Raw genomic sequence first — 72,089 nt, forward strand, 5'->3', positions numbered from 1 at the left:
TGACTTTCTTGTTTGCTGGAGGTTTTGCAGGTGTGAATACATTAAGTTTCTTTAAACTGTCCATTTCATCCTGCATTGCATCATACCATTTGTCTTGCTCCGAATGAGGAAGCTGTTTGATTTGTGTGAATGTCTCAGGAGGAAGAGTAACATTGCAAATCAAAGGTAATGGTGTTTTTGTCTGTTGCCATGAATATCGTTGTGGAGGGACTCCTTTTGTGATCCTCTTGGAACGTCTCAGAACAACAGTCCATTCTTCTTCTTCTTCTTCGTCCTCGTCCTCACATTCGTCGCTAGCATCAGCATCCGCGGCTTGCAAAGACGGAACATCAGGTTGTGAAGAACTGGTAGAAGGAATATCTGCCTGTAAATTGTCATCAGGCTGCGTGGCATTTGGAACATCATCTCTAGGAAAATAAACTCCAGGATCATTGGAATGAATCCTGGACCAGTCAATATCTTCCTCTAACTCTATATCCATATCAATATATCTTTATGTCTATCTCTCTATATGTATATGTATATATATCTATCTCTATATCTCTATCTCTATCTCTCCATATCTATAGCTTGCTCTATCTATCTATCTATCTATCTATCTATCTATCTATCTATCTATCTATCTATCTATCTATCTATCATCTACTGTATCTATCTATCTATCTATCTATCTATCTATCTATCTATCTATCTATCTATCATCTATCTATCTATCCATCTATCTATCTATCTCTATCACTATCTCTGTATATACAATCTCTATCTATCTATCTATCTATCTATCTATCTATCTATCTATCTATCTATCTATCATCTACTGTATCTATCTATCTATCTATCTATCTATCTATCTATCTATCTATCTATCTATCTATCTATCATCTATCTATCTATCTATCTATCTATCATCTATCTATCTATCTCTTGTTAGATAGATCGGATAGATAGATTAGATAGGTAGGTGGGTGGGTGGGTGGATGGATGGATGGATGGATGGATGGAGATAGATAGAGATAAATAAATTGGCTAATTAATGGTAGTAGTAAGTTCAAAAGCATATATTTCTTACAAACTTTAGGTAATATAAGCCATTGGGATTCCTTTCACAAATCTGGAATTTGTGCATCATTGAAAATATCATTATTTTGGCTAAGCTGATATATAAAACAAAAGTTTCCATCAGTGCTTCCTTTTGTACAGAAGACCCTTTGATTGGACACAAAGCCCCTCCTCACCTTCACAGGTGTGCAGCAGAAGCCCCCAAAGCAACGGGGATGTGGTCACTAAATTATAGGGCTGCCTGGGTGCTCCCCCTTCCAATATCATACCCATGCCTAGACAACATACCTAGAGTGGTCATGGAGAAAAACAGCTCTTGAATTCACGTGAAGTATTAGTAAGGTTTTACAAATCCTTAGTAAGTCCACATCTAGAATATTACATCCAGTTTTGGTTACCAAATTACAAAAAAGATGCTGAGACTTTGGAAAAAGTGCAGAGAAGAGCAACTAACATGATTAAAAGCCTGAAGATTAAAACATAAGAGGAATAGTTGCAGGAATTGGTTATGATAATCTAGAGAAAAGAAGGATTAGGGGTGACATGATAGCAGCGTTCCAGTATTTGAGAAGTTGCTAAAAAGAAGAGGGGGGGTCAGCTTATTTTACAAAGCACCAGAAGCCAAGATAAGAAACAATGGTTAGAAACTAATAACAGAGAGAAGCAACCTGGAATTAAGGAGAAACTTCCTAACAGTGAGAACTATTAACCGGTGGAACAGCTTGCCTTCACAAGTTGTGGATGCTTCATCACTGCAGGTTTTTAAGAAGAGACTGGAAAGCCACTTGTCTGAAATGGTGTAGGCTCTCCTGCTTGAGCAGGGGGTTGGAGTAGCAGATCTTCAAGATTCCTTCCTCCCAATCTATTCTGATTATTTGTTTGTTTGTTTGATTGATTGATTGACTGAATTCCATAGAGGAGATATAGTTGGATTTATTGCTTATTCTTTCTACCAATCCACTCAATTTACTACATAGAGAGGTACACATACAAACCTGTGGGATTTTATAGGGTGCTATTAATGTTGATATCTGGATGGAGATATCCCTGTCAGTTCGATCAAAAAGAGCCAGATGGTTGTCTTTCTTTCCACAGCTGTAGTTGGGAACATTGGCTTCTCCCGTAGAGAGGATGTCCAGCAAGGCATCTGATGTGCCAAGAGTGCTTAAATAGTTGTCATGGATGTTGTAGCCAAGCGTGAGATTGTGCAGGAGACGGGGATTCTTACTGACCATTTGAATAGCAAAAATATGGCGTAGGATTCTAGACTGATCAGAAGATATTCTAGTGTAAAAAAAAATGTTCATTTGATCATCCTTACCCACCGCTATCATCAATAGCAAAATATATTTTATACTTTTATACAGTATATTTTTGCTTGACTGGTGAAAATGAACCATAGCACTTTTGAATGAGCAATAGATAAACTTCTGTAAAAAATGAGTGTTATTATAATCACCAAAAGAACCAACAAGGTATTTTCTTTCAGTCTAATCCACTTTTGTCACCTGAAACCTACAGAATCTTAAGCCAATACGGACTCCAAACCCAGAGACCAATGAGACCCACCCACCTCCATTTAATTTTAATGAATGTTGGGGAGATGGAATTGATACAGACCCCCACCTGGGTTAAGAATCGCAAATGCACCACTATTCGTAACAATACTAATTTTCATCTGCCCAGTAACCAAGGTTCAAAATAAATGAATTATTAAAGTGGAATCACCATAGAAGGAAGAGGATGTTTCAAAAGTAACCCAGAAACCAATTCTAAAAAACTAAGTCATCCTGGATTTCTATAAGGACCAGGAAGGGAATATCAATCATTCGTATTTGAAATGAGCTGGGCAGAGGAAAACTACAATAATCACTAATTTAAACAACAGTATTCAAATCATGAATTCAAGACTGAATGGGGGGAGAAAAATAATGTGGACTTTTTTCTGTCCCTTCTTTGGATTTGAGTCTTTTGCTCAATATAAGACAAAGAAAGCATGGAAATCAAAATGATTCAGGAAAGTAGAACAGTAACCAGTAAATAAGAAGAACAAAATGAGAATAAAATAAACAGAGGGAATGCAACCACATTATCCTGAATGACTTACGAGGGAAACTGATTAGAAGGCTCTGCATTGAAAGGGAACCTTATATGCACCAGTTGTGATGTAGCGATGATTATATTTATGAAATGGTCTCCCGGTCTGTAATAACTCCATGGGTTTTTTGCATCTTGGTGCTCTAAACTCAGTGGGCATTTCATTCTCAGCTTCCCCAAGACAGGCTGAGACAACAGCAGCATCAAAAGCAGAAGCAGGAGATCCATGATTCATAGAGCTGAATCAATCACCTCCCTGTTTCTAAACAAGAACAGGAAGAATTAAAAGCCCTCTCACAAGAGCCAGTGACTTTCCTGATTCAGACAGAGACAAACCAAGCTTCACCTGGAAAAGAGACCAAGGTACATTTAACAGCACAGCCCCAGCCTGTGTCCCAAAATTCATCTAACACAAAGGGTGACCTAAAGCCTTTATCTTTTCCTTGATGCAACTTCCCCTCCATGTTGCTTCAGACTGATGTTTACATCAGTTTCTGGAGAAGTAGAAGACATTTCAAAGAGCAGGTTGGTGATAATTACAGTGAGAAGCAACTTTTCCTCTGGGGATCCTGAACTCCTTCCTTGGCTCCATTTGCAGAAAGGAAGCCAGAGTACAGCATGTTAGTGAAAAATTACAGATATACCCCTGAGAGAAGGTTTCTGTATCAGTTGTGGCCTTTCCTGTCAGGATGCATCCAGAAAATGATACTGGAGGAAGACTCAATATTGTTGTTGACTTCTGCTGTCCTTCAACATGGTTTTTTTTCCACAGGGGTCAGGTCACCCAGATAGGGGTGGGCTTCCAAAAATTTAGCAAAGTATTCTCTGCCCAGGTGGGAGTGGCCTAATTGGCCTCCTGCACCATGGGCAATGTTTTTGTCAAGCCTCTGGAAGGGTAGAAATGCCCTCTCGAGCCTGGAAACAGACCTGTGTCTGCCCTTCCCAAACTTCCAGTAGGCCTGTTTTTCGGGTAGGTGGGCACAAAAGTTGCCCTTACACTGCAGAAGACCAGCATGCTGAAGGTGATCAGTTTGGCTTCATTGAAGTCTCCAGGGAGATTCCTGGCTGGGAAAGCCGCCAGGAAGCGGGTGGCAGCCAGGAAGCCCAGTTAGCTGAGGGTGATGTAGAACATGACAACAGATCCTTCGTTGCATTGTGGAATCCTAATTCCGGGCTGGAAATGGAGAGTCAGAGAATGGGGAAGAAACTATCAGGCAGATGGAGCAGATGAAAATTTGGACAGCTGAACAAAAAAAGATGATTGAGTTGGCCAAACTCTTTCCCAAACATCTCTCCACTCACTTTCTTGGTTTTATGGCCAGGAAAGCCAGCACCACTGTGATTGTTTTAGCCAACAGAGAAGAAAAGTCAATTGAAAAGACGATGCTGAAAACCGTTTGTCAGAGAAGGCAAGTGCCCTTCATTTCGTTGAAGAGAAAACTGGAGCGAGACCAGGAGAATGTAAGAGAGGTTCTGGTTGTTGGCTTTGACAATGGGAGTTTCTCGGTATTTAATTAATATGATTAAGATAAGAACAGGAGTTAGGAACAAGAGTAGGGCTAAAGAGATTAGGATTATGTCCAGATATTCTTCATAAAACAGGAAGGATATAACTTTTGGAATACATTGGATTCAGTCCTCAATTGGATATTGATTATGTGGGGCATCTGATGCATTTTTCAGTATCTAAGAATAACAAAGGGATTATTATTTTTAATAATCTGCTATTTCTTCATTTACATTTTATGAAGTGGCATCCTAGGAAAATAGTTTATACTATTAACATTTTCATAAATGCATATTTTAAAATTTCCCCAGAACAAAGAGTATAAGAATGAAGAATGATGAAGCTCCCACAACTTCTGAAGGCAAGCTGTTCCATTGGTTGATTGTTCTCATTGTCAGAAAATTCCTCCTTATTTCTAGGAGGATCAGTTGATTAGTTTCCATCCATTATTCCTTGTCTGGCCCTCAGGTGTTTTGGAAAACAGATTGACCCCCTACTCTCTGTAGCAGCCCCTCCAATATTGGAGCACTGCTATCATATCTCCCCTGGTCCTTCTCTTCGCGAAATAGAGGACACTGTCTCCCAAACACCCTTTAATTATGTCAAGGAGAATTATTGGCCTATTTACGTATGGAGAGCAGCTTGGACTAATTTATTGGTGTGGACTGGTGGAAAAGTTGAGACTTAAAATTCCTTTGTTTCACATTTCTACATTTCTTCTGGGCGTAAGAAGCTCCTTTATGTTAAGATCTGGCCTCAGAATGATAATGTAGCACTTGGGAATGAAGATGCAGCCCAGCAGAGCATCACTGGAGGACAAGATGGAGAAGATCTGCACAGCCACCATGTATTTCCCTTTGGTGCTCAGGTAAATGGGCACAAAGGACACCCAGACTGCAGAAGGCCAGCATGCTGAAGGTGATCAGCTTGGCTTCATTGAAGGCCCCAGGGAGATTCCTGGCCAGGAAAGCCACTGTGAAGCAGATGGCAGCCAGGAAGCCCATGTAGCTGAGGGTAATGTAGAACATGACAACAGAACCTTCATTGCATTGCAGGATGATCAGTCAAGGCTGGGGGTAGAGGTCAAATCAGGGAATGGTGGAGAAACTGGAGCAGATGATAATTTGGACAAAGAAGAACAAGAAAAGATGGGGGAGTTGGGAGGGGGGAAGGGGAGATAGAGATGGAAATTGGGAAACTTTTAGGACCTAGGGATTTTGTTGTAATGTGCAGAACCTGTGCAGGCCAACTTGGAATAGCCACACGTTCTGAGGGTTTCCTTGATGTGTCTTATGTTGGGAGTATACTCCTAGTGTTGGGTGGACAACATATATCTATATACAATAACAAATGGTCATTGTTGCTTTAAATGGGTGAATGTACTTATCAGCTGTAATTAACTTTACAATAAGAGGGAGTCAGGAGAGCTCACTCTCTCTCTCTCTGCTTGTCCTGTGCTTGATAACTACTTGCTCGCTTGATGACTGGAACGTGAACTGCGACTGTAAGCAATTGTTTGTTCTTTGAATTGTGTTTGGACATATATCTACTATCACTGCTTGTGAACCAATTATTAATAGTAAAGCTACTTGTTTTTTACTAGCAATGTCTGAAACTCTATTCGTGTGTTTTTTTCTACTAGCAACATTTTTTTCTCTCTAGCTATACATTCCGCTGTGCTATTTTCTGTCTCCCAATGGAGATACCCCTAACATCTTAGTACTTTTTCTTTCCCATCTTTGCTGATAGGCAGGCCTTCTGGAGTGATGCTATAGTGTTCTGGTGACTCCCCTTTTTTGTGCTCCAGTGGGTGTTGGGAATCAAAATGTAAATATTGATCTATGCATGTGGGGTTTCTGTAAACTTGAGTGTTAAGGTTTCTGTCTTCCTTAATGTGTATTGCACAGTCCAGGAAGCTAGACTGTGAGATTAAAATATACAGAAAGGTTTTTCCACAGCTCATTCCGCACCCACCCACTCCCATGATCCGTCCATTTCCAGCCAATTGGAGTTTGCCAAAGTGTTTTGAGAATGCTGAGATGTTTTGAGATAATCAACATATCTGTTCTAACTTAGGCTTTCCAGCAGTACGAAGCTGAGTCCCCATCCCGATAAATCCCCTGTTATTTAATTTACAATGAATTCCTCTCCAGGAAAGTATTTCCTCTCCCACAGTCTTTCAAGATAGTTCACAATTACCAAACTTTATCAGGTTTAGAGAGTGGCCAGGCTGATATCTTTAAGATGCTGCAATACTTGGCAAGAATGCAGGAATGAACTAATTGTCTCCTGAAAACTCCACTCCTCTTTCGCTCCTCTTTTATTTCCTCTGGGAGAAGCCATTCATCATCCACCTGTGGCCTTACTCCAAAGTCAACCCTTGTTCCTTAGCTGTTCCCTTTGTCTGGCAACTCTGTGCATGCACACACTGGGAACAGGCTCCCGCTGTTCATCTGCCTCAATGATATCTGACTCCAAAGGCAGCTGATAACTGTCAGATGGCCCCCTCTCTCCCTCTGATGCAGAGCACTCAACAGAGCTTTCCCCTGACTCCAGGACTGGCCCATGTTCCTCCCCAACCTCCTCACTGTCCGAATCTGCTGCAAGCTCTGCTGGCCACTGGCAGGCTGCAACAATACTTTCTTGAGGGGCCTGGCCTTGGAGTGTTGGTACAAACTGGATCCAGATGAGCTCTAGTCTTTTTCACCTGTCACACACACCCTCCCTATTTCCCACACACAGTTTTATTGCCAATCCATCCTCTTCCCCTCCCCACAAACGTTGGTTGGCAGAGTAACAATGAGCACTAAGCCGAACCTTCCAGACTCCTTCCCCCTCTCTTGTCTCTTCTAGTCAGCTGCCTTATGTTAATGTTAGCCGATAACACAGCGTTGCCCAGGTATTTATTTATAGAGGGAAATGTCCAGACCAAATGTAATTTCTAATATTGGATTTTTCCCCTTACCCTTGTGGAGTGCTGTGAAGCCTGCAAGAGCAACTTCTCTCAGAACCCTGATTTCGGCAACAATTAAATTTGTAAAAAATGTTTTCCCTGTGCCCCCAGAAACATACTTTCTAATGTTGGATTGTCCCCCTTATCAGAGGGAGCCCCCTTATGGAATACTGTAAAGCCCTTACCATGGCAATTCCACTGCACTGTACAGTATAAGCCATTTTAAGGCAGTACAGCAGAAACCAATTTAAGACACAACAGGCTGTATCTTAACAGAACACACACCATGAGGAGTGTTAGGGGTGTCTTACTCCAACAGCATTTGTTTCTAGAGAATAAGTCATCTGTATACCAAGTTTGGTTGAAATTGCTGAGGTGTTCCAGAGTTATGCTGGAACTCACACACACACACACACTCACACAAAGGCATATGCATACATACATACATACATACATACACACAACGCATATATATTGTCATATTATCTAGCTTGTTCAACTGTGGCTGCATGCCAATTTTAATTACTAATTGGTTCATTTGACTGATGATTATGTTGGAATTTCATTAGTCTTATATTCTTCATATGTTTATTTCCTTCAGTTTTAAATAAGCTTAATTTTCACATTGATGCCAAGGAAAAATGAAGAAAATGCCCAATAACAGCAATCAAAAAATTAAATGTTCTGAGCCTAATTAACAATTTTAGTCATTTCCCTACTTTTATCATGAGATGTTCCTTAGTGTTTAGATCTGGCCTTAGGGTAATAATGTAGCACTTTGGGAAGAAGATACAGCCCAGCAGACCAGCACTGGAGGTCAAGATGGAGAAGACATGCACAGCCACCATGGACTTTCCTTTGGTGCTTAGGTATGTTGGTAGGAAGGACACCCAGACACTGCAGAAGATCAGCATGCTGAAGGTAATCAACTTGGCTTCATTGAATGCCCCAGGCAGATTTCTGGCCAGGAAAGCTACAGTGAAGCAAATGGCAGCTAGGAAACACATGTAGCCAAGGACAACATAAAACATGGTGACAGAGCCTTCATTGCATTGCAAGATGATCATTCCAGGTTGAGAGTGTAAGTCAGTGTCAGGGAATGGAGGAGAAACTCCAAGCCACATGGCACAGATGAAAATTTGACCAGCAGAACCAGAAATGATGATGGAGTTGGCCAAGCTCTTCCCTAACCATCTTCTCACCCTGTTCCCTGGTTTTGAGGCTAGGAATGCTAGCACCACCATGATAGTTTTGGCCAAGACAGAAGACACTGCTATTGAGAAGACAATGCTGAACACTGTTTGTCGGAGAAGACAAGTGGCTTTCCTTGGCTGTCCAATGAAGAGAAATGAGGACAAAAAGCAAAGCAGAAGGGAGATGAGGAGGATGTAGGACAGGTCCCGGTTGTTGGCTTTGACAATGGGAGTTTCTAGATATTTAATGAATATGATTAAAATAAATCCTGTGGTTAGGAACAAGAGTAAGGCAAAGGAGACCAGGATGATGCCCAGATGTTCTTCATAGGAGAGGAAGATTATTCTTTTTGGGATACATTGGACTCTATTCTCAGTTGGATATTGATCATATGGGCACTTGGTGCATTTTTCAGTATCTGAGAAAATAAAAAAATAATATTTCTTTTATATCTCTTCTCACCTTTCAAGAAAGATATTCTTTGGGTGTCCGATGATACTGATCAAGCATAGCAGGTGCCAATATTCAAAATAGAAATGGGGGTTAGTTGATAATAATAACTGTGACTGTGGGAACATCCCACAAATTCTATATCATATTGCGATAGAATGCACACTCAGAAGTTTCCCTGGATTCTTGCATTAAATACGTACATCATCTTGAGGGCATTTCTACCCAATGGCTTAACAGTCTACATATCCAGCCATAGGTTTATCCATTCTAGTAACTGCTAATACATAATTTAATTTTATTCATAATTAGCTGAATACCCGGCGTTGTCTAAGTATTTATTTATCCTAACCCTGTATTGGACAGGAAAATAGTAATTCACTATAGATATAATTGATTCCTTTTCATTTCAGCAGCCCAGGCATTCCAGAGTTATGCTGGAACACACGCACACACAAATGAACTTCAATCTAAAATGCACACTATTACTGTCAAAGGTACTGTGATTTGACACTATAGATATAATTCATTCCTTTTCATTTCAGTGGCCCAGTCATTCCAGAGTTATGCTGGAACACACACCGAGGGATGTTAGGGGTGTCTTACCCCCACAGTATTTGTTTCCAGAGAGTAAGTCGTATGTGAACTAAGTTTGGTTGAAATTGTTCAGGTTGTTCCAGAGTTATGTTGGAACACACACACACACACACACACACACACACACACACACACATCTATATTACCCATTATTTCTATTATGCATTTTAAAAATAATTAACCGCTCCTGATGTTTTATATTTTCATACACATTTTTATATCCTGTTTCTGCTCATTTTATGTATTAATGCTATACTCTTTTGCATCATACAAAATAAATAAAATTGATTAGTTGGTTTTCTTGTCTCCCTGTTTTCTCTTAGATCTAATTCCTTTTAATTCCAATAGAGGAAGTAAGGCTTTTTCTTCTCCCTTTTAGAACCACAACTGTATCCCCTTTTTGTTGCTGTTGTAACTGTTTGTATTTCATTATTTCATATCTAAAAATTTTAATAAATATAAAAAGAAAAGAGAAGTTACATTAGCAATCTAATGAAGGAAACCACGATGGGTTATAAACAATATTTGTAGTTTACTTCTTAATCCATAATATGGAAAATTAAAGCACTAAAAATAAAAGAGGCAGATTTTACTCCTCATAATGGTAAACTTAGTTATGTTCCTTCTTTCACACAGATGACCACTTCACAATTTTATGGCAAGTCTTCTGTGTGTATTTCTTGTTGTGGCCCACCAGTGGCTAGTGGAGCTGGCAGCAGAGTTGGACAGTGAGGAGGTTAAGGAGGAATATGGGCCACTCCTGGGAGCTGGAAAAGGCTCAGACAGGGCTGTGCATCAGAGGCAGAGATGAGGCCAAGGCCATCTGGCAGTTCTCAGCTACCTTCAGAGCAAGACAGTAGTGAGGCAGAGGAACAGCTGGAGCCTGTTCCCAGTGTGTGCATGTGCAGAGCTGCCAGAAAAGAACAGCTCAGAAATCAGGGTCTACTTGGGAGTAAAGCCACAGGTGGGAGACAAATGACCTCTCCCATCTATATAAATAAAAAAGTAATGTTTGTTTGTTCAAAATCTCAAATCTCCGAAAGTTCTTTACCGATTGCTTTGAAATTTTGACACAATGTTGCATTCAAATAGGCGCATGTTTTTATATACGTATATTATATAGATGTCACACCTGTGACAGGTAAAAACATGTTTTTTGTAAAAACATGTTTTTTTTGAAAACCAGCACCAACTGCTGGACATAAAAGCAACACACGCTATACTAAATATTTCACAATTCCATTTCAATGTTTCCGATTGCATTATTATATTGAATTTTCATAGATTTTGATTTATTTTCATTTTGATTCAATTATTTAGTGTGACATTGCCTTGGAATTGAGCAGTGTCATTTACAATAGCGTTCATTTTGTGAGTATAGTATATTCGGAACAGTTCGGCCTCTCTCCAGCTTCGTCCCAATGGTCCCTTTATATGTGTGGCTGGGCTGCGGCCGCACCCTTTCCCTTTCTGCCCCTCCTTTGACGAGCTTCAGGCATTTCCACCAAGGGAAGCCGAAGCCCTTTGGCTTCCCCCTCCCCTCTCTCCCCTCCCCTCCCACCGGGCCTTTGCTGTCTGTGGCGGGGTGGCGCCAGCGACAACCCTTGGCTGCCTCCCCCCGCCTTTAAGCTGGCCTCCCCCACCCAGCCCAGTGGAGCTCCAGAGGAGGCAAAGGCAGAGGTTCTCCTCAGCCCGGCGGCCGCATGCGCTCTCCACCACCCCCTCACAGCGAGCCCCACTCCAACGGGGCGGCGACAGTGTCAGCCTGAGGTGCAGTGGGGCTGGGGCAGCCGCTGGGTGCCCCGTGAGACGGTGGCTGCAGCAGCAGAGAGCTACGATGACCTGGACGAGTCGCACACCGAGGATTTCTCCTCCTCCGAGATGCTGGTCGTCTCGCTCTCCCGGGCCACTGACTTGGGGGAGGCCGAGCGCAGCTTCTCTGAGGAGATGCTCAACTTCCATGAGGCCAACAGCCCCGGCGCCATCTCCCCCAACCAGCCTTGCCCGGCCCAGGAGGTCCGAGGCCTGACCAATGGCAGAGCCCACCCACCGCCCCACTACACCCACGGGGGACACCCCCAGCCTCCCTCCCATGCTGGGGTCCTTCTGCCAATGTCTGGAGGGGCCCCATCCAGCCCATTGTTCCAGAGGCTGCCCGTCACGGGGAGGTTGGAGGGCGCCAAGCCAGGGCCTGCAGGAGCATCCTCCGTGGCCGCTCTTGCAGGGGCCACTGTGGCTCACTTCCATGCCGGGGTGCCTCTGGGGAGCCGTGGTCGGTGCAGCGACTGGCAGGGCCCACCAGGTAGGCAAGACCCTCACGAACCTTGCCGCTGCTGGCAACGGCATGACCCTGCCTGGAGGGAACCACCCTGGGATTGTTTCTTTCTTCGCATGCTGTTGGTAAATGCGCCCAGTCCAACATCTTTCCAGCAATTGAAAATTGTTTCTCACATGGACAATTATATGTTGCATGTTCTAGAGTCGGCAAACCAGACAATCTCTATATCTGCACAGGCAATGGAACAACAAAAAATATTGTATACCCACAAGCATTGTGAAATTAAACATATTAGAAACTTGTGCTTTCTCTTTTCTTTCTTTTCCATTTAACCAGACTGGGCCACAGCAACGCGTGGCCGGGTACAGCTATAGGAAATAAAAGAGGACTGAAAGGAGAGTGGGGAAGAAGCAATTCGTTTGTTTGTTCATTCATTCGTTTCAGGAGTGTGAAGATCTGTCTGCGAATCTCAGAGACTCTGCGCCAAGCCTTTCCTTGAACTGCACTGTGTTTGGCTAAAATATTTACATGGCAGCTTTCCAAGCAGGATAATGTCTGTGGTCATACATTCACCTTTGAAAGACTGTTTAATAGACCTTTGCTGAATGCGAATGAGCGGGAATCACGTTCGTTTAATAAAAGGGGCTTTGCCAAGACCAGGTTGGGTTCTCATCCCTTGAACCCAAACACTCTCCCTCCATGGTTCCCCAAATTAGATCTTTCTGTTTAAAGACTGACTGATTAATGAATTGATTGATTTATATATCTTTTGGGCTGTAATATAAACTTGGTTTGGATGAGCAAAGGCCATTGATCTGAAACCATTTGTCAGTTTCAAAGAATGCAGAAGTTCCTAAGAATGGTCAACATGGGAGGACAGCTCCAAACTGACAAGAAAAGAGAAGTTTCCTCTGATGCAAGAAATATTTAACAATCCACCATCTTCTTCTATCTCTTCCTACTTCATCCCTCAAGATCTTTGTCTTATCTCTCCCATTATGGAAGAAATTGGGCACCTTGGAAATTAAGAACCACAAAATTATCAGCCTTAGATGAGTCTCTTTTAAAATGCACATTGATCAAAATGCTCTGGATGAATCCACTACCCCTTCCTCTGGTGTGACCCACCTTCCTGAGTGGAGATGGTCCCTTCTGGACAAGGAACACAGTCATAGCAGCAAACTGGCTCTCCTTCTCGAGCCCGCTTGAAAAATCCAGGATGACAACTTTCCACACATCTGGATTGAGGCAGAGACTAAGGAGAAAAACAAGGAATGCCAAATGAAATATGTCAGAACTAACACTCATTGAAAAATGGAGGTAGACATGAAAGTTAGTAAAATAGTTGCTGAACTTCACTTAGGTAAATAAGACATTTTTAACTAACTCTCAGTGTTAACTAACCACTGGCAGACTCTTCATTTAGTTCCTCTCTTTTGTTTCTAGAATATTTCATTGTAATACAGGATACTTCTATTTAATAAATTCTGGAGAGAAGCAATTGAGAAAAGATTTAAGCATGAGGTGACAATTAGTGTTTCTTCCACATGATTATATTAGCATGCATTCCTCCTTTCTTCATGTATCCATGAGTTTAAAGTATGATGCTTTCGTCATATTAAAGTTTAGAATGAAATTTATTCAGAAAGGTTTGTGATTTTCTTATTTTACTACATTTATTAAAGCAGAATAAAAATATGATGAACTTCTGGCCAATGGGAAGTGGGAAGGTTTCTTCTAGAAATTGTATTGTTGCAAAGCTACCCCCATTTTAAAGTGGACAACTTCCCAGTTAAGATATAATGGAAAACTTTGTTATCAACTCACAAAGCAATCCCTGGCCTGCTCTTGAGCTGCCATAGGCAAGGGGGATGGGAAACCAATGGAGCAGCACAGCAGTCAAAAAACAAAACAAAACAGAAGTACATTCCAGACTTATCTCTCTCAAGGCAGTCTCTCAGAGTTACCCACAGCAGCTGGAGGAGAATGATCTCTACAACCCACAAAACTGCTCCATTGGCAAATGTGATTGATGATAAGCTAATAATCAAAACAAAGAATTGCATTCAAGGGTGTTTCTTATGAAGTGATAAGCTAAAGTCCCTGTCAACTCCCCCACATTGTCATGATAGAAAGGAGTGGGAGTACATAGTGTTGGCTGAAGTTGGATCTCCGGCTTGTGAGGGGTGCATCCTACAGGCCCTGCTGGAATTGTGTTTGCACAACAGTGGAAAAACAAAGATTTGAAAATGAATAAATATTAGAATGTGCAGGAATGAATAAATTGACAATTAAAATCAAGAAGGCTTCGAATACTTTTTCACGTGAGATTTGTTTTATCAATGGCTAACAGAAACAGAAATTAGAAATCTAAAAGTATGAAGCATACACCAATTATGTAAGGAAAGGTCACTAAAATGTATAAGGAAATATTATTAGTACTTGATCATTATTAATGTGTAGATAACTGTGGGACATTACACACACACACACACAAACTATGACAGTGCCAGGAAAAAATAACAATTTCCCCCCAAAAGACTGCAAATGAAACCAGGTTTTTTTCCCTAGCCCTAAGGACAGGAAAGACAAAGCCACTGGAATAAAAACCATCAAGGCATTGTGGGAAATTATAAAGGACAGTGCCAGGAAGCTCACAGAACCAGCAACCACCTCACAATTACCTAAACAACCAGGTATCACAAAGAAACACACAAAATCTGGCAAAGCTGCCTTGCACCAACCTGGCCTGCCCATAGAAAAGAAGCCACCTTGAGACACATAAACCATGCACCAACCTGCACACATAAAAGCAACATATTGCATCACAAATAAACCATTTGCAAAAAGGAATAACATTTCATGTAATAAACATATTATGTAAACAATAAATAAATAAAAATTCCCTAAAAATATTTTTTTAAAAAATATTCTATAAATAATTAAAGAAATCCTTAAAAACCATTTTAAAATATTCTATCCACAATTCTTTTAAACATATTGTGGATAGAATATTTTTAAATCATTTTATTTAAACGTATTGAGTATAGAATATTTTTAAATGGTTTATTTTAATGTATTGTTGATAGAATATTTTTTAAAATAGTCTAAGACAATCTACCACTGTAGTACAGGGGAATGTGATCATGACACCAACTGAGGGGAGGGAAGGAACAGGAGTAAAGTTGGCTGTGAACAGATGTTGCCTAATGAGCACCTAATAAATCACTGGTTTTGTACTAAAACCTTGACTCGATAATTATGAATTAATTAGGGCATCATTTGGAAATTTGACAGACCCAATCTAAGTACCCTTTTTTTCAATTTGTCCCTCATTTCTTCTGATATGAGGAAGGGCTTTTCTTTGGATTAAGCCATGTTTCAGTGCTTCAGTTTTCTGGGTCAGGGCACATCAGAACAGTCATTATGATTTCATGTGAACTGAAAGCCTTGGACCTTCTCCCAAGGAGGAAAAGGCCTATTCGTCTGTCCCCGTGGCATGAAAGGTAAGCATGGAAAATTCTGACCTACATGGTCCATGGAAGAATATACACTTGCCCAACCATGACAAGCTAAATCTGAATTCCAAAGCATATTTCCCAATGTTATCAACAGGAATGGCATCCAGTCTTGATTAGAGTTATCCCTGCCTTGTTCCCACCACCAGGAACCTGGGTACTGATCAAAAGACTATCATTCCAGTTTGCTAATTTTAAGCAAAGAAACAAGACAGGTTTGTGCTATGAGAACCAAAATCTCCAGCACTTGAGGTCCCCTTTCCCCATTTTTATACAGTTCGCACAGGGGACACAATATGGCCATGATCTGTGTCCTAAAGAATCATCACCCAGCATCACACCTTGAACTTGGCTGAATCAATTTAAAAACCATGTTCCATATCACGGCATCTAAAGGACACCTTGTCAATTATATTGATGCCTCCTAAGACATTAAAACATATATAAGGGTTATACTCGCCAAATTTAATTTCCACTGAAGCCTATTTGGTGAATAGGCTTAGCCACTTGAAATGTGTCCTATGGTTTGGAAAACAGAGAAAAGACACCAATATTTCATTCACCTTGTTGAGCAACTTTAGCTGTGAAATAGCATCTTGATCGATAGTAAGTCTCTGTCTTTCCAAAACCCCTAGTTGCTGTTTAATGGGATCCTCCCCAGAGAGAACTGTCACGCTTATGATGTCCAGATCTGCGGCCACATCACCATTTTGGTCCAAGTACATTTTCATGTGGGAAAGATTGCAAAACTCATTCTTGTTCAAAAATGGATGGAACTAAGAAAAAAAAAACATCCAGGAATGTTTAAAGTGGAAGCTTTGGGGGAGGGGGGGGTTCTATTGTCTTTCCACATTTGAATATTTCTTCTATAGTTGTCTAACTTGCAAATATCCTGAGGTGGTGTTTTCACTATCCTGAAAAGCAAAAAGAAAGGTTCAGCAAAAATGTTTACACACATACACACACACACACACACACTGTTGTGGCCTGCCAATGGCCAGCAGATTCAGAGGTCGGGGTGGAAGATGGGCCAGTCCTGTAGTCTGGGAAAGGCTCTGATAAGGGCTCTGTGTCAGAGGCAGAGAGGAGGCCAGGGCTGTCTGACAATTATCAGCTGCCTTTGGAGTCAGACAGCAGTGAGGCAGACGAACAGCTGGAGCCTGTTCCCAGTGTGCGCATTCGCAGAGTTGCCAGATGAAGAGAATAGCTAAGCAACAGGGTCGATTTAGGAGTAAGGCCACAGGTGGATGGTGAATGGCTCCTACCATAGGGAATAAAAGAGGAGCGGAAAGGGAGTGGTATTTTCAGGAGACAATTAGTTCGTTCAATTGTTTCATGACTCTCTGAGACTCCTTGTGAAGTTTTCAAGATATTGGCCTGTCAGCTCTCCAAGCCAGATAAGGTCTGTGACTGTAAATTCACCCTTGAAAGACTTTGCTGGATGCGAAGGAGCAGAATTCAAAGGGTTTTTTGTTGAGACAAGGCGTCTGCTTTGTGGCATATATATAGATATATAGATATTCTAGAGTAGCCTTCAGAAGTTGTAGGTGCTCCATCACTGGTGGCTTTCAAAAAGAGACTGCAAAACTATATGTCTGAAAGGGTATAGGGTCTCCTGCTTGAGTAGGGGGTTGGACTAGGAGACCTCCAAGATCCATTTCAACTCTATCATTCTATGTCCACATTTATGTCTAACTACACTTGATAAGAATATTTGTAGAAATGATCTCAAAATTGTAGATTGCAAAGCATTAGTAAGTTGGGGGTGTGATGCTCATGTAAAGAAGGAAAACGCATCCATAAAGAGGGAATTTGACTCAAGTACAAAGTATTCAAAAATGCATACATAATTAATATAAAATTAACACTGTTTAATATCAAAATATATATGTCACGGTAACCGCTCATTGAAAAAATTATCCACAAATGATTAGGTTGGTCAAACCTGTTGGCTTTTTGAAGCTCAAAAAGGTTGAGATGGTTCCCTTCCTCCTTTGTATTCCTTCTCCAAAGAAAATAAGGTTCATGGGTCTTTGTCGGGACTCCATACCTGCCATGGCTGCAGCCTTTGAGTCCCCAGCCTCTTTTCTGGTCCTTTCCTTCTCCTCTTGAATATGGAGGAATAGGCAGCATTCAAGGCATGGGCCAGAGTATTAATCAGAGCATAAACATGGCGGTTATAGTGATTCCACATCCTGTTTCTTTCCACTTTGGTCTTCAGTGGTGATGTCTGAGTGCATCTTCTCCGGCCTTTGACAGAAATGTCGTCTTTTGAAAAAGAACATTGAAAAGACTGATTCGTGAGCTGTGGCTCCAGAAGGAAATCCGGTTCGAAGGAACCATCATTTGGTCTTTTTTTCCACTGAAAACGGTAGGTCCAAACACTATGGACATATTTGAGAAAAGTGTTTCTTCTTATTTGCATTGTCCCATAACCTGAATATAGCCAGACTTTTCCTTCAATGGGTTCTGGCAAGCCTTGAAGTGTTGAATGAAAAAGAAGAATTCTGTTCAAAAGCGAAAAATATTCTACAAAGTGAACAAAGACATTGACTTGTTTCCACTTAGAGAGGGCATCCCTGAGGGGGGCTGTACGTGCAGGGGTTGAGAAAAGTTGGGATATAACAATACAAATTCCATTCCTGACAAGCAGAGGTGTCAAAGTCCTCATGAAGTTCACCCCACTCTCTGTGTCTGAAGCAAAGAGACCAACCAAAGACCATCCAAAATGGAGGAGCAGTTGGACAATTCCTGGGTAGAGAATCCCTAATTTGGGGAGCATCTGATAGAAAAAAGGGAATTGACTTTTATCACTCAGAGCTTCTGAAGTAGTTGAACGGATCTGAAAAAACAATGAAGAGTGCTGTATTTAGGGGTCAGTTATTAGCTTTCAATAAATCCAACATCTTTTGTCATGGACCTGCTATAATATAATCTTGTTAATTGGACCATATAGACCATATTAAGATACAAACTATTAAATGCAGAACATTAGCAAAATCAGATATACAATACCAGTGGTGGTACTCACATTTTTTGCTACCAGTTCTGTGGATGTGGTTTATTTTGTGGGTGTGGCTTGATGGTCATGTGATGTGGGCATGGCTTCATGGTCATGTGACTGGGCGGGCGTAGCTTGGTGGTCATATGACTGGGTGGGTGTGGCCAACTTGCCCTCACTCACATCAATACAATACAATAGTAGAGTTGGAAGGGACCTTGGAGGTCTTCTAGTCCAACCCCCTGCCTAGGCAGGAAACCTTATACCGTTTCAGAGGTATACCGGGTCATGGGCCAGATTTGTTGGAGCTGGTCACTCCACTCGGAGAGGGACAAAACCTGTGGTTTTTCACGGGGTAATTCTGGTATAGGTACAAAGGTTTTTCACGGGGTAATTCTGGTATAGGTACAAAGTCCTGTCCAAACACAATCCTAAAAGGGGTGACAACTGGTGCTGCTGTGTACAGAGTTGTTGTATGCCACTTCAGCATGTGGTAACAGCTCAGCCCAATTATCCTGCTGATAATTAATGAAACACTGGAGGTACTGTTCCAAAACAGAATTAATCCTTTCACAAGCCCCGTTAGTCTGAGGATGATGGTTGGAGCTTAACCCTTGGGCAGAGCCAATTAACTTCAAAAATTCCTTCCAGAAGAGGGAGGTGAAAAGAGGACTTTTACTGGTTATGAGTAGATAGCAGCTAAACAAAGCAAGATCTGAGGCAAAAGCGCACATAATCATAGATATCAATATGTGACCCAACTCCCTCCCCCTGGTAACCCCATCCCACAGTCCAATCCACACACCCCACTGGTGTCATCTTCAAAAAGCATCATCAGGTTGGTATGCCGGACAGTTGACCTTGGTGGCAAATCCACTATCTGCAGCATGCGCAGTAGATGGTGAGAACAAACCTCCCTTTTCCACTCGCTCCTGTATTAAAAGCTTCCCCTCCCAAATACCACATCACCCCCTCTCCATTTCAATGGCAGCCAAAAGCAAGTAGCAAAGCAGAGGCTGACAGATGGTATGAAAACCAGGACAGGTAGGTAAGTAAATCCTTTGGGAGGGAAACTTGGCCAGGGAGAGATTTCTCCCCCCGCCCCCCGCAGGGCCATGTGGTGGGAAGCCACAGGGAGATCCTTTGGTGCCCCGGCAGAGCCATGCAGCTTCCCGGCACAGTGTAGCAGCAAAGCAAGCCAGGCAAGCTGGAGACCGGGGACAGGGGAGAGCTAGTGTGACTTACTTACCGAGGCAGGCAGATCAGGGCCACAGACAGCAGGCAAGCTGCAGCAGAGACTGTGGTCAACACGTGTTATGCCAGGGAGGTGAGGAGTGGCAGGGCAAGCAGGTGGGTGGGGCAAATGGGGCAGCTGGCAGGTGGGGTGAGCAAGCAGCAACATAGGGACCAATTCGGGGGGGGGGGTGTCCAGCCAGCCATCACTACCGGTTCTCTGACCCCAGCCAAATTTCTGCCATTGGTTTGTGTTAACCTGTGCAAACTGGCTGAATACCACCTCTGTACTATACAACATAGGAAACAAATTAAGTAAGAATGAATCAGAATAAAAAAGGCAAATCATATTTCTGTATCACCCCTGTTTTTTTCTGCAATCAGACCCACATTTACAGTTTTTAATTGAATTGTTGAATGACTCTGTATATGAATGTGTGTTTGTCTGTGTGTAATTGTGTATGTATGCATGTGTGTATACATACATTCATACATACATACATACAGATACAGATACATAAATATATAGATACATAGATATATAGAGGTTTTCGTAGATTTCCACGGGTGTAGGTATGCTGGTCTTGTTGTATTCAGGTCTTTTCCCATGTAAGATTGAGATTGTCTTGGCAATGTTTTGGCGAGGTCTCACTCGCCATCTTCAGGCTGATGTTTTCAGCTTCGTGTGAGTAAAGCTTGGTTGGAGCTGCCGTCTTTCTATAAATCTTGGTGGGTGTGTGTGGAGAACTGGCTTTGTTTCAGTAAGTGAATTGATTGGATGTGTGGCTGCATCATGATTGGTAGATTGGTGCTGATTGGTGCTGGCTGTGTGTCTGTTGTTGTTTGTGTTGTAATGGCCTGGGTGGTGGGTGGGGCTCGTTTGTTGACTAGGGCTGGTTTCCAGATGTCTGGTAGGTGGGAGGTATCGTCACGTTTATTCATGTTGTGGGGGTGTTTCTCTATTTCGATAGCTTCCATAATTATTCTCTTGTTGAAGTATTCAGTTTTGAAGATTAACCTGGTTCCTTCAAAATTAATTTCATGTCCTGTAGCTTAAGCTTCTGGAAAAGGGAGGAAGTTTTTTCTTTTTTTCTTACTGCGTTCTTGTGTTCTGCAATGCATACATTTATTCTCCTGTTCGCTTGTCCTATGTATGTTGCAGGGCAGATTTTGCATGGTATTTCGTAGACTCCTTGGTTTTCTAGCTGGATTTTGCCTTTGAGGTTTCTTAAGATGTTGGCTATTTTTTGGTTAGTGTTGAAGGCTGTCTTGATATTGTGTTTGTGGAGAATTTTGCTGATTTTATCTGTGGTGCCTTTGATGTAAGGGAGGAAGGTGATGCTGTTGTCCTGTTCTGTGTCTCGGTTTTTTTGGGGAGTCTCCTTTGGATTAGGTTGGTAATTGTTTTTCTTTGGAATCCGTTGCAGATTAATATGTTTGTGAGAGTGTGTAATTCAGTTTTCAGGTGGTCTTTGTCGGCTAGGCGTTTGATTCTGGAGATGAGGGTCTTGGCTACAGAATTGATCTGTGCAGGGTGGTGATGGGATTTTGCGTTTAAGTAGCAGTTAGTGAATTGTACTTTGGGGTGTAGGCTGTTGAGATGTGTGAGGAAGTTGTCCATTTCTTCTTTCCCATGAAAGTGTCATCAACATATCTAAGCCAGAGTTTGGGTTTGTGTTCAGATTTATCGAAGGCATTAGTTTCAAAATGTTCCATGTATAAGTTTGCGATGACGGGTGAGAGAGGTGATCCCATGGGTGCTCCTTCTCTCTGTTTGTATCTTTGTCCATTATGGATGAAGTATGTGTTGGTTAGGCAGTGGTTGGTCAGGTCCAGAATGTGTTTAGGGGGGTTGTGTTTGTTCTGGATAGCTGTCAAGGCTTCTTTTATAGGCACTTGGGTAAAGAGGGATATGACATCGAAGCTCACAAGTAGGTTGCTGGGTTGTAGGTTTTGCTTCTTTATTGTTTCTATGAAGTGGAGTAAGTTTTGTACATGTGAGGTGATGGATTCTGCGTAGGGTTGGAGTTGTTTGGCGAGGAATTTGGCAAGATTCTGTAGAGGTGAGCCTATGGAGCTGACTATGGGTCAACAAAGCCAGCCTCCACACATCTCCACCAAGATTTATAGAAAGAAGGCAGCTCCGACCACACTTTAAGCCCAAAACCCAGCCTGAAGATGGTGAGTGAGACCTCCCGAAACATTGCCAAGACAATCTCAATCTTACATGGGAAAGATTCCAGTTGCAGAGAAAACTACCTATTGGTAAGGAATGTGTTTACTTGCTCTATTGTCCTACCATCAAATAGTGATCCCTGGCTATGATGTCAATTTCCAGAAACCATAACTTTTCAGTTGCTTTATTAGCAAGTATTAATCAGGTTCATGGAGACAACAAATCTTTATTTCCCCTGACTGACATACTGTGTAATTGCATGGTTCATGACAAAGCAATTATCAACAATGGATTATCTGTGTCTAATCACTCTTATTCTTTGTTCTTCTTCAAGAATACACTCTTCATCTTTCCACTCTGAACTTTATTCAAGAGGAACAAAATATATCGTTTTAGCCTTAATATCGATTAGATTAATTGGACTGTAATTCTAGCATGCTTCTTATTAATGTTTATATCTATCCATCCATCTATCTATCTGTCTATCTGTCTGTCTGTCTGTCTGTCTGTCTGTCTGTCTGTCTGTCTGTCTGTCTGTCTATCTATCTATCTATCTATCTATCTATCTATCTATCTATCTATCTATCTATCTATAACTATCTACCTGTTCCGATTAGCCGGCCTGGCCCACTTATAGTTCTACTCTTACCTCCTGGCGGATACTTTATTTGGGATAGCTTTTAAGGTTGATGTTTTTAAATTTTTAAATTTTTTTAAAAAAAATTAATCTAACTTAACTAAATTGTACAGGTAACTTTCACTACCTCCTCCAGTCTTATGTTTAATTTGATGTTTAATTTATTTATTTCATACTTATAACATGTATATTTACTGTTTAACTATTTTAATATGACTGTACACCGCCCCGAGTCTCTTTTGAGAGAGGGGCGGTCTAGAAATCCAATAAAGTTAAGTTAAGTTAAGTCCTTCACTTTAAAATGAGATATTCTAGATATTGGATTCATTTATATTATAAAGATTCACTATCTATCTCTATCAATCTATCAGTCTATCAATCTATCAATCTATCAATCTCTGTCTCTTTCTCTTTCTCTTTCTCTCTCTCTCTCTCTCTCTCTCTCCCTACCTATCTACCTATATCTATATCTATCATCTACCTATCTGTATTTATCTCTAGATCGCTATCTCTACCTATCTCCATCTCCATCTATAGTTGACATATTGATTAATCTGCTTGTAACTTTTAAGTAAGATCACACCTAGAATACTGCATCCATTTTTGGTCACCATGTTACAAAAAAGATGTTGAGACTTTGGAAAAAGTGCAGAGAAGAGCAACTAAGAAGATTAAAGGTGAATAAAACCTATGAAGAACAGTTGCAGGTATTGGCTATGGCTATTCTAGAGAAAAGAAGGACTAGGGGTGATATGGTAGCAATGTTCCAGTATTTGAGAGGTTGCTACAAAGAGGAGGGGTACAAATTATTTCCCAAAGAACTAGGAGGCAGAACAAGAAACAATGAATAGAAACTAATCAAAGAGAGAAGCAACCTGGAATTAAGGAGAAACTTCCTAACAGTCAGAACAATTAACCAGCAGAACAGCTTGCTTTCAAAAGATATGGGTACTTCATCACTGGACATTTTTAGGAAGAGGCTGGAAAGCCACTTGTCTGAAATGGTGTAGGGTCTCCTGCTTGAGCAAGGGGTTGGACTAGCAGACCTCCAAGGTCCTTTTCAACTCTGTCATTAAAACTCTGTATTAAAACTAAAGATGACTGCCTAATTTCCAGAAAAGCTTGACACCCAGTTGGAATCTATTCTAATTGATTGATTGAATTCCATAGAGATGTAGTTGGATTTATTGTTTACCCATCCTACCAGTCCACACAACTTACTAAATAGAGAGGCACACATACACACCTGTGGGATTTTGTAGGGGCCTATTAATGTTGATATCTGGATGGAGATGTCCTTGTCACTTCCATCAAAAAGAGCCAAATGGTTGTCCTTCTTTCCACAGCTGTAGTTGGGAACATTGGCTTCTCCCGGAGAGAAGATGTCCAGCAAGGCATCTGATGTGCCAAGAGTGCTGAAATAGTTGTCATGGATGTTGTAGCCAAGCGTGAGATTGTACAGGAGTGGGGAATTCTTACTGACCATTTGAACAGCGAATATATGGCGTAGGATTCTAGACTGATCAGAAGATATTCTAGTGTAAAAAAAAAACATTGATTTTATCATCATCCTCATCGCCATCATCAATAGCCAAATATATTTTATATTTTTTATATATTTTTGCTTGACTAGTGAAAATGAAGTGCAGCACTTTTGAATGAGCAATAGATAAACTTCTATAAAAATGACCACATTATTATCACTTCTGCTGATCACTGGCTACCAGCATTTGGCAGTTCATGTCTCATTGGCTCAAGGTTGACTCAGCCTTCCATCCTTCTGAGGGGGTAAAATGAAAACCCAGATTTGGGGGGGGGGCAATTTGCTGACTCTGTAAGTTGTTTAGAGATGGCTGTAAAGCACGGTGAAGTGGTATATGAATCTAAGTGCTATTGCTATTATCATAAACAAAACCAACAACATATCTGTTTTCAGTCTAATCCACTTTTGTCACCTGAAACCTACAGAATCTTAAGCCAATACGGACTCCAAACCCAGAGGCCAATGATACCCACCCACCTCCATTTAATGTTAATGAATGTTGGGGAGATGGAATTGATACAGTCCCCCACCTGGGTTCAGAATCTCAAATGCACCACTATTCGTAACAATACTAATCTTCATCTGCCCAGTAACCAAGGTTCAAAATAAATGAATGATTAAAGTGGAATCACCATAGAAGGAAGAGGATGTTTCAAAAGTAACCCAGAAACCAATTCTAAAAAAATAAGTCGTCCTGGATTTCTATAAGGACCAGGAAGGGAATATCAATCATTCGTATTTGAAATGAACTGGGCAGGGGAAAACTACAATAATCACTAATCTAAACAACAGTATTCAAATCATGAATTCAAGACTGAATGGGGAGAGGAAAATAATGTGGACTTTTTTTCTGTCCCATCTTTGGATTTGAGTTATTTCCTCAAAATAAGACAAAGAAAGCATGGAAATCAAAATGATTCAGGAAAGTAGACAGAACAGGTGCTGCAATATAGGAGGCAGTGGAATAAGGAGAACAAAATGAGAAAACAATAAACAGAGGGAATGCAACCACATTATCCTGAATGACTTACGAGGGAAACTGATTAGAAGGCTCTGCATTGAAAGGGAACCTTATATGCACCAGTTTTGATGTAGCGATGATTATATTTATGAAATGGTCTCCCGGTCTGTAATAACTCCATGGGTTGTTTGCATCTTGGTGCTCTAAACTCAGTGGGCATTTCATTCTCAGCTTCCCCGAGACAGGCTGAGACAACAGCAGCATCAAAAGCAGAAGCAGGAGATCCATGATTCATAGGGCTGAATCAATCACCTCCCTGTTTTTAAACAAGATCAGGAAGAATTAAAAGCCCTCTCACAAGAGCCAGTGACTTTCCTGATTCAGACAGAGACAAACCAAGCTTCACCTGGAAAAGAGACCAAGGTACATTTAACAGCACAGCCCCAGCCTGTGTCCTAAAAATCATCTAACACAAAGGGTGACCTAAAGCCTTTATCTTTTCCTTGATGCAACTTCCCCTCCGTGTTGCTTCAGTCTGATGTTTACATCAGTTTCTGGAGAAGTAGAAGACATTTCAAAGAGCAAGATGGTGATAATTACAGTGAGAAGCAACTTTTCCTCTGGGGATCCTGAAGTTCTTCCTTGGCTCCATTTGCAGAAAGGAAGCCAGAGTACAGCATGTTAGTGAAAAATTACAGATATACCCCTGAGGGAAGATTTCTGTATCGGTTGTGGCCTTTCCTGTTAGGACGCATCCAGAAAATGGTGTTGGAGGAAGACACAGTATTGTTGTTGACTTCTGCTGTCCTTCAACATGGTTTCTTTTTTCTCCAGAGGCTTTTGGGTAAGGTCATCCAGAGCTATGGAGTTTGGTGCCATTCTACGTTGAAATCATGGAATGTTTTTTTAAAATTTTAATATGGAGAACGATAGAGGGTCAAAAAACTTTTTCCTGACCCAAATCGTTGCCACACCCACCCAAAAACTGGTTTGAAGATACATGGTTTCCCGTTCTTTTAGCGAGCCATTAAGACCCCCTGTAGGTTTAGCTGTGTTGTCAGAGTCACCCGAATAGTGCAAATGGGTGTGCAGCCTTCTTAAAACTGTTGAAAGGACTGTGTTGCAGATGGGAGATAGATGAGGTCATATCCCTCCATGACTTGAGAATCTCCATTGACACTATGCTATTCCAATTTATCTTCTGACATCCCTCATTGCCTTTCTCACTGCAATAGTCCATCCAACACACACACAGACACACACACACACACAACCCAAGAACACTAACAGAGTGATTCCCAACCAACTACACAGAGTTTGCAGATATTTGGGGGGAGGAAGAAGTGTCTGTTCTTCCCTCACACAGAGACTGTGATTCTGCCATTAACCTGCTTCCTGGCACCAACATTCCTTCCAAGAGGCAATACCAAATGGCATCCAGAGTCAGCCACCCTGCAACATTATTTGGACTCAAATTTGCAAAAGGGATTCATGTAACCATGCCAGCCACCAGCTTGACCCGCCTTTTCTGTGTCCAAGAAGCAAAGCACACTGAACCAAAGTGTGGATAAATGAATGATACATTTCTTTATTAATTCACATGCTTTATGTTTCGTTATTAGCTTGGATTTTAATTTCACGCTTCTTAAACTTCAGAGTTATAATTGTTTCAATATTAAACCACCTTAATTGTGAAACAGATGCAAAGGAAGCAGACAGACCATGTAATAACCGCAATGAATAATTAAATGTTATCAGCCTAAGAAACAAATTCACAATCAATTTCCCACTTTTATCATTAGCTGTTCCTTTGTGTTTAGATCTGGTCTCAGGATGATAATGTAGCATTTAGGAAAGAAGATGCAGCCCAGTAGACCAGCACTGGAGGCCAAGATGGAGAAGATCTGCACAACCACCATGAATTTTCCTTTAGTGCTTAGGTAGGTGGGCAGGAAGGAGACCCAGACGCTGCAGAAGACCAGCATGCTGAAGGTGATGAGCTTGGCCTCATTGAAGGCCCCAGGCAGATTCCTGGCCAGGAAAGCTACGGTGAAGCAAATGATAGCTAGGAAACAAGTATAGCCAAGGACAAGATAAAACATGATGACAGAGCCTTCATTGCACTGAAGGATGATCTCTCCATGCTGGGTGTGCAAGTCAGAGTCAGGGAATGGGGGAGAAATTCCCAGCCACATGGCACAAATGAAAACTTGGCCACCAGAACAAGAAAGGATGATGGAGTTGGCCAAGCTCTTCCCCAACCATTTTCTCACCCTGTTCCCTGGTTTGGTGGCAAGGAAGGCCAATACCACTGTGATTGTTTTGGCCAATACAGTAGACACAGCTACTGAGAAGACAATGCTGAACACCGTTTGTCGGAGAAGACAGGTGGCTCTTCTTGGTCGGCCAATGAAGAAAAAGGAGGACAAGAAGCAAAGCAGGAGGGAGACCAGGAGGATGAAGGAGAGGTCCCGGTTGTTGGCTTTGACAATGGGAGTTTCGAGGTATTTAATGAATATGGTTAAAATAAAACCTGTGATTAGGAGCAAGACTAGAGAAAAGGAAGCCAGGATGATGCCCAGATGTTCCTCGTATGACAGGAAGCTTATTCTCTTGGGGATACATTGAATTCGGTTCTCATTTGGATATTGATCATCTGGGCACTTGATGCATTTTTCAGTATCTGAGAAAACAGAAAATAATATTTCTTTTATAGAGTGTCCTTTCAGATTTAAAGAAAGCCCTTGTTTGGATATCAGCTGATCTTACAAGAGACGCAAGCCGTGATCAATTGTAAAAATGTATACAACCATCCTGACTTCCCATCTTAAACCAAACTTTGGGCAGCTCACAGACCAGCAAACCCCCCCACCCACATATCTTTTTACCATGTTTTCTCTCGCTGCTGGAATTTACACCCCTCCTCTACCATGCTCAGCGTGGCTAGCACAGAGCCTTGCCACCTGCTAGCGCGCACTCCCCAAGCCGCCGGACGGTCACGAAAAGGGGAAGAAGCCCCCGCGCCACGCGGAGCGTGTGAATCGGCTCCCGGCGCTCAAAAGACGAGCAAAGACCTTCGGAGGATCGGGGATCCGGCTGGGATCACCCCAACACTCCCCAGCTGCAGAAGATCGGGCCGTAGATCGGCGGCCGCCATCTTGAATCGCCATTTTGAGCACATGAGTGAGCGCGTGACCGGCTTCCTCCTATGGACGCCGAGAATGCTCAAAAAGCACCACCGAAGCCGGAAGAGGCTTCGAAAGGCCTAAACTCCGCCGGTAATCCAGGGAGGGCCGTGGATCGGTGCCTGCCGGCTATTCGGGCCGTGGATCGGTGGCACAGAAGAGGACTGCAGGGGTTTGGAGCCCACAGTCGAAGCTGGCTAACAGAGAGGAGGTTGGTGACCAGCAGAACCGTGAGTAAGATGGCGGAGGCGGCGAGGAGCGGGGTCCCCTGCCAAGAAAGGCCACCCCAGGGCCCATAAGAATGGAGCCCCTGGGAAGGAGGTTCGGGAAACCAGGGCTTCTTCCAGGAGATTCAGGGCTACCATCAGCCCCTCACCCTCCAGATCTCGCACCCCCCACAGGCTCCTGGCCTTGGAGGAGGTCCAGGTGGCCCCCTCTGGCCCTACAGAGGGTTCAGGAAGAGGGCGTAGCTCCATGTTGCCCCCCTATCGCCTGACCATCCTCCTGAGACCAGACCAGACCCCTTTGGACACATGGTCTCCAACCAGCCTAGCCTCCAACTGGCACCACAGGCCCCTAATCCAGGGGAGCCACTGCTACCCCAGAGCTGCACCCCTCCCTCCCAGAGCTTCTGGATAGCTTCCAGGAGGTGCTAGCCAGGACCATAGCCCAGGGGATTGCCTCTGGGATGAAGCACCAGTCACAGGGTGCCAGAAGTAGGCCTTCCCGGGACCAGTCCAGGGGTCATCAAGATCACCCCAGGTACACCTCCAACAGAGAGTCCAGGTCATCCTCCCCCTCCACGGCCAGTGAGGCTTCGGATTTGGAGGAGGGGGAGTTGAAGGAGGTGGGTTTCTCTGAGGATGAAGATGCCCAGGCCCCCGATGCTCCTAACATCACTGGGCTCTTCCCCCCCTCCCTTTTTAGTTCCTTACTCCGTAAGGCCAGGGCCACAGCGGATCTGGACCCTCCCCCAGAGTCCACCCCTTCAACTGCCACCCCCAGCACCAGCGGGGGGATTAAGAAGTGGCCCTTCCACAGGCCCCAGGTGGAAAAGGAGGAGATCCCTACTCCAGAGATGTTCCTAGAGGTGCTTAAATCCCAGTGGGTTATATCAGCTGATCTTACAAGAGAGGCAAGCCGTGATAAATTGTAAAAATGTATACAACCATCCCGACTTCCCATCTAAAACCAAACTTTGGGCAACTCACAGACCAGCACCCCCCCACACACACATATCAACAACTATAAAAACAACAATAACAATGAAATAGACTCCCCAAATGGTAATACCTGGCCCCACAACTACCCTTCACTAAGGCAACGAAGCACAATCTCATTCTGTACCACCTAATCGCAATGGAAGGGAATAGAACTGGGTCTCCATAAAGTTGGTGGTGGGAGCATTGGATTTTAAAGGTGTTCAATAAGACAGGAGCTTCAACAGAAAATGCAGGCATCTGAGGACCCACTAGGTGAGGATGCCTATTAAAATTCTATGATCTGCTGAGACAAGCTGTTTTCGTCAGAGGGAGGAAGTCCCATTGATACCTGAATCTATTTTCATGTAACATTTAAAGGTGAACTGAATTGAATGACTCTAAGAGGAACCGCAAATTTTGTGCTAACTTTATCCAGAGGAGTACCAACTCATTCAGATTCTGAGATGGCTTATCACTAGAACCGTGATGACGAACCTATGGCACACATGCTACAGGTGGCACACGGAGCCATTTGTTAGGGCACTCAAGGCTCTGCCCTGTTAGTTGGCCAGAACACATGCGCATTGTGAGATGCACTGTGGTCAGCTTACTTTGGCCTTCTTTTGATGCCCTCAGGAGCTTTCTTGAAGCCTCCGGAGTGCGGAAAACTAGCCTATGGGCATACCAGAAGTTCAGGGATGGAGTTCCAATTTGGCCGCAGGCCTGTTTTTCGCCCTCCGGAGCCTTCAGGGGCTCTCAGAATGCTTCCCTGAAGGCTCCAGGGGGCAAAAAACTGGCCCTACAATCAAGCCGGAAGTGACATCAGGATTGTCCATAAGTCCGTTTTTTGCCCTCCAGAGTCTTCAGGGAAGCCTCCTGAAGGCTCTGGAGGTCGAACATCGGCCCTACGGACAAACCAGAAGTTACCTTTTCCAAACTTTCAGGTTCCCCGTAGGTCCGTTTTTCACCCTCTGGAACCTTCAGGGAAGCTCCTGAGGCCTCTAGAGAGCATCCAGGGGGCAGGAGAGGGTGTTTTCGCCCTCTCCAGGCTCCTAAGAAAGCCTCTGGAGCCTAGGGAGAGCGAAAAAACTGCTCCAAAAGCCGGGGGTCACTGGTCACGCACGCATGCGTGCTGGGGATTCGCATGCATAGCATTATGAGTATGGCATGTCTGCGCATGACCCCCTGTGCTCCCCCCACTTCTGGCACTGGAGCCAAAAAAGGTTCACCATCACTGCACCTTTGGAGATCAAAAACAGACTAGCTGCTGTAAGGCTGTAAACCAAGATGATGACATAAGAATGAGTGAGCAGGGTTACTGCCCCTTTAAGAAGCTGTATATATAAGGGAGGCCATGTGAAGCTGTATATATAAGGGAGGCCATCCTCCTCGTGTGTCTCTCTCCTCATGTTCTATCTGCATTGTTGTTCTTTGTCTAGAGTTGAAGATTGATTGCTTGCCTAGTATTTGCCTGGCACGTGTATGTATGTATGTATAAATCCTGTATATAAACCACTGTTTGAAAGACAAAAGAAAAAAGAAAAAAAAAACAGAAAGCCACTCCATCTTGCCAGGGTTGAGTCAAAGTCAGTTCATCCCGGTCAATCCATTAGGTGCGCAGCATCCACTGCAACAGTACATATGTTTGGCTGTAGGTGGTGTATGGATGATACCATATGTCCACTGTCCCACTGGGTTAGACAGCACAAGAAACTCCTGGGACATTTTTTACCAAGAGTATTACTTTATTGGATATTTCATAGAGGCTGAGAAGATGAAAAGCCAGTTCTAACTATTTCGCATACAAACAGCATAGGAAAACTCTTTTCCCTGCCCCTAGGCCTGCCATTGTCCCCCAATCATTTGCACTTGCTTTGTTTTGGAAATGCTTTGTTTGCCTGAGATGTTCCCAGTAGGTGACCTTGCGGGTGTTAGGACTGTCTCAGGCTTCCAGTCAGCACACTTCCTGTCCAAATTTCCCTTCCCCATCCTCTCTTACTTTCCAATGCATTCCCTTCCCCTCCTGTTGCAAGCAGGACCAAGTAGTGAGTCTATCATGATGCTCTACACCAAACTGGCAGATGACCTCACCTAGCAATTTCATGTAAATGATAAAGTGGAAAGAGGGAAAGAGGATCCTTCACTCCCGAAGGATCCCCATTGCTGGAGCTTAGGATGTAACTTCTGTCCCTCAACACCTCTAACTGTAGCCGTCTATTAAGAAAAGAGATGCTGTGCAAAAACTTCCTCCCAATCCCAATCCCTGAAACCTTGGTTGGTGGTATCAAAAGAGATCCAGAAGGACAAAGATGGTTGTACCACCACCCATCTTCAGGCATCCTCTGTAAATTCAACCAAAGCCATCTTCTTACTGAGTCCCCACCATGCTCTCAAGAAAACTTCCCCAAAATTTGGACCCTTGTCAAAAGTTGACTAACACAGTTGGGTCCGTGGAGAGACTCTTGGGAAAGGTGTGCTCTACCACCTGTCTTTGAGCTGAATGCATCACTTGTAACATCTTAATGTATTCCCCTCTTGCAGTCTTGGTTTTTTTTTTCATTGCATTTATCTGGTTCTGTAAAATGTTTCATTGTTGGTTTATAGTATGCTATCCATAATTATGAAATGGGTCGCATATATAAATTTGATAAATAATGAATGAAATAATTTCATGTAAACAAAGAAAAAATTAACATTAAATCTTTTAATGTTAATGATCAATTCTACATTTATTCAGGCAGAAAATTTCAGCTTTTATCCATCTTTGCAAGTACTTAGTTTCTAAAAGTGAGAAATTGGAACAATATATTTCCACGCTAGATTTGGTAACAATTTTAAGCAATGATTGAGTGCTAAATGGATATGGAAGACTCTAAGACTCTTTCGTTGAGAGTCACTCACCTTCTTGAGTGGAGATGGTCCCTTCTGGACAAGGAACACAGTCGTAGCAGCAAACTGGCTCTCCTTCTCGAGCCCGCTTAAAAAATCCAGGATGACAATTTTCCACACATCTGGACTGAGGCAGAGACTAAGGAGAAAAACAAGGAATGCCAAATGAAATATGTTAGAAATAACCGTCAATGAAAAGTGAAAGTAGACATGAACATTAGTCAAGTAGATGCTGGACTTCACTTAGGTAAATAAGAACTTTTTACAGTACTTTTCAAAGTATAAGACACAACCCCCCCCTTAAAAGAAGATGGAAATGTCAGTGCATCTCATATACCGAATATGGCCATTTTTGGCCTCTCCATACCACACCCCGTGGGTCTCGCTTTTGCCAAAAATGGGCCCGTTTCCCTACCACCATGATCTAAATGTCCTAAAGGATCATCACCCAGCATCCCACATTGGACATGGCTGAATCAATTTAAAGACCACATTCCATATCACGGCATTTAAAGGACACCTTGTCAATTACATTGAAGCCCCCTAAGACACTTTAATAAAAACTATAAGGGTTCTTCTCTCCAAATTCCATTTTCATTGAAGCCTATTTGGTGAATAGGCTTAGCCACTTGAAATGTGTCCTAAGGCTTTGGAAAACAGAGAAAAGACACCAATATTTCATTTACCTTGTTCAGCAACTTTAGCTGTGAAATAGCATCTTGATCGATAGTAAATCTCTGTCTTTCCAAAACCCCTAGTTGCTGTTTAATGGGATCGTCCCCAGATATAACCATCAGGCTTATGATGTCCAGATCTGCTGCCACATCACCATTTTCGTCCAAATACATTTTCATGTGGGAAAGATTGCAAAACTCATTATTGTTCAAAAATGGATGGAACTAGGAAAAAAAACCTCCAGGAATGTTAAAAGCTGAACCCTTGGTGGTGGGATCTATCCCACATGGTCTTTCCAGATTTGAATACGTCTTCTATAGTTGTCTAACTTGCAAATATCCTGAGTTGGCAGAACAAGTGTTATCACTATCCTCAAAAGAGAAAAAGAAAGGTTCAGCAAAATTTTTACACATGCAGAGAGAGAGATAGAGAGAGACAGAGAGAGACAGAGACAGAGACAGAAAGAGAGAGAGAGAGAGAGAGAGAGAGAGAGAGAGAGAGAGAGAGAGATAGAGAGAGATATTCTGGAGTAGCCTTCAGAAGTTGTAGGTGCTCCATCAGTGGTGGCTTTTGACTGAACAACCATATGTCTGAAATGGTACAGTGTTCCATTTCAACTCTACAACTTTATATCTATGTCCACATTTATGTCTAACTACATTTGATAGGAATATTTGTGGAAAGGATCTCAACATAGTAGATTGCAAAGCAAGTGTGAGTTGGCAATGTGATGCTCATGGAAAGAAGGCAAATGCATCCACAAAAATCTTAGAAGTAAATGTTCTGGTTTGGAGAGAAATTGACTCAAGTACAAAGTCCCCTGGCAGACGTCCTCCTTTGAGAAGACACTGTAGAACTACTGGATCAGCTTTAGTGATGAGCAATGAAACTAAGGAAGAAATCAAAGGAGCTGGTCTTATCCTTGAGGAAAGGCAACAAGGAGAAGAGCCATGTTAGACTATGGCAGGGGTGGCGAACACGCGGCTCGCGAGCCACATGCGGCTCGCGGCCAAAATAAATGAGGCTCTTTGCCTCTTACCATTATTTAGTATACTGTGGCTCGGATCGCGCGGTAAACCCGGAAGTACGGTCGACGCAGGCAAGCGTCGTCCCGTCGACCGTACTTCCGGGTTTAGCGCGCGATCTGAGCCACAGTATACTAAATAATGGTAAGAGGCAAAGAGCCTCGTTCATTTTGGCCGCGAGCCGCGTGTTAAGTTAAGATGAAGTCTTAAGTTAAGATGAAGTGGAAGATGGGTAATAATTAGGGGAATGGAGACTTTGGGTTGTGGAGTCCACTTTTTTAAAAAAATACAAAAAAACCAGCCCTTAGAACTTGAACTTTGCTAATCAGAATAAAATGCTAAGTAGTCAGAGGAAGGTTGTAGCAGTACTGTCAGTCACCTATTGCACCTCATCATGAATCAAGTATTCTATATTTTAAAAAATACAAACTTATATCTTAGTTACTAGAGATCAAAGTGTCCAAGGAAATAGATTAATTCAAATGCAATGAATTAATCATTATACTGAAGTTAAAAGACAAGCAATTATCAGAATGGTGGCTCTGGCAGAGATCTTTCTAAATTTTTAACATTTCATTTAACTTAAAATACTGGAAGTTGGAAAAGATTGGTGATCTGCCAATCATTTGTAGATATACCAAACCCATAGAATCACAGGGTTGGAAGGGACCACAGAGGTGATTGTTCAATTTTATCTTTAAATAAGATTAAGACAATTTGCTTTGTAATCCAGTCTAAGATTAAGAAATGCTGCTCCTCTATATCTTTCTTTTGAGTCTTGTATGATTTTGAATCTTGCTCCCCCACCCCACCACCCAGCTTCCAGTTGGTGCCATTTGGAATAAAACATTTATCTTAGATAATATCTAAGTTTCAAGGAATTGTTCATTTCATTCAATAATTTGTTATAATTGTTTTCAAATGTATTATTATTATATCCTATTAAATAAGAGTTCTAGATATTTCACTATATTTTTCTCATATCCCAATCCCCCTTTTCATGTTTTTTTTTCATTGGAAATTGAATGCCTTATTATCTTACTTTTCATTTAATTTTTTATCTCTAAAAGGTAGCCAAAAATCTTTGGATTCTGCCATTAGTATCTTATGGAGCTTTGTGTTTGCATAATCGTTACTACTATATCATTTGCATAGCATTTCATCTTGTATCTCTTTCTACCTGAATCTTTAGCTGAAATATTTGTTTAGCTTTTCAGTTCTGGCCTGCCAGGACCTCCTAACCCAGGGGTGTCCAAACTTGGGAACTTTAAGACTTGTGGACTTCAACTCCCAGAATTCCCCAGCCAAGTTTGGACACCCTGTCCTAACCAATTATAAATAATAAAAGAGAAAATGCCCATCCTTGCCTTTGACTTTCCATATTAAAAGATTGTAGAGATTATTCCATTTACTGTGAATTTTAACTTGTCAAAAGCTTTGTGTCTAAAAATATTTCCGTTGCCTTCCGTTGCAGCTCTAATGGGTTTATAAAAATTTATAACAAAAAACACCTGACTGAGCATGTTATATTATGTGTTTAATATATTATTGTTAAAATTATATGCTTTTGTGTGAGTGTTTGTCTGTTTTGGCAGGTCACTGCGTGGTGTGGCTCTCTGACTCTCACAGTTTAAAATTTTGGCTCTTTTTGTTCGCCACCCCTGGACTATGGGGATGAAAATCAGCTGGGAGCACCTTTTACAATGGACAAAATCTCTTGACAGGAGAAAGAAGGATACAGCACTCTTCCAATAACTGAAAGATGTTTCAGTTTATATCATATTGCGACAGATGTTTGCTCTTATTCCAGAACCGAGGTGACAGACTTGATTTGATTGAGGGCCGCATCAGGGGTTGTGTTTGACCTCAGAGGGCTAGGGGGGATAAGACTGGGGTGGGCATGGCCAGGGTGGGCATGGCCAGCTCGATGTCACTTGTGTCAGGGGCACCTGTGGTGTCCCAGACGCTGCTGCGGGGATCCTCTTCCAGTCCTCTGCCAGTGAAAACAGAGCTGGAAGAGAGCTGCAGGAGACCGTTGTAGCCAAAAACTGTGCCTGGAAGGGCCGCATGATCTGGCCTGCGGGCCTTGAGTTTGACACCCCTGTTACAGTGGTAACGGTGGAAAAAATGAACTCGGTCACAAGAGAGGAGATTCTAGCTGAATGTGATGAAAAACATCCAAAAAGGAGGAACAGTTTTAGAGCTGATCTAGTGAACCAGAGAAGCTCAAGTTTCCTCTTCACTGATTGCTTTATAATGAAAAGATCCAATAGCCATTACTTAAAGAAGCTTTTAACTGCAATTTCTGCAGATAGGAGGGGTTATACTAGATCATGAGTGTCAAACTCAATTTCATTGAGGGCCGCATCAGCATTGTGTTTGACGTCTGGAGGTTGAGTTGGGGTGGCCAGCTATATGTCACTCATGTCAGGAGTGCCTGTGTTGGCCTAAGAGCTCTGCCAGTGAAAATGGGCTGCTTCCAGGGTGGCCCTGCAGGTCAGGACTAAGCAACCTGCGAGCTGGATCTGGCCCCCAGGTCTTGAGTTTGACATCCCTGTACTAGATGGTCATCAAATTTATGAAGATAAAATTCTAAAATGCTGATCACAAATTCATAAAGACAGGGATTTATTTTAAAATGCATACACACTTAATGTAAAATTATCACTGTATAATATCAAAATACATATGGCATGGTACCCGTTCTTTGGAAAACTATCCACAAATGATTAGGTTGGTGTGAGAATAGGGGTCAAAGGTGTTGGCTTTTTGAAACTCAAAAAGGTTGAGATGGTTCCCTTCCTCCTTTGTGTTCTTTCTCCAAAGAAAATAAGGTTCATGGGTCTTTGTTGGGATTCCATACCTGCCATGGCTGCAGCCTTTGAGTCCCCAGCCTCTCTTCTGGCCCTTTCCTTCTCCTCTTGAGTATGGAGGAATAAGCAGCATTCAAGGCATGGGCCAGAGTATTAATCATAGCATAAACATGGCGGTTATAGTGATTCCACATCCTGTTTCTTTCCACTTTGGTCTTCAGTGGTGATGTCTGAGTGCATCTTCTCCGCCCTTTGACGGAAATGATATATTTTGAAAAAGAACATCGAAAAGACTGATTCGTGAGCTGTGGTTCCAGAAGGAAATCTGGTTCAAAGGAACCATCATTTGGTCTTTTTTTCCACTGAAAACGGTAGGTCCAAACACTATGGACATATCTGAGAGAAATGTTTCTTCTTATTTGCATTGTCCCATAACCTGAATATATCCAGACTTTTCCTTCAATGGGTCCTGGCAAACCTTGAAGTGTTGAATGAAAAAGAAGAATTCTTGAAGTTCCTCATGAAGTTCACCCCACTCTCTGTGTCTGAAGCAAAGAGACCAACCAAAGACCATCCAAAATGGAGGAGCAGTTGGACCATTCCTGGGTAGAGAATCCCTAATTTGGGGAGCATCCGGTAGAAAAAAGGGAATTGACTTTTATCACTCAGAGCTTCTGAAGCAGTTGAACGGATCTGAAAAAACAATGAAGAGTGCTGTATTTAGGGGTCAGTTATTAGCTTTCAATAAATCCAACTTCTTTTGTCATGGACCTGCTATAATATAATATTGTTAATTGGACCATATAGACCATTTTAAGATACAAAATATTAAACACAAAACATTAAAGAGGCCAGAATATACAGAACAATAAGTAAGAAAGAATCAGAATTTCAAAATGCAAATCATAACTGTATCACCACTTTTTTTCTGCAATTAGATCCATATTTACCCATTTTAACTGAACTGTTTGAATGACTCTATATATCAATGTGTGTGTGTGTGTGTGTGTGTGTTTGTGTGTGTGTGTTCTTAGTTTTTCTTCAAGAATACACTCTTTATCTTTCCACTCTGAACTTTATTCAAGAGGAACAAGATATATTGTTTTAGCCATAATATCTATTAGATTAATTGGGCTGTAATTCTAGCATGCTTCTTATTAATGTTTATATCTATCTATATCTATATCTATATCTTATATCTTATATCTTATATCTTATATCTTATATCTTATATCTTATATCTTATATCTTATATCTTATATCTTATATCTTATATCTTATATCTTATATCTTATATCTATATCTATATCTAATCTAGATATAGATATCTATCTATATCTATCGCTCTATCTATCTACTGTATCTATCTATCTATCTATCTATCTATCTATCTATCTATCTATCTATCTATCATCTATCTATCTATCTATCTATCTATATATCTATCTATCTCTTTCTCTATCACTATCTCTGTATCTACAATCTCTATCTATCTACGTATCTTTCTCTAGATAGATTGGATAGAAAGATTAGATAGGTGGGTGGGTGGGTGGGTGGATGGATGGATGGATGGGTGGATGGATGGATGGATGGAAATAGATAGAGATAAATAAATTGGCTAATTAATGGTAGTAGTAAGTTCAAAAGCATATATTTCTTATAAACGTTAGGTAATATAAGCCATTGGGATTCCTTTCACAAATCTGGAATTTGTGCATCATTGAAAATATCATTATTTTGGCTAAGCTGATATACAAAACAAAAGTTTCCATCAGTGCTTCCTTTTGTACAGAAGACCCTTTGATTGGACACAAAGCCCCTCCTCACCTTCACAGGTGTGCAGCAGAAGCCCCCAAAGCAACGGGGATGTGGTCATTAAATTATAGGGCTGCTTGGGTGCTCCCCCTTCCAATATCAAACCCATGCCTAGACAACATACCTAGAGTGGTCATGGAGAAAAGCAGCTCTTGAATTCACGTCAAGTATTAGTAAGGTTTTACAAATCCTTAGTAAGTCCACATCTATAATACTACATTCAGTTTTGGTCACCAAATTACAAAAAAGATGCTGAGACTTTGGAAAAAGTGCAGAGAAGAGCAACTAACATGATTAAAAGCCTGAAGATTAAAACATAAGAGGAACAGTTGCAGGAATTGGGTATGATAATCTAGAGAAAAGAAGGATTAGGGGTGACATGATAGCAGTGTTCCAGTATTTGAGAAGTTGCTAAAAAGAAGAGGGGGGGGGGGTCAGCTTATTTTACAAAGCACCAGAAGCCAAGATAAGAAGCAATGATTAGAAACTAATCACAGAGAGAAACAACCTGGAATTAAGGAGAAACTTCCTAACAGTGAGAACAATTAACTGGTGGAACAGCTTGCCTTCACTGCAGGTTTTTAAGAAGAGACTGGAAAGCCACTTGTCTGAACTGGTGTAGGGTCTCCTCCTTGAGCAGGGGTTGGATTAGCAGATCTTCAAGATTCCTTCCTCCCAATCTATTCTGATTGTTTGTTTGTTTGTTTGATTGATTGATTGATTGAATGAATGAATGAATGAATTCCATAGAGGAGATGTAGTTGAATTTATTGCTTATTCATCCTACCAATCCACTCAATTTACTACATAGAGAGGTACGCATACAAACCTGTGGGACTTTGTAGGGGCCTATTAATGTTGATATCTGGATGGAGATATCCCTGTCAGTTCTATCAAAAAGAGCCAGATGGTTGTCTTTCTTTTCACAGCTGTAGTTGGGAATATTGGCTTCTCCTGGAGAGAGGATGTCCAGCAAGGCATCTGATGTGCCAAGAGTGCTGAAATAGTTGTCATGGATGTTGTAGCCAAGCGTGAGATTGTGCAGGAGCGGGGAATTCTTACTGACCATTTCAACAGCAAAAATATGGCGTAGGATTCTAGACTGATCAGAGGATATTCTAGTGTAAAAAAAATGTTCATTTGATCATCCTTACCCACCGCTATCATCAATAGCAAAATATATTTTATACTTTTTATACAGTATATTTTTGCTTGACTAGTGAAAATGAAGAATAGCACTTTTGATACCCACCCATCTCCATTTAATTTTAATGAATGTTGGGGAGATGGAATTAATACAGACTCCCAACTGGGTTTATAATCGCAAATGCAGCACAATTCGTAACAATACTAATCTTCATCTGCCCAGTAACCAAGGTTCAAAATAAATGAATTATTAAAGTGGAATCACCATAGAAGAGGATGTTTCGAAAGTAACCCAGAAACCAATTCTAAAAAACTAAGTCGTCCTGGATTTCTATAAGGACCAGGAAGTGAATATCAATCATTCATATTTGAAATGAGCTGGGCAGGGGAAAACTGCAATAATCACTAATTTAAACAAAAGTCAGAACAGTATTAAAATCATAAATTCAAGATTGAACAGGGAGAGGAAAATAATGTGAACTTTTTTCTGTCCCTTCTTTGGATTTGAGTTTTTTCCTCAAAATAAGACAAAGAAAGCATGGAAATCAAAATGATTCAGGAAAGTAGACAGAACAGGTGCTGCAATATAGGAGGCAGTGGAATAAGGAGAACAAAATGAGAAAACAATAAACAGACGGAATGCAACCACATTATCCTGAATGACTTACGAGTGAAACTGATTAGAAGGCTCTGCATTGAAAGGGAACCTTATATGCACCAGTTGTGATGTAGCGATGATTATATTTATGAAATGGTCTCCTGATTTGTAATAACTCCATGGGTTGTTTGCATCTTGGTGCTCTAAACTCAGTGGGCATTTCATTCTCAGCTTCCCCGAGACAGGCTGAGACAACAGCAGGATCAGAAGCAGAAGCAGGAGATCCATGATTCATAGAGCTGAATCAATCACCTCCCTGTTTCTAAACAAGAACAGGAAGAATTAAAAGCCCTCTCACAAGAGCCAGTGATTTTCCTGATTCAGACAGAGACAAACCAAGCTTCACCTGGAAAAGAGACCAAGGTACATTTAACAGCACAGCCCCAGCCTGTGTCCTAAAAGTCATCTAACACAAAGGGTGACCTAAAGCCTTTATCTTTTCCTTGATGCAACTCCCCCTCCATGTTGCTTCAGTCTGATGTTTACATCAGTTTCTGGAGAAGTAGAAGACATTTCAAAGAGCAAGATGGTGATAATTACAGTGAGAAGCAACTTTTCCTCTGGGGATCCTGAAGTTCTTCCTTGGCTCCATTTGCAGAAAGGAAGCCAGAGTACAGCATGTTAGTGAAAAATTACACATATACCCCTGAGGCAAGATTTCTGTATCGGTTGTGGCCTTTCCTGTTAGGACGCATCCAGAAAATGATGTTGGAGGAAGACACAGTATTGTTGTTGACTTCTGCTGTCATTCAACATGGTTTCTTTTTTCTCCAGGGGCTTTTGGGTAAGGTCATCCAGAGCTATGGAGTTTGGTGCCATTCTACGTTGAAAGCATGGATTTTTTAAAAAAATTTAATATGGAGAAAGATAGAGGGCCAAAAAACTTTTTCCTGACCCAATTCGTTGCCACACCCACCCAAAAACTGGTTTGAAGATACATGGTTTCCCGTTCTTTTAGCGAGCCATTAAGACCCCCTGTAGGTTTAGCTGTGTTGTCAGAGTCACCTGAATAGTGCAAATAGGTGTGCAGCCTTCTTGCAACTGTTGAAAGGACTGTGTTGCAGATGGGAGATAGATGAGGTCGTATCCCTCCATGACCTGAGAATCTCCATTGACACTATCCTATTCCAATTTACCTTCTGACATCCCTCATTGCCTTTCTCACTGCAATAGTCCATCCAACACACACACACACACACACACACACACACACACACACAACCCAAGAACACTAACAGAGTGATTCCCAACCAAGTACACAGCATTTGCAGATATTTGGGGGGAGGAAGAAGTGTCTGTTCTTCCCTCACACAGAGACTGTGATTCTGCCAGTAACCTACTTCCTGGCACCAAAATTCCTTCCAAGAGGCAATACCAAATGTCATCCAGAGTCATCCACCCCGCAACATTATTTGGACTCAGATTTGCAAAAGGGATTCATATGACCATGCCAGTCACCAGCTTCACCCGCCTTTTCTGTGTCCAAGAAGCAAAGCACACTGAACCAAAGTGTGGATATATGAATGATACATTTTATTTATTAATTCACATGCTTTATGTTTTGTTATTAGCTTGGATAATAATTTCACGCTTCTTAAACTTCATATTTTTAATCATTTCAATATTAAGCCAACTTAATTATGAAACAGATGCAAAGCAAGCAGACAAACCATGTAATAACCGCAATGAATAATTAAATGTTATCAGCCTAAGAAAGAAATTCACAGTCAGTTTCCCACTTTTATCATTAGATGTTCCTTTGTGTTTAGATCTGGGGAGGGTGAAAAAACTGCTCCAAAAGCCGGGGGTCACTGGTCACACACACATGCAGCAGGTGGTTTGCATGTATAGTATTATGAGTATGGCATGCCCACGCATGACCCCCTGTGCTCCTCCCGCTTCTAGCGCTGGAGCCAAAAAAGGTTCACCATCACTGCACTACAACCTTTGGACGTCAAGAACAGAAAGCCACTCCATCTTGCCAGGGTTGAGTCGAAGTCAGTTCATCCCGGTCAACCCATCAGGTGCTCGGCATCCACTACAACAGTACATATGTTTGGCCATAGGTGGTGTATGGATGATACCATATGTCAACTGTCCCACTGGGTTAGACAGCACAAGAAACTCCTGGGACATTTTTTACCAAGAGTATTACTTTACTGGATATTCCAGAGAGGCTGAGAAGATGAAAAGGCAGTTCTAACTACTTTGCATACAAACAGCATAGAAAAACTCTTCCCCACCCTCCAAGCCTGCCATTGTCCATTGTCCACCAATCATTTGCACTTGCTTTGTTTTGAGAATCCTTTGTTTGCCTGAGATGTTCCTAGAAGGTGACCTTGCGGGTCTTAGGACTGTCTAAGGCTTCCAGTCAGCACACTTCCAGTCCAAATTTCCCTCCCAATCCTCTCTTACTTTCCAATGCATTCCCTTCCCCTCCTGTTGCAAGCAGGGCCAAGTAGTGAGTCTATCATGATGCTCTACACCAAACTGGCAAATGACCTCACCTAGCAATTTCATGTAAATGATAAAGTAGAAAGAGGAAAAGTTAATGCTACACTCCCAAAGGATCCCCATTGCTGGAGCTTAGGATGTAACTTCTGTCCCCCAACACCTCTAACTCTAGCCATCTATTAAGAAAACAGATGCTGTGCAATCCCAATCCCTGAAGCAGGTCCAAAAGGGAACCTTGGTTGGTGGTATCAAAAGAGATCCAGAAGGACAAAGATGGTGGCACCATTACCCATCTTCAAACATCCTCTATAAATTCAACCAAAGCCATCTTCTTACTGAGTCCCCACCATGATCTCAAGAAACCTTCCCCAAAATTTGGACCCTTGTCAAAAGTTGACTAACAGAGTTGGGTCCATGGAGAGACTCTTTGGAAAGGTGTGCTCTACCACTGTCTTTGAGCTGAATGCATCACTTGTAACATCTTAATCTAGCCTCCTCTTGCAGTCTTGTTTTTTTGTTTCATTGCTTTTGTCTGGTTCTGTAAAATGTTTCATTGTTGGTTTATAGTATGCTGTCCATAAATATGAAATGGGTCGCATATATAAATTTGATAAATAATGAAAGAAATAATTTTATGTAAACAAAGAAAAAAATTAACATTAAATCTTTTAATGTTAATGATCAATTCTACATGAATTCAGGCAGAAAATTTCAGTTTTTATCCATCTTTGCAAGTACTTAGTTTCTAAAAGTGAGGAATTGGAACAATATATTTCCACACTCGATTTGGTAACAATTTTAAGCAATGATTGACTGCTAAATGGATATGGAAGACTCTAAGACTCTTTCATTGAGAGTCACCCACCTTCCTGAGTGGAGATGGTCCCTTCTGGACAAGGAACACAGTCGTAGCAGCAAACTGGCTCTCCTTCTCGAGCCCGCTTAAAAAATCCAGGATGAAAATTTTCCACACATCTGGACGGAGGCAGAGACTAAGGAGAAAAACAAGGAATGCCAAATGAAATATGTTAGAAATAACCATCATTGAAAAGTGAAAGTAGACATGAAAATTAGCCAAGTAGATGCTGGACTTCACTTAGGTAAATAAGAACTTTTTACAGTACTTTTCAAAGTATAAGACACACTTCCCCCCCCCCTCCCTAAAAGAGGATGGAAATGTCAGTGCGTCTCATATACCGAATACGGCCATTTTTGGCCTCTCCAAACCCCACCCCATGGGTCTCGCTTTTGCCAAAAATGGGCCCGTTTCCCTACGGCCATGATCTAAATGTCCTAAAGGATCATCACCCAGCATCCCACATTGGACATGGATGACTCAATTTAAAGACCACATTCCATATCACGGCATCTAAAGGACACCTTGTCAATTACATTGAAGCCTCCTAAGACAGTTTAATAAAAACTATAAGGGTTCTTCTCTCCAAATTCCATTTTCATTGAAGCCTATTTGGTGAATAGGCTTAGCCACTTGAAATTTGTCCTAAGGCTTTGGAAAACAGAGAAAAGACACCAATGTTTCATTTACCTTGTTGAGCAACTTTAGCTGTGAAATAGCATCTTGATCGATAGTAAGTCTCTGTCTTTCCAAAACCCCTAGTTGCTGTTTAATGGGATCATCCCCAGATATAACCATCAGGCTTATGATGTCCAGATCTGCTGCCACATCACCATTTTGGTCCAAGTACATTTTCATGTGGGAAAGATTGCAAAACTCATTCTTGTTCAAAAATGGATGGAACTAGGGAAAAAAACCATCCAGGAATGTTAAAAGCTGAACCCTTGGGGGTGGGGTCTATCCCACATGGTCTTTCCAGATTTGAATATGTCTTCTGTAGTTGTCTAACTTGCAAATATCCTGAGTTGGCAGAACAAGTGTTATCACTATCCTCAAAAGAGAAAAAGAAAGGTTCAGCAATTTTTTTACACATGGAGAGAGAGAGAGAGAGAGAGAGAGAGAGAGAGAGAGAGAGAGAGAGACAGAGAGACAGAGAGAGAGACAGAGAGAGACAGAGACAGAGACAGAAAGAGAGAGAGAGAGAGAGAGAGAGAGAGATATTCTGGAGTAGCCTTCAGAAGTTGTAGGTGCTCCATCAGTGGTGGCTTTTGGCTGAACAACCATATGTCTGAAATGGTACAGTGTTCCATTTCAACTCTACAACTTTATATCTATGTCCACATTTATGTCTAACTACATTTGATAGGAATATTTGTGGAAAGGATCTCAACATAGTAGATTGCAAAGCAAGTGTGAGTTGGCAATGTGATGCTCATGGAAAGAAGGCAAATGCATCCACAAAAATCTTACAAGTGAATGTTCTGGTTTGGAGAGATGTTTACTCAAGTACAAAGTCCCCTGGCAGACGTCCTCCTTTGAGAAGACACTGTAGAACTACTGGATCAGCTTTAGTGATGAGCAATGAAACTAAGGAAGAAATCAAAGGAGCTGGTCTTATCCTTGAGGAAAGGCAACAAGGAGAAGAGCCATGTTAGACTATGGCAGGGGTGGCGAACACGCGGCTCGCGAGCCGCATGCGGCTCGCGGCCAAAATAAATGAGGCTCTTTGCCTCTTACCATTATTTAGTATACTGTGGCTCGGATCGCGCGCTAAACCCGGAAGTACGGTCGACGCAGGCAAGCGTCGTCCCGTCGACCGTACTTCCGGGTTTAGCGCGCGATCTGAGCCACAGTATACTAAATAATGGTAAGAGGCAAAGAGCCTCATTCATTTTGGCCGCGAGCCGCGTGTTAAGTTAAGATGAAGTCTTAAGTTAAGATGAAGTGGAAGATGGGTAATAATTAGGGGAATGGAGACTTTGGGTTGTGGAGTCCACTTTTTTAAAAAAATACAAAAAAACCAGCCCTTAGAACTTGAACTTTGCTAATCAGAATAAAATGCTAAGTAGTCAGAGGAAGGTTGTAGCAGTACTGTCAGTCACCTATTGCACCTCATCATGAATCAAGTATTCTATATTTTAAAAAATACAAACTTATATCTTAGTTACTAGAGATCAAAGTGTCCAAGGAAATAGATTAATTCAAATGCAATGAATTAATCATTATACTGAAGTTAAAAGACAAGCAATTATCAGAATGGTGGCTCTGGCAGAGATCTTTCTAAATTTTTAACATTTCATTTAACTTAAAATACTGGAAGTTGGAAAAGATTGGTGATCTGCCAATCATTTGTAGATATACCAAACCCATAGAATCACAGGGTTGGAAGGGACCACAGAGGTGATTGTTCAATTTTATCTTTAAATAAGATTAAGACAATTTGCTTTGTAATCCAGTCTAAGATTAAGAAATGCTGCTCCTCTATATCTTTCTTTTGAGTCTTGTATGATTTTGAATCTTGCTCCCCCACCCCACCACCCAGCTTCCAGTTGGTGCCATTTGGAATAAAACATTTATCTTAGATAATATCTAAGTTTCAAGGAATTGTTCATTTCATTCAATAATTTGTTATAATTGTTTTCAAATGTATTATTATTATATCCTATTAAATAAGAGTTCTAGATATTTCACTATATTTTTCTCATATCCCAATCCCCCTTTTCATGTTTTTTTTCATTGGAAATTGAATGCCTTATTATCTTACTTTTCATTTAATTTTTTATCTCTAAAAGGTAGCCAAAAATCTTTGGATTCTGCCATTAGTATCTTATGGAGCTTTGTGTTTGCATAATCGTTACTACTATATCATTTGCATAGCATTTCATCTTGTATCTCTTTCTACCTGAATCTTTAGCTGAAATATTTGTTTAGCTTTTCAGTTCTGGCCCGCCAGGACCTCCTAACCCAGGGGTGTCCAAACTTGGGAACTTTAAGACTTGTGGACTTCAACTCCCAGAATTCCCCAGCCAAGTTTGGACACCCCTGTCCTAACCAATTATAAATAATAAAAGAGAAAATGCCCATCCTTGCCTTTGACTTTCCATATTAAAAGATTGTAGAGATTATTCCATTTACTGTGAATTTTAACTTGTCAAAAGCTTTGTGTCTAAAAATATTTCCGTTGCCTTCCGTTGCAGCTCTAATGGGTTTATAAAAATTTATAACAAAAAACACCTGACTGAGCATGTTATATTATGTGTTTAATATATTATTGTTAAAATTATATGCTTATGTGTGAGTGTTTGTCTGTTTTGGCAGGTCACTGTGTGGTGTGGCTCTCTGACTCTCACAGTTTAAAATTTTGGCTCTTTTTGTCGAACTTGTTCGCCACCCCTGGACTATGGGGATGAAAATCAGCTGGGAGCACCTTTTACAATGGACAAAATCTCTTGACAGGAGAAAGAAGGATACAGCACTCTTCCAATAACTGAAAGATGTTTCAGTTTATATCATATTGCGACAGATGTTTGCTCTTATTCCAGAACCGAGGTGACAGACTTGATTTGATTGAGGGCCGCATCAGGGGTTGTGTTTGACCTCAGAGGGCTAGGGGGGATAAGACTGGGGTGGGCATGGCCAGGGTGGGCATGGCCAGCTCGATGTCACTTGTGTCAGGGGCACCTGTGGTGTCCCAGACGCTGCTGCGGGGATCCTCTTCCAGTCCTCTGCCAGTGAAAACAGAGCTGGAAGAGAGCTGCAGGAGACCGTTGTAGCCAAAAACTGTGCCTGGAAGGGCCGCATGATCTGGCCTGCGGGCCTTGAGTTTGACACCCCTGTTACAGTGGTAACGGTGGAAAAAATGAACTCGGTCACAAGAGAGGAGATTCTAGCTGAATGTGATGAAAAACATCCAAAAAGGAGGAACAGTTTTAGAGCTGATCTAGTGAACCAGAGAAGCTCAAGTTTCCTCTTCACTGATTGCTTTATAATGAAAAGATCCAATAGCCATTACTTAAAGAAGCTTTTAACTGCAATTTCTGCAGATAGGAGGGGTTATACTAGATCATGAGTGTCAAACTCAATTTCATTGAGGGCCGCATCAGCATTGTGTTTGACGTCTGGAGGTTGAGTTGGGGTGGCCAGCTATATGTCACTCATGTCAGGAGTGCCTGTGTTGGCCTAAGAGCTCTGCCAGTGAAAATGGGCTGCTTCCAGGGTGGCCCTGCAGGTCAGGACTAAGCAACCTGCGAGCTGGATCTGGCCCCCAGGTCTTGAGTTTGACATCCCTGTACTAGATGGTCATCAAATTTATGAAGATAAAATTCTAAAATGCTGATCACAAATTCATAAAGACAGGGATTTATTTTAAAATGCATACACACTTAATGTAAAATTATCACTGTATAATATCAAAATACATATGGCACGGTACCTGTTCTTTGGAAAACTATCCACAAATGATTAGGTTGGTGTGAGAATAGGGGTCAAAGGTGTTGGCTTTTTGAAACTCAAAAAGGTTGAGATGGTTCCCTTCCTCCTTTATGTTCTTTCTCCAAAGAAAATAAGTTTCATGGATTTTTGTTGGGATTCCATACCTGCCATGGCTGCAGCCTTTGAGTCCCCAGCCTCTCTTCTGGCCCTTTCCTTCTCCTCTTGAGTATGGAGGAATAAGCAGCATTCAAGGCATGGGCCAGAGTATTAATCATAGCATAAACATGGCGGTTATAGTGATTCCACATCCTGTTTCTTTCCACTTTGGTCTTCAGTGGTGATGTCTGAGTGCATCTTCTCCGCCCTTTGACGGAAATGATATATTTTGAAAAAGAACATCGAAAAGACTGATTCGTGAGCTGTGGTTCCAGAAGGAAATCTGGTTCAAAGGAACCATCATTTGGTCTTTTTTTCCACTGAAAACGGTAGGTCCAAACACTATGGACATATCTGAGAGAAATGTTTCTTCTTATTTGCATTGTCCCATAACCTGAATATATCCAGACTTTTCCTTCAATGGGTCCTGGCAAACCTTGAAGTGTTGAATGAAAAAGAAGAATTCTGTCCAAAAGTGAAAAATATTCTACAAAGTGAACAAAGACATTGACTTGTTTCCACTTAGAGAGGGCATCCCTGAGGGGGGCTGTACGTGCAGGGGTTGAGAAAAGTTGGGATATAACAATACAAATTCCATTCCTGACAAGCAGAGGTGTCAAAGTCCTCATGAAGTTCACCCCACTCTCTGTGTCTGAAGCAAAGAGACCAACCAAAGACCATCCAAAATGGAGGAGCAGTTGGACCATTCCTGGGTAGAGAATCCCTAATTTGGGGAGCATCCGGTAGAAAAAAGGGAATTGACTTTTATCACTCAGAGCTTCTGAAGCAGTTGAACGGATCTGAAAAAACAATGAAGAGTGCTGTATTTAGGGGTCAGTTATTAGCTTTCAATAAATCCAACTTCTTTTGTCATGGACCTGCTATAATATAATATTGTTAATTGGACCATATAGACCATATTAAGATACAAAATATTAAACACAAAACATTAAAGAGGCCAGAATATACAGAACAATAAGTAAAAAAGAATCAGAATTTCAAAATGCAAATCATAACTGTATCACCCCTTTTTTTCTGCAATTAGATCCATATTTACCCATTTTAACTGAACTGTTTGAATGACTCTATATATCAATGTGTGTGTGTGTGTGTGTGTGTGTGTGTTTGTGTGTGTGTGTTCTTAGTTTTTCTTCAAGAATACACTCTTTATCTTTCCACTCTGAACTTTATTCAAGAGGAACAAGATATATTGTTTTAGCCATAATATCTATTAGATTAATTGGGCTGTAATTCTAGCATGCTTCTTATTAATGTTTATATCTATCTATATCTATATCTATATCTATATCTTATATCTTATATCTTATATCTTATATCTTATATCTTATATCTTATATCTTATATCTTATATCTTATATCTTATATCTATATCTAATCTAGATATAGATATCTATCTATATCTATCGCTCTATCTATCTACTGTATCTATCTATCTATCTATCTATCTATCTATCTATCTATCATCTATCTATCTATCTATCTATCTATCTATCTATCTATCTCTTTCTCTATCACTATCTCTGTATCTACAATCTCTATCTATCTACGTATCTTTCTCTAGATAGATTGGATAGAAAGATTAGATAGGTGGGTGGGTGGGTGGATGGATGGATGGATGGGTGGATGGATGGATGGATGGAAATAGATAGAGATAAATAAATTGGCTAATTAATGGTAGTAGTAAGTTCAAAAACATATATTTCTTATAAACGTTAGGTAATATAAGCCATTGGGATTCCTTTCACAAATCTGGAATTTGTGCATCATTGAAAATATCATTATTTTGGCTAAGCTGATATACAAAACAAAAGTTTCCATCAGTGCTTCCTTTTGTACAGAAGACCCTTTGATTGGACACAAAGCCCCTCCTCACCTTCACAGGTGTGCAGCAGAAGCCCCCAAAGCAACGGGGATGTGGTCATTAAATTATAGGGCTGCTTGGGTGCTCCCCCTTCCAATATCAAACCCATGCCTAGACAACATACCTAGAGTGGTCATGGAGAAAAGCAGCTCTTGAATTCACGTCAAGTATTAGTAAGGTTTTACAAATCCTTAGTAAGTCCACATCTATAATACTACATTCAGTTTTGGTCACCAAATTACAAAAAAGATGCTGAGACTTTGGAAAAAGTGCAGAGAAGAGCAACTAACATGATTAAAAGCCTGAAGATTAAAACATAAGAGGAACAGTTGCAGGAATTGGGTATGATAATCTAGAGAAAAGAAGGATTAGGGGTGACATGATAGCAGTGTTCCAGTATTTGAGAAGTTGCTAAAAAGAAGAGGGGGGGGGGGTCAGCTTATTTTACAAAGCACCAGAAGCCAAGATAAGAAGCAATGATTAGAAACTAATCACAGAGAGAAACAACCTGGAATTAAGGAGAAACTTCCTAACAGTGAGAACAATTAACTGGTGGAACAGCTTGCCTTCACTGCAGGTTTTTAAGAAGAGACTGGAAAGCCACTTGTCTGAACTGGTGTAGGGTCTCCTCCTTGAGCAGGGATTGGATTAGCAGATCTTCAAGATTCCTTCCTCCCAATCTATTCTGATTGTTTGTTTGTTTGTTTGTTTGATTGATTGATTGATTGATTGATTGAATGAATGAATGAATTCCATAGAGGAGATGTAGTTGAATTTATTGCTTATTCATCCTACCAATCCACTCAATTTACTACATAGAGAGGTACGCATACAAACCTGTGGGACTTTGTAGGGGCCTATTAATGTTGATATCTGGATGGAGATATCCCTGTCAGTTCTATCAAAAAGAGCCAGATGGTTGTCTTTCTTTTCACAGCTGTAGTTGGGAATATTGGCTTCTCCTGGAGAGAGGATGTCCAGCAAGGCATCTGATGTGCCAAGAGTGCTGAAATAGTTGTCATGGATGTTGTAGCCAAGCGTGAGATTGTGCAGGAGCGGGGAATTCTTACTGACCATTTCAACAGCAAAAATATGGCGTAGGATTCTAGACTGATCAGAGGATATTCTAGTGTAAAAAAATGTTCATTTGATCATCCTTACCCACCGCTATCATCAATAGCAAAATATATTTTATACTTTTTATACAGTATATTTTTGCTTGACTAGTGAAAATGAAGAATAGCACTTTTGATACCCACCCATCTCCATTTAATTTTAATGAATGTTGGGGAGATGGAATTAATACAGACTCCCACCTGGGTTTATAATCGCAAATGCAGCACAATTCGTAACAATACTAATCTTCATCTGCCCAGTAACCAAGGTTCAAAATAAATGAATTATTAAAGTGGAATCACCATAGAAGAGGATGTTTCGAAAGTAACCCAGAAACCAATTCTAAAAAACTAAGTCGTCCTGGATTTCTATAAGGACCAGGAAGTGAATATCAATCATTCGTATTTGAAATGAGCTGGGCAGGGGAAAACTGCAATAATCACTAATTTAAACAAAAGTCAGAACAGTATTAAAATCATAAATTCAAGATTGAACAGGGAGAGGAAAATAATGTGAACTTTTTTCTGTCCCTTCTTTGGATTTGAGTTTTTTCCTCAAAATAAGACAAAGAAAGCATGGAAATCAAAATGATTCAGGAAAGTAGACAGAACAGGTGCTGCAATATAGGAGGCAGTGGAATAAGGAGAACAAAATGAGAAAACAATAAACAGAGGGAATGCAACCACATTATCCTGAATGACTTACGAGTGAAACTGATTAGAAGGTTCTGCATTGAAAGGGAACCTTATATGCACCAGTTGTGATGTAGCGATGATTATATTTATGAAATGGTCTCCTGATTTGTAATAACTCCATGGTTTTTTTGCATCTTGGTGCTCTAAACTCAGTGGGCATTTCATTCTCAGCTTCCCCGAGACAGGCTGAGACAACAGCAGGATCAGAAGCAGAAGCAGGAGATCCATGATTCATAGAGCTGAATCAATCACCTCCCTGTTTCTAAACAAGAACAGGAAGAATTAAAAGCCCTCTCACAAGAGCCAGTGATTTTCCTGATTCAGACAGAGACAAACCAAGCTTCACCTGGAAAAGAGACCAAGGTACATTTAACAGCACAGCCCCAGCCTGTGTCCTAAAAGTCATCTAACACAAAGGGTGACCTAAAGCCTTTATCTTTTCCTTGATGCAACTCCCCCTCCATGTTGCTTCAGTCTGATGTTTACATCAGTTTCTGGAGAAGTAGAAGACATTTCAAAGAGCAAGATGGTGATAATTACAGTGAGAAGCAACTTTTCCTCTGGGGATCCTGAAGTTCTTCCTTGGCTCCATTTGCAGAAAGGAAGCCAGAGTACAGCATGTTAGTGAAAAATTGCAGATATACCCCTGAGGCAAGATTTCTGTATCAGTTGTGGCCTTTCCTGTTAGGACGCATCCAGAAAATGATGTTGGAGGAAGACACAGTATTGTTGTTGACTTCTGCTGTCCTTCAACATGGTTTCTTTTGGGTAAGGTCATCCAGAGCTATGGAGTTTGGTGCCATTCTATGTTCAAAGCATGGTGTTAGATTCGGGCAACGAGAGAACAGACTCCGGACACGTAGTGACTTAACAGCTCTTTATTAGTAGTAGTAGTGATCCAGCTTGCTCTGTGGTCTGAGGGTTCCCCTTTTATAGGGATCGGGTACGCCTCTCGACCAATCAGAGCGATACCTGTTTCCTGCCGTAGCGGCGGACCAGAGAGGAGACTTGCCGCGATATATGTTAATATCTAACACCCCTCCCCTCTTAGATGGAGCATTCCGGTTAGTTACATAGTCTTTCAAATAAGTGGGTGTTTGTCTCACCCGGGTGGAACGACGTAGTTCAGGTTGAACGGGAGTGGTTGCAGGATCGGTTTCGCCTGTTCTTTCAGCTTCGCATTTGGGGGTCTGCAGGCTTTCATTGTTTTTGCGTAGTTCTGATTCGCGATCAACTGCTGGTTCTATCCTGGGCTCAATGGTGTCATGTTCCTCCATGTTTGGGCTCTCGGATGGCTGACTTTGTGCTGGCAGATAGTTTTCGTTCTCGGCTCGTAGGTCTGAGTGTGCCAGACGACCCCGTAGTTGATCGATGTGCCTTTTCCAATTCCGTCCATCTTCAAGCTTTAGCAAATATGAGCGTGGACCCGTGATGCCGATTACCCTTGCCGGCATCCACAATGTTCCCCCTGCATAGTTGTGGGCGTATACTGAATCTCCTATGCTAAAATTCCGAATTTTGCTTGTAGAGTCTGGGGGCGATGTGGCAGAGTAATTTGGGTGAAGACGGTCCAGGTGAGACCGTAGACGGCGGCCCATGAGTAGTTCAGCGGGGCTCCTACCCATCGTTGCGCTGGGGGTAATATGCTGAATTAAGAGGTAATGATCAATGCGTGTTTGCCAATCACCTGGACCCATCCTAGCGAGGGCCTCTTTTGCGGATCGCACCATTCTCTCCGCCTGTCCGTTCGATGCCGGATGGAATGGCGCGACGAGGGCATGCCGAATTCCCTGACCTGCTAAGTACGTTTCAAATTGCATGGCCGTGAACTGGGGCCCGTTATCGGAGACCAGGAGGTCGGGCAGGCCATGAGTGGCGAAAAGTCGCCGTAGTACCTTAATGACTGCCTCTGCCATGGTTGAAGTCATTAGGACTACTTCTAGCCATTTGGAGTATGCATCCACAACTATAAGAAAGGTCTGACCTTGGACTGGCCCTGTGAAATCAATGTGTATTCGCGACCAGGGTGCTTTAGGCTTCTCCCATTCTTTGGCGGGTGCTTCAGGGGGTGCTGATCTAAATTCTTGGCACGGATCACAAGTGGCCACCCATTCCTCTATCTCTTTGTCCATGTTTGGCCACCAAACGTAACTTCTTGCTAACGCCTTCATTCTAACGATCCCCGGATGCCCAACATGTAACGCTTCTAACACATTTCTTCGTAACGCATACGGAATAACAACTCGATCCCCCCACAATAAACAACCTTGCAACACTGAAAGTTCATCCCGTTTTGCCCAAAATAGTTTGAATTCCGGGCCCACGTTTCCCTTCGGCCACCCCCTCCAAACCCAGGTTTGAACTTGCTTTATTACAATGTCCCTAGAAGAGAATCTGGCAGCGTCGCAGGAAGAAACCGGTCCTGAGTCCAAACAGTCAATTAACAGAACCGGTACCTCGGGAGTGGGGTCTGGCAAAAGATCCGGGAGTGGGCAACGGCTGAGTGCATCTGCATGTCCTAGAGTGGAGCCCGGTCAATGAATCAACTTGTAAGAGTACGCAGCCAGGAAAACAGTCCACCTGGTCATGCGTGGAGAAAGGGAGACTGGAGTGGGGCGGTTTCCCGCCAAAAGTCCCAACAGCGGTTTGTGATCTGTAATCAGTTCAAAATCGCGGCCGTAGAGGTATTCATGGAAACGTTTAACTCCAGCCACAGCAGCTAACGCTTCCCTGTCTATCTGGCTGTAATTCCTCTCGGCCGACGAAAGAGTCCTGGAGTAGAAAGCGATGGGTGCTTCGTTCCCGTTTGGCATCCTGTGGCTAAGGACTGCGCCGACGCCGAATGGGGATGCATCGCAGGTCAATACCAGTGGTAGCGTCTGGCTGTATTTGCACTAGCAGCGAGTCGGTGGTGAGCAGGCGCTTGACTGAGGCAAAAGCTGCTGCTTCGGATCGTCCCCATCTCCATGTTGCGTTCTTTTGGAGTAGTCGATGTGATGGCTCAGCAACGGTCGCCTTCTGTCTCAGAAAAACGCTGTAGAAGTTAAGTAGTCCGAGGAAGGCCTGCAACTCGGTCTGATTTCGTGGTGTGGGGGCGTCCTGGATCGCCTTTATTTTCTTTGAAGTGGGGTGTATTCCCTGACCATCGATTCTATATCCCAGGAATTCTACACTAGGCACGTTAATTTGGCATTTCTCTTTTTTGAGGCGGAGACCCTTCTCTCTGATTCTGGCCAAAACAGTTCTGACTCTTTTTAATAGTTGCTCCTCGTTTGCAGCGGACACCAAGATGTCGTCGAAATAGGGGACGACTCCCGGTATCCCTTGCAAAAGCCGTTCCATGACTCTCTGGAACAGACCTGGGGCAATACTCACACCGAATTGTAGCCGGTTGCATTTGAATGCTCCTCTGTGCGTCACTATAGTTTGGGCCTCCGCTGTGGCGCTATCCACGGGCAATTGCTGGTAAGCTTGTGCCATGTCTAGTTTAGCAAATATCTTTCCTGGTCCCAACGAGTGCAATAAGTGTTGTACTACTGGCACAGGATATGCGCTTTGTTGTAGCGCGACATTAATTGTGCATTTATAGTCCGCGCAGATGTGGACTGACCCGTCTGGTTTGACTGGGGTCACAATGGGAGTTTCCCAGCGTGCGTGATCCACCGGCTCAAGGATTCCTTGCTCTACTAATTTATCGATCTCTTTATCAATTTTTGGGTGGAGTGCAAAAGGCACTCGTCTCGGTTTAAGTCGGATTGGCGCCACTTTTGGGTCTAAATTGAATGAGATTGGTTTACCCACATACTTACCAAGACCGGGGCTGAACACATCCTCGAACTCCTTAAAAATCTGTTCAGCGCTGCTGTTCTCCACGGCGTTGATCCCGGTGACTTCTAACCCCAGGGCTTCAAACCAATCTAGTCCTAGAAGGTTCTGTAACGGCGCGCTGGTGATGGTCACGGGCAACTGGGCTACGATGTCCTTGAAACGAATTTGGAACGTGCCTTGGCCCACGATGGGGACTCGGTTCCCCTGGTAGTCTCGTAGCAGGATGTCTGGTGCACGTAGTTGGCTTTTTTTGAGGCTAGGGATAGCCTTTTTCATGGAGGCCCATGAAATGATCGTCAGGGATGATCCTGTGTCAACTTCCAGCTCGCAAGGAGAGCCCTCCAAGAGGACTGTGACTTTCAGCTTTTTAGGCCGCTTGGTGCGGACATGACTTATTGTGGTGAGATAGGTTCGCAATTCTTCTCTCTGGGTCAACTCTATCTCTGCATCGGTATCCTGGCAATACTCTCGTTGAGCGTCCTGGTAGAACACTCTCTCAGCTCTTTGTGTGTAATCTCTCTGGGAATACACCCTTTCAGCTCTTTGGGAATTGTCTCTCTGGGTAAACTCTCGTGTGTTTCTCTCTGGGCGCCCTTTTTGATTTCGCCAAGCCCCTGGGTTGGACTTCTGTTGGCGGTACATTGGAGGTTGCCGTGAGGAGGCAGGGACTTTGCTCCGGCACACTCGTGCGATGTGCCCAAGTTTGTCGCAGTGCGAACAAACAACGTTCCTGAACCGACAGGTAGACCGGGGGTGGTTCCCTCCGCAGCTTGCGCAGGGTGGCAAACGGAATCCGGATCTACCCCCAGGCCTCATGTGACTGCTCCGCATCAGGTGACTTTCCTCGAACTCGGGATCCTTGAAGTCTGGATTGGTGTCCTCGTAGTGGACTCTGGCGTGTCTGGGTGCTGGCTGGCTCGCATTGAACCCGCGTTGTATGGTTTCCGTTGATCTTTCCGCTGATTCGAACGCCCTTGCTTCGTTTAGTGCTATTTGTAGGGTTAAATTTGGATTTGCCAACAGCCTTTTTTGTAGCGAGATGTCCTTTAACCCACAAACACGTCTTGCCAGGATTTGCTCGTCCAGATCCCTGAACTCGCAGTGAGTCGCTGCTTTACGTAGGGCTGCAACATATTGGTTGATTGATTCTCCCGCCTTCTGGTTCCGCGTGTTGAATTCCTGGCGGCAAACGTGGCGGGAAGGTTTTGGCGCATAATGAGTTTGCAGAGTCTGTTGTAGCGCCGTCCATGATACCGCTTGTATCGGTGTAGGCTCGGAGAGGTCTCTGGCCGTGTTGAAAACTTCTCGCCCACAGTAGCTGAGGAAGATGTTCTTCTTTCGGAATCGGTTATTCCCGTTTATTCGTTTGCTTCGAGAAAACACTCGAAACGAATCATGTATGCCTCCCATTGGTCGTTCATCAGGTCGAACGGAGCGGGAGGAGTGTGCATCGCCATCTTCTCTGTGTTGAATTTGCCGCGCTGCGATGGCCTGAGATGGCTGCCGGAATTTCTGCCGAATTCCTGGGCTGGATCGAATCCTGGGATTCTGGGGGTAGCTTCTTCATCCTATCTGTCTCTCGATCCCACCTTCGTCGCCAATGTTAGATTCGGGCAACGAGAGAACAGACTCCGGACACGTAGTGACTTAACAGCTCTTTATTAGTAGTAGTAGTGATCCAGCTTGCTCTGTGGTCTGAGGGTTCCCCTTTTATAGGGATCGGGTACGCCTCTCAACCAATCAGAGCGATACCTGTTTCCCGCCATAGCGGCGGACCAGAGAGGAAACTTGCCGCGATATATGTTAATATCTAACACCTGGCATGTTTTTTAATTTTAATATGGAGAAAGATAGAGGACCAAAAAACTTTTTCTTGACCCAATTCGTTGCCACAGCCACCCAAAAACTGGTTTGAAGATACATGGTTTCCCGTTCTTGTAGCGAGCCATTAAGGCCCCCTGTAGGTTTAGCTGTGTTGTCAGAGTCACCCGAATAGTGCAAATGGGTGTACAGCCTTCTTGGAACTCTTGAAAGGACTGTGTTGCAGATGGGAGATAGATGAGGTCATATCCCTCCATGACCTGGATGACTGAGAATCTCCATAGACACTATCCTATTCTAATTTACCTTCTGACATCCCTCATTGCCTTTCTCACTGCAATAGTCCATCCAACACACACACACACACACACACACACACACACACAACCCAAGAACACTAACAGAGTGATTCCCAACCAAGTACACAGAGTTTGCAGATATTTGGGGGGAGGAAGAAGTGTCTGTTCTTCCCTCACAGAGAGACTGTGATTCTGCCATTAACCTGCTTCCTGGCACCAAAATTCCTTCCAAGAGGCAATACCAAATGGCATCCAGAGTCAGCCACCCCGCAACATTATTTGGACTCAAATTTGCAAAAGGGATTCATGTGACCATGCCAGTCACCAGCTTCACCCGCCTTTTCTGTGTCCAAGAAGCAAAGCACACTGAACCAAAGTGTGGATAAATGAATGATACATTTCTTTATTAATTCACATGCTTTATGTTTCGTTATTAGCTTGGATTTTAATTTCACGCTTCTTAAACTTCAGACTTATAATTGTTTCAATATTAAACCACCTTAATTGTGAAACAGATGCAAAGGAAGCAGACAAACTATGTAACAACCGCAATGAATAATTAAATGTTATCAGCCTAAGAAACAAATTCACAATCAGTTTCCCACTTTTATCATTAGATGTTCCTTTGTGTTTAGATCTGGTCTCAGGATGATAATGTAGCATTTAGGAAAGAAGATGCAGCCCAGTAGACCAGCACTGGAGGCCAAGATGGAGAAGATCTGCACGACCACCATGAATTTTCCTTTAGTGCTCAGGTAGGTGGGCAGGAAGGAGACCCAGACGCTGCAGAAGACCAGCATGCTGAAGGTGATCAGCTTGGCCTCATTGAAGGCCCCAGGCAGATTCCTGGCCAGAAAAGCTACGGTGAAGCAAATGATAGCTAGGAAACACATATAGCCAAGGACAAGATAAAACATGATGACAGAACCTTCATTGCACTGAAGGATGATCTCTCCATGCTGGGTGTGCAAGTCAGAGTCAGGGAAGGGGGGAGAAATTCCCAGCCACATGGCACAAATGAAAACTTGGCCACCAGAACAAGAAAGGATGATGGAGTTGGCCAAGCTCTTCCCCAACCATTTTCTCACCCTGTTCCCTGGTTTGGTGGCAAGGAAGGCCAATACCACCGTGATTGTTTTGGCCAATACAGTAGACACAGCTACTGAGAAGACAATGCTGAACACCATTTGTCGGAGAAGACAGGTGGCTCTTCTTGGTCGGCCAATGAAGAAAAAGGAGGACAAGAAGCAAAGCAGGAGGGAGACCAGGAGGATGAAGGAGAGGTCCCGGTTGTTGGCTTTGACAATGGGAGTTTCTAGGTATTTAATGAATATGGTTAAAATAAAACCTGTGATTAGGAACAAGACTAGAGAAAAGGAAGCCAGGATGATGCCCAGATGTTCCTCGTATGACAGGAAGCTTATTCTCTTGGGGATACATTGAATTCGGTTCTCATTTGGATATTGATCATCTGGGCACTTGATGCATTTTTCAGTATCTGAGAAAACAGAAAATAATATTTCTTTTATAGAGTGTCCTTTCAGATTTAAAGAAAGCCCTTGTTTTGATATCAGCCGATCTTACAAGAGATGCAAGCCGTGATCAATTGTAAAAATGTATACAACCATCCTGACTTCCCATCTTAAACCAAACTTTGGGCAGCTCACAGACCAGCAACCCCCCCCCCCACCCACATATCTTTGTACCATTTTTTCTCTCGCTGCTGGAATTTACACCCCTCCTCTACCATGCTCAGCATGGCTAGCGCAGAGCCTTGCCGCCTGCTAGCGCGCACTCCCCAAGCCGCCGGACGGTCATGAAAAGGGGAAGAAGCCCCCGCGCCACGCAGAACGCGTGAATCAGCTCCCAGCGCCCAAAAGACGAGCGAAGACCTTCGGAGGATCGGGGATCCGGCTGGGATCACCCCAACGCTCCCCAGCTGCAGGAGATCGGGCCGTAGATCGGCGGCCGCCTTCTTGAATTGCCATTTTGAGCACGTGAGTGAGCGCATGACCGGCTTCCTCCTATGGACGCCGAGAATGCTCAAAAAGCACCACCGAAGCCGGAAGAGGCTTCGAAAGGCCTAAACTCCGCCGGTAATCCAGGGAGGGCCGTGGATCGGTGCCTGCCGGCTATTCGGGCCACGGATCGGTGGCACAGAAGAGGACTGCAGGGGTTCGGAGCCCATAGTCAAAGCCGGCTAACAGAGAGGAGGTTGGTGACCAGCAGAACTGTGAGTAAGATGGCGGAGGTGGCGAGGAGCGGGGGGTCGAGGACCAGATCCACAGGGGATGCGGATCCCGGCAAGGGGACTGCCAGGAAGGTTCCCCCCGTCACTACAGGGAGGTCCCCTGCCAAGAAAGGCCACCCCAGGGCCCATAAGAATGGAGCCCCTGGGAAGGAGGTTCGGGAAACCAGGGCTTCTTCCAGGAGATTCAGGGCTACCATCAGCCCCTCACCCTCCAGATCTCGCTCCCCCCGCAGGCTCCTGGCCTTGGAGGAGGTCCAGGTGGCCCCCTCTGGCCCTACAGAGGGTTCAGGAAGAGGGCGTAGCTCCATGTTGCCCCCCAATCGCCTGACCATCCTCCTGAGACCAGACCAGACCCCTTTGGGCACATGGTCTCCAACCAGCCTAGCCTCCAACTGGCACTGCAGGCCCCTAATCCAGGGGAGCCACTGCTACCCCAGAGCTGCACCCCTCCCTCCCAGAGCTTCCGGATAGCTTCCAGGAGGTGCTAGCCAGGACCATAGCCCAGGGGATTGCCTCTTGGATGAAGCACCAGTCACAGGGTGCCAGACGTAGGCCTTCCCGGGACCAGTCCAGGGGTCATCAATATCACCCCAGGTACACCTCCAACAGAGAGTCCAGGTCATCCTCCCCCTCCATAGCCAGTGAGGCTTCGGATTTGGAGGAGGGGGAGTTGAAGGAGGTGGGTTTCTCTGAGGATGAAGATGCCCAGGCCCCTGATGCTCCTAACATCACTGGGCTCTCCCCCCCCCTCCCTTTTTAGTTCCTTACTCCGTAAGGCCAGGGCCACAGCAGATCTGGACCCTCCCCCAGAGCCCACCCCTTCAACTGCCACCCCCAGCACCAGCGGGGGGATTAAGAAGGGGCCCTTCCACAGGCCCCAGGTGGAAAAGGAGGAGATCCCTACTCCAGAGATGTTCCTAGAGGTGCTCAAATCCCAGTGGGTTAAGCCAGGATCCTTTCCCAACCAAGGGGGCAATAAGCGTAGATTCTATAATCTCAATTCTACCTTCGCCCAAGCTCTGCAGGTGCCTTCGGTGGACACGCCAGTTGCCAGCCTGGCTTCTGCCTCTGCGGTGGTGACTGGAGATATTGCCAACTGCCTCAAGGCAGAGGACAAAAAGGCGGAAATGATCTTGCGTAAGTCTTTCCAGGCAATATCCTGGGCCATTAGGGCGGCTGCATCTGCCTCCTTTTTTAACAGGTCCACAGTGCTGTGGCTGGAACAACTGAAAGACAGGACCTCGGCCAGAGAGGTGCGTTTGCTGCAAGACATCTCCAAGGTGCTGGCAGCCACTCAGTTCTCGGCAGACGCCATGCTGGATGCAGTTAAGTATGCCTCTCTGGCTTTGTCGTCCTCTGTAGCTTCCAGGCGCCTGTTGTGGCTACGCAACTGGCAGGCGGAGTCCCGAGCTAAATGGGACCTGGCAGGAGCCGACTACACCAGGGACAAGCTGTTCGGTTCGTCACTGGATCCAATCCTGGTGGAGGACAAGAACAAGTGGAAGGTCTTCCCGTCCACGACCAGGAGGTCAGAACAACGACCAGCCCCGTACCCCAGGAGAGCACCTTACCGCCCGCCTGACACAGACCCCCAGAATCAGAGGTACCCGGTTTCCAGGTTCCACATGCAGGGGGACAGACAGTTCTCTAGGGACAGATTCAGAGGTCAGCAGCAGGGCAAGCGGCCCTTTCGAGGAGGGAGCGGCCATCCTTTCCGCAGGTCCAAGTGATCCTTGCGGGGATCACACCATTGGCGGTCGCTTCTCCTTATTTGTGGATGCCTGGGATCGCATCACCTCGGACGAGTGAGTCCTCCAGACGGTCAGGCTCGGGCTCCAACTGGAGTTCCGTTCGCAACCCCCGAATAGATTCCGCACCTTCGCCTCCTCCAGAGATCCGGCCAAGCAGGCCCTGATGGCCAAGGCCATTAAGCACCTGTTAGACATCAGGGCTATAGAGAGAGTACCAGAGGGGGAGAAGGGCTCTGGATTCTATTCGAACCTTTTCCTGGTCCCCAAGAGCTCTGGGGGGTGGAGGGCCATCTTGGACCTTAAACTGCTCAACTCCAGAGTAGTTTACCATAGGTTCAAGATGGCCTCGCTGAAGTCCATCCTAGAGGGCATCAGGCAGGGCGACTTCCTGGCTTCTATCGACCTCACGGAAGCTTATTTACATATCAGAATCGCCCCTGAACATCGTAGATTCCTCAGATTCTCCCACGAGGGCAACCACTTCCAGTATAGAGCCCTCCCCTTCGGGCTGGCCTCGGCTCCCAGGACCTTTACCAAGGTGTTGGCCGCAGCCACGGGTCACCTTCGTTCCTTGCCAGTCCGTCTCCATTGTTACCTGGATGACATCCTAGTCCTAGCCAGGTCGCCAGTCACGGTGAGGCAGGACCTGGGTCTCACCATCGACATGCTAAGGTCCCTGGGATTCTCGATCAATCTCAAGAAGAGTCATCTAGCCCCTACTACCAGACACCAACACCTAGGGTCCATCATATATTCAGTGTCTGGGGAGGTCTTCCTCTCCCGGGAGTGTAGGGACAGCATCTTCCAGCTGGTTCAGGAGATTCGCAAGTTATGCTCTGTCCCTGTAGTTCTTCTTTCCAGGCTCCTTGGGAAATTCATTTCTTGCATAGGGATCATGCCTTGGGCTCATCTCCACACCAGGGAGCTCCAGTGGTTCCTGCTCCCACACCAGAGAGCCGGGACAAGCGACGCCAGCTTCAAGGTCCGGGTGTCACCCCAAGTTCTCCTATCGTTCTGTTGGTGGTTGACCCCAGCCCTAGACAAAGGGTCACTCTTCAGAGAACCAGTAAGGAAAGTACTCACGACGGACGCGAGTCTGTTCGGCTGGGGAGCTTACCTGGAGGCCCAGATAGCCCAGGGCCACTGGACCCCAACCGACCTATGCAACAACATCAACTGGTTGGAACTGAGGGCCATCCATCTGGCCCTACTTCAGGGCTTCGGTGACTGACCAGCATGTCCTGGTCCTGACGGACAATGTGGCAGCCAAGGCCCACGTGAACAGACAGGGAGGCACCCACTCCAAGGCTCTACGCGACGAGGCCCTCTGATTGGGGAACTGGGCAGAGAGGAACCTCCGATCCATCAGAGCAGAACACATCTCGGGGATAGAGAATCAGCAGGCGGACTGGCTCAGCAGGGAGACAGTCGACAACGGAGAGTGGCAGCTCCACCACGACATCTTCCTGCAGATCTGCGAGAGGTTCGGACGCCCGATGGTGGATCTCTTCGCAACTCCAGCGAACGCCCAGCTCCCGACCTTCGTGTCGAGGTTTCCGTCCAGAGGCGCCATGGACACAGATGCTCTTCATTGCAGATGGCCGCCCGGCCTCCTCTACGCTTTCCCTCCCCTTCCCCTCATTCCTGGGGTTCTGAGGAAGTTAGTGACAGAGAGAGCAGAGATGGTTCTAGTGGCCCCCTTCTGGCCACGCCGCCCCTGGCTAGCAGACCTGGTGGACCTGTCCTCAGCCCCCCACTGGAAGCTCCTACTGGGGGAGGGGTTCCTTCACCAGGGGTCCCTGGAACATCCAGACCCGAAGTGGCTCCAGCTGACTGCCTGGTGATTGAGTGGGAACAACTGAGAGGGGCACACTTCTCCCCGGAGGTCATTAAGACCATTGAGGCATCCAGGAGGCAGTCCACCACTCGCATTTACAACGCATCCTGAGCCGCCTTCGCGGACTGGTGCCAAGCAAGGGGTCTTGTCCCGACCTCGGCCTCTGTGCCCCAGGTGTTGGACTTTCTACATGAAGGCCTTGAGAAGGGTCTGGCTCCCAGCACCCTCAGGAGGCAGGTCTCTGCCCTTTCCACGGTCCTGGGGGAGGTGGACTCCCCGCCTTTGTCACAACATCCAGTCCTTAGGCGTTTCCTTAAGGGAGCGGCGAATCTGAAGCCCCCCGTAGTCCATCGCTTCCCTACCTGGGACCTTCCCACGGTCCTCCAGGCCTTAACGGAGGCACTCTTTGAACCCTTGAGGGAGGTCTCCCTCCAATTCCTGACCCTTAAGGTCGTCTTCCTGGTTTCCATCACTTCAGCCAGGAGAGTTTCCGAGCTCAACGCTCTATCCAGCAGGGCGGACCTCTGTTCCTTCCTGGAGAACCGGGTCGTCCTCAGACTGGACCCCATGTTCATGCCCATGATCAACTCCCCATTCCACAGAGGACTAGAGATAGTCCTGCCGGACTTCTGTCCTCAGCCGTCCAGGGATAGAGAAAGATCCTGGCACCGGCTGGACGTCAGATGAGCCCTGCGCATCTACCTGAAGCGCACAGCACCCTTCAGGCATTCAGAGGCCCTCTTTGTCTCCTTTCAGCATTCCACCCGAGGAGCCAAGGTTTCTCTGGCAACCATTAGCAGGTGGATCAGAGCGGCCATTTCCAAAGCCTACGAGGCACGAGGTCTTCAGGTTCCAGGGGGCATCACCAACACTCCACCAGGAGTGCAGCCAACTCAGCGGCCTGGGCCACTCAGGCTCCCCTCGAGGAGATCTGCAGGGCTGCTGCTTGGTCTTCCCCATCGCCTTTCATCAGGCATTACCAACTAGATGCGTAAGCCTCTGCAGACGCGGCCTTCGGGAGGAGGGTTCTGCAGGGAGTCTTAGACTCTTGTGGGACTCAGGCCCAGTCATCCCTCCCAAGGACATCTAGCTTTGGTATGTCCCATATGTGACTCCTCCCACGCCTCACTTCGGGGACTGTCAGTTGGTCTTACCTGAACTGCATGTCTCGAAGGTGGCGTGGGAGCAGTCACTTCCCCCCCATTAGGGCACCCCGTGCCAAGGGCCTGAGTTAGCTCAGCGGTCAGTCAGGAACCAGGCAGGAAGGATGTGTGTGTCTCTCATCTGTCCCTTCCTTTTTCCAGGTTCTTTGCTACAACCATTGGTTAATCTGGGAGGTCAGAGGAGGTATGGAGGTGTGGCCTCAAGATTTACCTCAGCCTCCAGGGCAAAAGGGCTGTGTTAATACCCATATGTGACTGCTCACATGCCACCTTCGAGACATGCAGTTCAGGTAAGACCAACTGACACTTTCTTGAAGGCTCCGGAGTGTGGAAAATCGACCCTACGGGCAAACCAGAAGTTCAGGGATGGACTTCCAATTTGGCCATAGGCCTGTTTTTCACCCTCCGGAGCCTTCAGGGGCTTTCATAATACTTCCCTGAAGGCACCAGAGGGCAAAAACTGGCCCTACAATCAAAAAGGAAGTGACATCAGGTTTGTCCATAAGTCTGTTTTTCACCCTTCAAAGTCTTCAGGGAAGCCTCCTGAAGGCTCCGGGGGTTGGAAATCGGCCCTACGGCCAAACCAGAACTCACCATTTCCGAACTTCTGGGTTCCCTGTAGGTCCGTTTTTCACCCTCTGGAACCTTCAGGGAAGCTCCTGAGGCCTCTAGAGAGCATCCAGGGGGCAGGAGAGGGTGTTTTTGCCCTCCCCAGGCTCCTAGAAAGCCTCTGGAACCTAGGGAGGGTGAAAAAACTGCTCCAAAAGCCGGGGGTCACTGGTCACACACACATGCAGCAGGTGGTTTGCATGTATAGTATTATGAGTATGGCATGCCCACGCATGACCCCCTGTGCTCCTCCCGCTTCTAGCACTGGAGCCAAAAAAGGTTCACCATCACTGCACTACAACCTTTGGAGGTCAAGAACAGAAAGCCACTCCATCTTGCCAGGGTTGAGTCGAAGTCAGTTCATCCCGGTCAATCCATCAGGTGCTCGGCATCCACTACAACAGTACATATGTTTGGCCATAGGTGGTGTATGGATGATACCATATGTCAACTGTCCCACTGGGTTAGACAGCACAAGAAACTCCTGGGACATTTTTTACCAAGAGTATTACTTTACTGGATATTCCAGAGAGGCTGAGAAGAAGAAAAGCCAGTTCTAACTATTTTGCCTACAAACAGCATAGAAAAACTCTTCCCCACCCCCCAAGCCTGCCATTGTCCATTGTCCACTAATCATTTGCACTTGCTTTGTTTTGAGAATCCTTTGTTTGCCTGAGATGTTCCCAGAAGGTGACCTTGCGGGTCTTAGGACTGTCTAAGGCTTCCAGTCAGCACACTTCCAGTCCAAATTTCCCTCCCAATCCTCTCTTACTTTCCAATGCATTCCCTTCCCCTCCTGTTGCAAGCAGGACCAAGTAGTGAGTCTATCATGATGCTCTACACCAAACTGGCAAATGACCTCACCTAGCAATTTCATGCAAGTGTTAAAGTGGAAAGAAGAAAAGTTAAAGCTTCACTCCCGAAGGATCCCCATTGCTGAAGCTTAGGATGTAACTTCTGTCTCTCAACATCTCTATCTGTAGCCATCTATTAAGAAAAGAGATGCTGTGTAAAACTTCCTCCCAATCCCAATCCCTGAAACCTTGGTTGATGGTATCAAAAGAGATCCAGAAGGACAAAGATGGTGGCACCACCACCCATCTTCAGACATCCTCTGTAAATTCAACCAAAGCCATTTTCTTACTGAGTCCCAACCATGCTTTCAAGAAACCTTCCCCAAAATTTGGACCCTTGTCAAAAGTTGACTAACACAGTTGGGTCCATGGAGAGAATCTTGGGAAAGGTGTGCTCTACCACCTGTCTTTGAGTTGAATGCATCACTTGTAACATCTTAATGTATCCCTCTCTTGCAGTCTTGGTTTTTTTTTCATTGCTTTTATCTGGTTCTGTAAAATGTTTCATTGTTGGTTTATAGTATGCTATCCATAATTATGAAATGGGTCACATATATAAATTTGATAAATAATGAAAGAAATAATTTTATGTAAACAAAGAAAATATAACATTAAATCTTTTAATGTTAGTGATCAATTCTACACGAATTCAGGCAGAAAATTTCAGTTTTTATCCATCTTTGCAAGTACTTAGTTTCTAAAAGTGAGAAATTGGAACAATATATTTCCACACTAGATTTGGTAACAATTTTAAGCAATGGTTGAGTGCTAAATGGATATGGAAGACTCTAAGACTCTTTCGTTGAGAGTCACTTACCTTCCTGAGTGGAGATGGTCCCCTCCGGACAAGGAACACAGTCGTAGCAGCAAACTGGCTCTCCTTCTCGCTTCCGCTTAACAAATCCAGGACGACAATTTTCCACACATTTGGACTGAGGAAGAGTCTAAGCAGAAAAACAAGGAATGCCAAATGAAATATGTTAAGAGTCGCCATTCATGGAAAATGGAGGTTGGCATAAACATTACCCCAATAGTCTCTGGGCTTCACCTAGGTAAATAGCAAGTTGCTAACTAGTTCTTAATAGTTGTAGGAGCTGCCTCCCCACTGGCAGATTCTTCATTCGGTTCTTGCCTTTTGCTTCTTGCAACTCACCTTATAACGTGATACATTTCTAATTTTATGTTTATTTTATATTTATATAAATTATATAATTGTACAAATTATATTTATAAATTTTATATTTAGTATTTCTATACTACTTCAGCTTCAACCGCAATAATACACGAGCACACAATAGATACAAACTCAAGCTCCAAACTCGATTGCAGAAAATATGACTCCAGCAACAGAGTAGTAAATGCCTGGAATGCACTACTTGACTGTCAAACCCCCATAATTTTTACTTTAAACTAACTACTGTTGACTTCACCCCGTTCCTAAGAAGTCTGTAAGGGACGTGCATAAGCGCACCAGCATGCCTAATGTCCCTGTCCAACGGTCCTCATTTATTTGTACCCATTTCCTGTGTTCTTATTCATGTTTTTTCTTATTCCTGTTAACTTGTACATGAGTGACAAACTTGCATGCTTACCTGGAAGACAGATCAGGAGCACAGTGCTTCAGGCAGGCAAGCTGCAGACCAGAGACTGGGCAGGAAGGGGTGGGGCGAGCAAGTGGTGAGTGGGAAACTGGTTAGGGAGTATGGCCAGGAAGCATTACTACCGGTTTGGAAATGTACGCCAGATTTTTACTACCTATTTGGGCGAACCAGACCGAACCAGTAGGAAGCCACCTCAGACATGAACATTTCCATGGAATCCATAGAAAATGGAGGTTGACAGAACATTAGCTAAGTAGTCCCTGGGCTTCACCTAGGTAAATATCAAATCGCTAACTAATTCTAAATAGCTGTAGAATATGCCCCCCACTGGCAGATTCTTTATTCAGCTGTTTTGCTTCTTACAAATCACATTGCAATATGATACATTTCTATTTTTATATTTATATAAATTATATGAATTACACAAATTATATAATTATATAAATTATATTTATATATTTTATATTTAGTATTTCTATGCTACTTCAGCATCAACCGCAATAATACACAAGCACATAATAGATACAAACTCAAGGTAAACTGCTCCAAACTCAATTGCAGAAAATACGACTCCAGCAATAGAGTGGTCAATGCCTGGAACACAGCATTAAGCCACGATCAGTTGATTCCTCCTCAAGGTTGTGTTAACACACTTTTCTCTGTTCTTCACATATCAAGTTTCAAGTTTGGCAATTTAGACATATGCAGTTTTAGAAAGAGAAGCATGAATAACTCTGGCAAAGTCTTGGCTGCTCAACAACGTCACAGACCCTGGTCCTACCCTTTCAGAGGACAATATCCCTAATCTATACAACATGAATCCTGATTTGAAATCTCATTTTGCACTGGGATTTCACTGGGATGTCAATTCAGACCTGATCGAATTTTATTGGATCCATTCAAATCTGAGGTGGCATTAAGCAGGTTCTGACCAGTTCTGGAGATCTGGTAGTGGAAATTTTGAGTTGTTTGGAGAATCGGTAAATACCACCTCTAACTAGCCTCACCCCCATCTATTCGCTTACTCCTGAGTCCCAGCTGATCGAGAGGAAATGGGGATTTCGCAATATTCTTTCCCTCTCATGCCCATCAAGCCATGCCCACAGAACTGGTAGTAGTTTGAAATAGGTCCTAAGGTTGTGGAAAATTAAAAAAATAAATAAGCTACCTTGTTGAGCAACTTCAGCTTTGACAGGGCATCTTGGCTGATATCAAGGGTCTGTCTTTCAAACGTCCCCATTTGCTCTCTGATGAGATCCTCTTTGGGGACAATCACTAAGCTCATGATTTCAAAATCTGCTCCTATTTCCCCATTTTTGTCCAAGTACAGTTTCCGATGGGAAAGATTGCAAAACTCATTCTTCTCCAGGAAGGGGTGGAACTAGAATCAAAACATTGAGGAATTTTAAAACCTGAGACCTTAGATAATCATTCCATATGACCTTTTCATATTTTATTCATTCTTCTAAAATAATCTAATTTGTAAATATGCTTAGTGGGGAGTGCAAGTGTCACTCATATCTTCGTAATTAAATAAAAGAGTTCAGAAAAAATTGTTAATCATATATTGACAAAATAAATAATTGGAAAAAATGTCAAGTGTAGGGAACATTGCAGGTCACAAATAAATGGAACAATTTTCCTTCCCTATGTTTCCTATTATTTACTTTTGTATTTTCTTCGTATGTTATATTACAGGTGAAACTTGAAAAATTAGAATATCGTGCAAAAGTTCATTTATTTCAGTAATGCAACTTAAAAGGTGAAACTAATATATGAGATAGACTCATTACATGCAAAGCAAGATTGTTCAAGCTGTGATTTGTCATAATTGTGATGATTATGGCTTACAGCTCATGAAAACCCCAAATCCACAATCTCAGAAAATTAGAATATTGTGAAAAGGTGCAATATTCTAGGCTCAAAGTGTCCCACCCTAAGCAGCTAATTAAGCCATAACACCTGCAAAGGGTTCCTGAGCCTTTAAATGGTCTCTCAGTCTGGTTCAGTAGGAATCACAATCACAGGAAAGACTGCTGACCTGACAGTTGTGTAGAAAACCATCATTGGCACCGGCCATAAGGAGGGAAAGCCTCAAAAGGTAATTGCAAAAGAAATTGGATGTTCCCAAAGTGCTGCTATCAAAGCACATTAATAGAAAGTTATGTGGAAGGGAAAAGTGTGGAAGAAAAAGGTGCACAAGCAGGAGGGATGGCCGCACCCTGGAGAGGATTGTCAGGAAAAGGCCATTCAAAAGTGTTGGGGACTTCTACAAGGAGTGGGCTGAGGCTGGAGTCAGTGCATCAAGGGCCACCACACACAGACAGATCCTGGATATGGGCTTCAAATGTCATATTCCTCTTGTCAAGCCGCTCCTGAACAACAAACAACATCAGAAGCGTCTTACCTGGGCTAAAGAAAAACAGACCTGGTCTGTTGCTCAGTGGACCAAATTCCTCTTTTCTGATGAGAGCAACTTTTGCATCTCATTTGGACACCAAGGACCCAGAGTATGGAGGAAGAATGGGGATGCTGACTTCATTTTCCAGCAGGACTTGGGACCTGCCCACACTGCCAAGAGCACCAAAACCTAGTTCAATGACCATTGGAATACTGTGCTTTATTGGCCAGCAAACTTGCCTGACCTGAACCCCTTAGAGAATCTATGGGGCATTGCCAAGAGAAAGATGAGAGACATGAGACCAAACAATTCAGAAGAGCTGAAGGCCGCTATTGAAGCATCTTGGTCTTCCCTAACACCTCAGCAGTGCCACAGGCTGATAGCTTCCATGCCACACCACATTGAGGCAGTAATTGCTGCAAAAGGGGCCCAAACCAATCTGCATGCTTATACTTTTCAGAGGTCCGATATTGTTCTATGTACAACCATTTTATTGATTGCGTGTAATATTCTAATTTTCTGAGATTGTGGATTTGGGGTTTTCATGAGCTGTAAGCCATAATCATCACAATTATGACAAATCATGGCTTGAACTATCTTGCTTTGCATGTAATGAGTCTATCTCATATATTAGTTTCACCTTTTAAGTTGCATTATTGAAATAAATGAAGTTTTGCACGATATTCCAATTTTTTGAGTTTCACCTGTATAACAACAATAAAAATTGTTGTTAACATAGAAACAAGAGCTTGTAAAAACTACCCATTTCATAGAACAAGCAAGAGCACTTAGACTTATGTCCCACTTTCAGAGGGTTTTACAGCCCTCTCTAAGAGGTTTACAGAATAAGCATATTGTCCCCAACAATCAGGGCCCTCATTTTACTAAGCTTAAGATGTTTTATCTGGTATTCCAGAATGAATGAGTCCAAAATGAGGAAATGAACTTTGTCACAAGAGAGATCTTGGCTGAATGAGAAGAAAAAGAGGAGCAATTTTAGAAGTCCTGTCTCCCCTTCACTGATTGCCATAATGCTAAGAACAAGCAACCATCAATCAAAGATTTAAGTCAGATTCCTGCAGAGAGGAAAAAGTTGGGCTAGATGACCTCAGGATCTCCTTCAAATTTATGAATGTAAAATTCTATTATACTAATCACAAACTGATAAATAACGGAATCTATTTAAATACATTTTTTAATATTGGAAATGATTCTATATAATATGTGTGATCAGTGCCCACTCTTGGAACCTTATCCCAGGATTGATTAGATTGATAAACCTATTGCCTTTTATAGCACAAGGAGGTTGAAAAGGTTCCCCTCCTCCTTTGCATTTCTTCTCCGAAGGAACTAAGTTTGATGGATCCCTGTTAGGACTCCTTACCTTCCATGACTGCAATCTTAGAGCCCTCAAACTCTTTTCACTCTGCTTCCTTCTCCTCCTCGATCTGGAGGAATATGCAGCACTCAAA

The sequence above is a fragment of the Natrix helvetica genome (genome assembly GCF_964273705.1).
Source record: "Natrix helvetica genome assembly, chromosome: 1".
NCBI classification, from domain to species: domain Eukaryota; kingdom Metazoa; phylum Chordata; class Lepidosauria; order Squamata; family Natricidae; genus Natrix; species Natrix helvetica.